The 72,089-nt window shown below is 35.2% G+C and overlaps 1 protein-coding gene across 6 annotated transcripts; it reads left to right on the forward strand.

Moving 5' to 3' along the window:
- Window positions 1–18,237: 18,237 nt before the first annotated feature.
- LOC149545084 (putative UDP-arabinose 4-epimerase 3) lies at window positions 18,238–56,195 on the forward strand. 6 transcript variants are annotated; one of them, XM_089795579.1, is made up of 11 exons: window positions 18,315–18,502; window positions 18,583–18,678; window positions 19,657–19,787; window positions 28,111–28,224; window positions 30,837–30,944; window positions 31,060–31,151; window positions 31,409–31,550; window positions 31,824–31,918; window positions 51,277–51,406; window positions 51,890–52,034; window positions 55,530–56,195. In XM_089795579.1, exons 2-11 carry the CDS (start codon window positions 18,624–18,626, stop codon window positions 55,754–55,756), a joined length of 1,239 nt encoding a protein of 412 aa, XP_089651705.1. In that variant the 5' UTR covers window positions 18,315–18,502; window positions 18,583–18,623; the 3' UTR covers window positions 55,757–56,195. The 6 variants fall into 6 exon arrangements, with proteins under 6 accessions (XP_089651710.1, XP_089651705.1, XP_089651707.1 ...); XM_089795581.1 differs by adding an exon at window positions 18,872–18,937 and having other exon boundaries at window positions 18,317–18,678; XM_089795584.1 differs by lacking the exon at window positions 18,583–18,678 and having other exon boundaries at window positions 18,238–18,502.
- Window positions 56,196–72,089: the final 15,894 nt, after the last annotated feature.

A 72,089-nucleotide genomic window follows, 5' to 3' on the forward strand; every position in this document is an offset into this window, starting at 1 on the left:
TTTTCAAGATCAGAAAGTGGTGTATGACTTACCACTTTAAATTGGCTTGTATCTTCTAATTCAGTTCTCTCTTCATCTGAGTCAGGTTGAGCAATTGTTTCTTTTGATTTTGGCCTCCTTGTTTTGTCTGCTTGGTTTTCTTCTTGGCCTTTTGTGTGGTGGCTAATGCGCTGGCTCTAGTGGTAGGTTTTGTTGGCTTTGTTGGACTTGGCCTAGCAACTTTCTTTGCTTTAGCCACAAGCTATGTCTTGGGCTTTCTCCTCTTTGATCCGGCATGTGTTGGTGCTTCCTTGACTTCTTCTTCCTCAACACCCTCTATTTCCTCTTCTTCTTTGTCCTCACCCATGCCTTGGGTCAATGAAAGAGGTTCTTTGGTTTGTTCTTTTTCTTCCTCTTCAACACCTTCACCAAATTTTTCCTTAAGTTTCTTCACTAGCTTGTCCTTCTTTTTCAGTGTTGGGGTTGTCTTCAATTCCATTTCTACTTTTGATTTCATTACATCATAATTTCCAAAGATCTGTGTTTTTTTATCAACTTTCTCAGCTAGAAGTGAAGTGATGGTTGCTGAGGCTTCATCAACATTGATCTCAAACCTAAGGGTCTTAGCCATCTTACCCTAGGTGTAGCAGCCTGTATATATGTGTAGTCAATATCTACAAGAAAACATATATCATTGTAGTATTGGTCAACTAAAGAAATAGATATCCTCATCCTTTGCTTCATAGACTTCTTAAAGTCTTGAAAATAACTTATCATGATAGTTTCAAAGTTTTCTCCCATTTTCTCAATGTACTCATTTATTAGAGTAGCATCTGTCATGTTTGTCTTCCATCCTATTTTTTCAAAAGATGGGAATTTATTATGTACATAGAAAAATATGCAAATTAGAATTGATTCAAATTTGCACTGTGCACTCTTAGTCTTCCTTACTACTCTAAGGTTTTCCAATATTTGTTGCAATTGAAGCTCAACTAGATCATAGGTATGATCTTTCTTCACAATTTTGTATCCAATGTCCACTGCAATATGCAATACACTATTTAATCTATTGGATTGATAAAACTTATGAGAAATAACCCTTACTACATAGTCTATCAGTGGATCTGTGATAATGTCAATTGTCATTCCTTGTTTGTTCCACTTTGCTCTTGTATTTTTCTCTATTACCTCTTTGGAATCACTCTGTAGAGTCTTTGGTCAATCTAGGGTTGGGAAACTAGTCACCTTGTGGATTATTCTCTTTGAAATCTTTATTGATCCTCCTTCCAGCCATAGGGATCCATCATGAATTTGGCTCAACACTATTCTTATCCATTCAATTTTGAATATGCTGGGAAATTCTAGGGCACGCGTCAAACCCTTCCTTTCAACAATTTTAAATTCTTCTTTAAAGACATCATTTTCACATAATCTGTCATAGGCTTCTCTTATCTCCATGTCACCTATTCCTCCTATCTTACAGTTATAACATTTTCTGACATCTTTGACCATAATGACTTTTGAGGGAATCATGAACAACACGCCTAAGGAATGTTGTTTATAAGCAACATTTGGAATTCCTTTGAAATTTGGTTATTTTACCTCATTATTGACTAACTGGACATTCAAAACCTCTTTCCCTTCTACATTTCTTGAGCTTGACCCCATTGTGACAAACTAGGGTTTTTATAAATGCAAATTGCGTAGCTTGGCTTGTGAATAAATACCTTTAAAATCTTGTAGAACTAGTGTGAAATTGTCCCTGAGATTTTTGTGAATGCCTTGAACAAATTTTTGAGTCACCTCCTGCTCTTTTAGCTCTTGCTCAAATTCAAAATGATGATAAATGAGTGAAAAATGACCATATACCCTTCAAAAACCCTTGCAATTGATGCTTAGAGCCTGTACAACTGTAAACTTGACATCAACACAATTTTAGAATCATTCAACATCCATTGATATTACCATCACTAGATAGTTTCTATAGGGTCAACATCAATTAGCTAATCTAGTAGCTCGACACTAACTAGTATTCCACTCGGCATTCACTGAAAATTTTTCAAGCTCGGCAACAACATGAAAACTTAAAAATTTAGTCTTGAATTTTCAACAATATCTTACATCTTCATTCATGCTAATGTATTCCATTTAGTACTAACTTCTTTTGTAACTAATGTATGATATAATACTTTGAATATCAGTCCCATATGCCTCTTGTTTGCTTAGTTTGATGAGGTGTGATCACTTGACCCATTTGGTGAAGTGATCCCTTCTCCATTTGATGTACTGCAACCATCTTTCTTCTTCCATGTCTTATTCATCTCACTCTTGATGTGTTCAACATCTACCTTGCCTTTGCCTTTATCAAATTCACAACTTGGTGCTTTTAACCTAGTTGGACAATGCTTGCTAATATGACCGATCTTCAAATAGCTAAAGCATGTGGTTTGACTCAACCACCTTTTGTAGTTACCATTGAAGTGAGTCCTAATAAAATTCTCAGGAATATGTCCATTTTCCTTATAATAGTGGTAGCTATATCTTGTATTGTAATCCCAATCATAAGAGTTTCCATAGCTTCTTACCTTTGTTGGCTTGTTTGATGACCACATGGACTTGGATTTGCATTCAAAGGCTCTATGCCCATACTTCTGACAATTATAACAATATCCTTCAAATTTTGGTGCATGCATGGTTCTGGTTCTACATTCATGTGCCTTATGACCTTGTTTATTGCACTCATGACAGTGGACCATGTTCTTAGGCTTGACATTTTGATTTGTATTGTTGCTCCTACACACATTAGTAGTTTGTCCTTTCTTTCCACAATTATGACAAGTAGGTTTGGAATTCTTAACTTTGATATTCCTTTCTTCAACAACTTTGGATGATTCTCCTTCTTCAGTACTTGTGTAGCCCAATCCTGATGTGTCTCTATTGGATCTAGGAGATCTCAATAATTGCTCAAAGTATTTGATGGCTTTATTTGGCTTGTTGAAACTTTTAGCAAATTCCTTTTCTCTTTTTAGGTCATTCTGTAGTTGTTCATTTTGCAACTTCAATGTAGTTATCTCAATGTCCTTGAAATTCAACTCATGATGAGCATTCACCATTTGGCTCAAGGTATCCAATTGCATGTTTGAGATCCTGGATAGCTTTATTGACTTCTCTTTCAGTCTGTTTGCCAAAATTCTTTTATCTTCTTGAATCATGGCTTTGTCTTCCATCGCTTTCTTCTTTTGTTTAGTCACCTCACATAGCAGTATAGCTTGTGATTCTTGGTCCAACTTGAGATTTCTGATTTCTTCAACTTGGATTCTATTCTTCTCCATTAGATCTACAACTGTTGCATCAAATTCACTAGAGTTACCATCTACAAATAGCTTTGTGGTGTTGATCTCTTTATATTATGTGTCATTCTCTGCAATAGTAATTTCTTTCCTTCTCTTCAAGGAACTCTTCAAAGCATCTTTGGCTTTATTCAGTTGATGTAGTATAAGATGTATCTCAATCTCTTGGTTCTCAATAGTCTTTCCCAATTTGTAGACTTCCATTTCAATATCTTTCCTCTAAGCTGCAAACCTTCTCCTTCTGAGAACTTGGCTCTAATACCAATTGTTGGAATTACAAGTGGGAAAGGTAAACTTATGGGGGGGGGGGGGGGGGGGGGGGAATCAAGAGTTTAAACTTCAACCCATAAAACTTTCACCTTTCATACATCACATGCATTAACATACTAAAATAACATGTAAAGTAAATGCATCTAAAACATGTGAGTAATCAAACACACACACTTGACACCAGATATGATTACCTAGAAACCCTCCAAAGAGAAGGTAAAATTGGGGTGGGGATGACACCTGTAAATCTTCACTACTGCAGCAATAAAGTGTAGCCAATTAAGGTTACAATGATTTGACCATGAAACATGATCTGCCCTATGAAAGGCTTGCCCTGTTAAAGGCTTACAAAGACTATTAAGTCCCACCTTGTTAGAAGATCAACACATTGTTAGAAGTGTGCTTGGTTAAAGGTCTCTAGATTATTCACTTGGAATGCCACCCTACTAAAGGATTTGGTAAAGCCTGTTAGTACTACTCTGCTTAGGAGATTTAACTAAAATCACCTGTCAAAATGTCTCGACATATATCTTGTGGTTATCACTTGCTTGCCTGATAATAGACCACCTCTATCCAATCTCTAATTAATCCTTCATGATCTGATGTAACAATGTTGTATCCTTTATCCTCTGTTCTTCACTTAAATGATTCTGCAATTCAATTTTATTGCTAAGTCACCTTGAATACTTTGCAAATTGTCTTGTTTGCTCCTTCAATTCGATCATTCACCCCTTCACAATGTCCTCTTCTCTCTCTAAAAGTTTAGGGCTTCATCCTCCTTAAGAAGGCTAAGGTGGCTTAGAGTTAGGTATGAATCTACAGTTGAGATTCATCCATTTTGTTGCTTAATCCTTCCCATTTTCTGATTGGCTGCATGTAATTGCATAGGGAATATGCATGTAGATTGTCCTTATCTCTAAAGAATTAAAATCTATCCTTATGTCGGCTAAAAAATAGTTTACATAGTTGTTTGTGCAATATCAAACAAATATGTCCAATCTATGTTACTCGACATATGTAGTTACTAATGCTCGACATACACTATTTTGACTCGATAATTGAACTGTTCAGCATCTATTGTTCACTTGGCACTTGAACTACTTGGCATGGTCTATTTGCTCAACACTTGACTGACTCAGCACATGAGTGACTCAACAGTCATTGCAACTCGACATGGTCTTGTATTTACATATTATACTCGGCATGCATTACTAGTTCAAAATGAACTAAGTAAATGTCTTAAGTGTGTTGACACTCAATTGTTAAAACCAATCTAAGATCAACAGATACAACAAAATATCTGGTAATCCTTGCAATGCACATATCACTCCACTGATCTAACGAACCAAGCAAGCAACAAGCAAACCAATACAAGATAGATATGTCTTAAGCAAACCTTAGGGTTAGATCTAAAAATATTATTGTTGGTAGTAATAATAACTAAAAAATAACCTAAATGAAAACTCACATCATGCATTGAACCATGTTAAAATTAAATGCAAGTTAACCATTAAATGCCCTTTTTTTAATTTTATTTTTTTGACCTAGTCAACAAGATTGGACCTATATGACATGAATTCATATCCAAAACCCTAAGTATAGAAAAGGGACTCCTATTAAAAAAGAAAAACCTTTCCAAAAATGTTTGAATTTGAGAAAAATATTTTCATTTGTGCCATATGGACCTAGTTTGTCAAAATAGACCAGTTTTTTTTTTTTTTTTTTTTAATTATTTTTTTAATTGAGTGTTTGAGCCCTCATATGATCTCTAAACTCAAAACGTAAAGAAAAAACTCTATTTATAATTCAGAGACCTTTCCAAAAATGTAGATTTTTTTGAAAATTTGCTAATTTGTGCCTAAACACGATTTTCTACAAAAAAAAAAGAAAAAATTATAAAAAATATGAATTACCTCAGAGAAATCTAAATTTTTTATTAAAGCATTTTTGATATGCTGCCAACCTGCAAGAAAAATTTCAGATCAAAACACTAAGTTGTTTTGGAGATATGATCAAATCTTTAAGATCTAGGGTTTTCATGTCCAAACAAATCCACACAAGGCGGTTAGCTCCAAAAATAGCCAAAACTAGCATGTAAAGGTGTGTTGCCCCACGGTGGGTGCCAAAAATATGTGCTAAAATGTTGACACACTTCTATGAATCATTATATCCAAGATTGCTCAAGAATAAGGTCTCAACTAGTGATTCATAACTCTCTATTCATGGAGTGCAAGGGTTTATTATGGAGGCCCTCAATTTAGACCCAGTTTGTGCCCATGCAAGTACACCATAAAATAAGAGATTTAAAGAGGAAAAGAAAGAGTGCTAGTCTCCGTGATCATCACATATGCATGCAAATGAAGATTCCACACACTTCTTCCATTAAGGTGAAAAGCAAATGGCATATCATATTCCCTTGTCTAAGTCCTCTTCTTACTCCAAAAAAGACTTTGGGTGATTCATTTACCAGTATAATTGATAAATTAAGGGAGAATATGCATTTAAATATCACATTCACACATTGTTTTGCGAACCCAAAGGCTTAGAGACATTTCCTAAAAAATCCCCAATCCTCTCTATCATATACCTTTTAATATCAAGATTAATCAACACGCTAGAATCTTTATTATTTTGAATGGTATGCATGGCCTCTTGGGCAATAATTACTCCATCAAGGATAGATATCTCTTGTACAAACCCTGTCTGTTCCTTGCTAATCACGTGTATAAGAAGTTTTTGAATTCTCATTGCCATAGAAGTAGTAAATAATTTATAGAGTATTTCAAAGAGCTATGTAACAATAATCATTAAAGGTCTCTAATTTCTCCTTTTTTGGGATAAGGGCGATAAAAGTATTATTTACGTCCACAAGGAGTTTTTTTTGAATTTCATACTCTTTCTAAAGCCTCAATTACCTCCATCCCTATGAAGTCCCAATATTTATAAAAGAATATTGTCAAAAAATCATTCAACCCTAGATATTTATCTGGATTCATTTGCTTGAGGGTAATACTTACTTCCTCAAAGGTAAATTTTCTCAATAGTGTTATATTTTGTTCTTTGCATATAATTTTTGGGATGTTCTTAATGATGCTTTCTTGTGCTCCTAGGTTCTTGTTACCATTATTATTGAAGATTTCTTCAAAGTATTTTATTTCTTCTTTTGCAATATCATGTGGGTTCTCCAATTTTTCCCCATCCTTATTTTGAATGGAAGTGATTCTATTATTTATTCTACATTGTTTTGCACTATTGTGAAAGAATTTTGTGTTGCTATCCCATGCATCTATCCATGTTTCTCTTGATTGTTTTCTCTCCAAAACAATTCCTCTCTGGTTAATATGTCTTCATAATCCTTCATTAGACACTTATCTCTTTTACATAAGGTTAAATCCATCCCCTTCATTATAACCTCCTTGTTTAGATTCTCCAATTCTTCTTTTCTTTCAAAGATATTCCCAAATTCTTCAGAATTCCATACCTTAAGTCTTTGCTTAATAATATTTAGTTTGTTAGCTACTTGGTAAAGTTTAGACCCAGATAACACAATTTGTTCCACCATTTTTCTATCATCTTTAGAAAGCTCTCATCCTTAAACCACATTTGTTCAAATTTATAAGGACAATTGTCTTGCTTTTTATCCTCTATGATGCGTAGTTCAACTAAGTAGTGATCTGAACTTGAGATGGGTTTCACTTCTGATTCCAGTAAAGGATAGTTCTGCCATATCCCCATTCAAAAGAAACCTATCTAGTTTCTCCACAATAAAATGAAATCCTTTTCCCCAATTATTCTAACTATAGTTATATCTAGAAGTGATAATATCTACTAGTCCATTTCTATTAATCCATTCGTCAAAATCTACTGCTTTTTTAGGGAGTTTTTTAGTTCCACTCCATTTTTCTAATGTCTTGGTTATAACATTGAAATCTTGTCCTATGATTCCTTTATAAACAATTAATTTTTCTTCAACCTCTTTCCATACTTTGATTTTCTCCATATTTTAAATAGAGCCATACAAATGCATTATATTATTATTGATTTTTAATATATAATTTTAAACATATATAAAATAAAATTAAACAAATTTAAAATATTAAAAAATATACATTATAAATACATCTCTATAATGATAATAAAAATATATAAGATTAAAAATATTTTAAAGTTTATTCCCACTTGTGATCTAGCAGTGAACTAGGGTGACCTCTGTACATGAGGTCTTAAGTTCCACTCTTGCCTACTAATAGATGTGGTTTGGCCCACTTTCCTTAAAATACATTTTATTTATAAACAAATACTAATTTTTTTTTTAAAACACACAATCTCATCTAGAAGCAAAAATATTATATGTTGGAATTCAACTAAAGAAGAAGGAACTTTTTTGGATTGGGATGCATAAATGAGGAGTAATTGGAAATGATATATTCTAAATCAGACAAACAGGCGACAACGAACTGCAAACGAGACCCCCCACCAAGAGGTTGGGTGAAGTTGAACTTTGGCAGAGCATCAAGAGAAAACCCTTGGGATGGAGGAATAGGTTGTATCATTAATGTGATCGATGACACTTGGATACTTAAATGAGCCAAATCTATAGGGAGAGCATCAAATAACATTGCAGAGTTAGAAGCCCTAATAGAAGATTTAAATCTTAGTTTAGAGTTAGGTATTAGGTATTTAGTCATAGGAGATTCTCAAATCATTCTAAAAGCTTTAAGAAAGAGAAAGACTCCTAATTGGATCTTTAATTCAAAATTGGAATATGCTTTATTATTAATTGAAAATTTTAAAGAAATCAGGTTTGAACATATCTATCGAGAAGGGAAGTTAGGTGTTGATGGAGAACACTTTCTTATTAAAAATAACCAAGCAATTATAAATTAAGAAAGGGGGAAAGGACATATTTACTCCAAATTTAGCATTCATAAATGCCTAATCTCCTCCTTTAACAATTCTTTTGAGATAGGGAATTTAGTATTGCAACAGTCTATGTCATTTTACCTTCTAGTTAGTTATTAAATTCGCCATAAATAGGCATAACCTAGGAGTGGATACGATGTGACCTGATGCAATGTCAACACCCATCAAATTGAGGGGCTCTACAATCCAAATCACCTTTCATTGCCCCATTAATGGTCACATACTTCACAGTATAATGCTAGCCACCCATTTTGTAGTTATTAGAGCATTTCATAGGATTTTGGGGAATGAGTTTATAAACAATGGAGACAAATTTAGAGTAAATTCAAATATTCTAGCAATGTTCATAGCCTCAGCTCTCCAGGAGAATCCTGATAAAGTTGTCATCCAAATTCTCTGAAGAAGAGTTTTCAAAGCAACATATATTCAAGATTTGGAGCTAATAATCTCCAATATTTGGATAGACTTTACAATACCTAAACCAATATTTTACCAACAGTGGATGGTGGGAGACAATGTAGTTCCGTCATACCTTATTCTAGAAGTAGAGGATATAAATGGGTTTCTAGAATGGATTCCTACTTTGCGAAAGAGTTTAGATTTTTTATTTCACTTTTACATGTTTGTCCTCCTTAATCACCAAATTGGATCGATATCTTTATAATTGAGGATTGTATTGAAGCCTGTGAATGGGAATCAAACACAATTATAAATAACGAGCTCGAAAATATCTTTGATGATAGCATGTCAACATAGATGGAATCATTATGATTTAATCTAGAATGTAACAAAGAGTTTTACAAAGATTGAATGAGACTTAAATGGGTCACTTCTTATTAAACCATAATATCTTAATTTTCTTTCACAATTATGCAATAAATGGATAGGACTTTTATAGGCATGGTTTAATACTTATATTAGAAGCAAAATGTTTCTTAATTACAATAGAGGCTTGACAAATGAACATGGCTCATATAGACATGATCTAATTTTAATAATTTCAACACAAACCTTTGATTTTAGAGAATAGAAAATCCTTTCACACATGAAAAAATATTAGCATCTAAAAAGCTTCAACCTTAAAAATATGAATTGAGTAATAAACATGGCTATACTTCCCTATTATACGGATCCACGAAATGAAATTAGGCCACATTTAATAAGAATATGATCAAGGCAGTAAATGAAATAATTAGGAATGTTGGTAAACATGATTAGTCCTTCTTGTTAGGAATAAGGTGTCTCAACCTTGGATAATTCTTATTTTTATTAGTTGTTTTGTAAATGTATTTTTTTTCAAATAATGTAATTAAGTGTGAGTGTACATGTCTAGTTGGTGTAGTGCCTGCCCTCGTTCACATTTTTCTGGATACATTGTTGCTATTATTATTAGACTATGTTAGACTAGTTTTGTGTTGATGGATTAGTGGTATTGTTTTGAGACTATCAGACATTATGTTATGGATTCAGTTGATATATGATGAGATCATTTAGACCTTACATTTCATGTATGCATGATGATCATTACATTGTTTTCAGTTATTGATGATGATTAGTTAGATGGTTTATTATCTCATGTGTTTTATTATGGATACTTACCCCATACTTGCATGTGTATGGTGTGCGTGTTTGTTCTTATTGTATGGCGTTTCTGATGTGGTTAAGGAAGGGAGTCGTAGTCACCTGCTAGTCGGGATCTACATGATGCACCACTTCCTGCCATTACCTGTTTAGCTTAGCATTATTTATATTGTATGTACATGCATGGTTTTTATGCAGGTTGCAGGTACTGGGTATCGACTTCCTTGAATAACGAGGATGAGCGTACCCTATTACACTATCTCAATGATAAGAGAAGGGAGATAAATTCTCAAGTCCAAATCCCAAACCCTTAAACCATTGTCCGAGTGAGGTAGGACAAGTATCTGGATATTTTACCTTTCGAATGTGTTGGATGACATATTTCGTGATTTTTAACCCTTTAGATTGATTTTGTATGAATTGTTCTATGATGGGTTTTCATATTTTATCTTGGAGGTCTATGGTGAATTTTCTATTAATTAAGTCTTAATAAATAGATTTAATTAATAAATTAATTATTTGGAGAAAATTAATATAATATCATGATCTTTGATATTTTGACTATAATTAATTAAATGAGAATTAATTGAGAAAAAGAATTAAAAGAAAATTATAAATTAAAATCAATAATAATTATAAAATAATAATAAAGTAATAAATAATAATAATAATAATAATAGTTATAAAAATTAAAATAAAAGTTATAAGCTTGCCTAGGAGAAAACACACCTTTTTATTTCCCTTATGTCAACAACACGGGTGTTAGCGCACAAATTAAGCACATGGTGTCTACAACCTTATGACTCATCTAGAAGGTTGGAAAAAGCTCGTTCTTAGTTGTCTACACCTTCTAGTTGTTTCTAGAGACATTCTAGGTGCTTCCGGAGAGTCCTTTATATTCGGGCACTCCTAGAGGCTTAAAGAGAGTGTTTTGGAGCATTGGAAGACTTGGGAACTTTGGAGAAGGGAGGAGCTTGCTTTGCGGGTTTTCTGAGGAAAAGTGAATTAGCATCAGAATCCGGGTAGACTCTTGTGATTTTACTTATGCTATTTCTGCATCTTGCACTTCCTATTTTATTCATGTCTTCCATAGGTTTTCTGAGGGTTTCTCCTATTTTAGTTGTATGTATTCTTAAGACGGGTAGTAAAATCTATTTCGGAAAACCTTATATGCATAGATTTGAAGAGAACACGGGGCTAGGGTTTAAATTATAGCCAAATCCATTAGAAATTCATTGAGAAATTTGGAGAACAAATATTTTATGGATTTCTTAGAATTGAAAGCCCTTATAAATTGTGTTGATATGGACATGTTAATTCAGATCTGCACACACACACACACACACACACACACACACACACACACACACACACACATATGTATACACATATATGTATTTATGTATATACATAAATACATATATGTGTATACATATGTGTACACACACACACACATATGTATACACATATATGTATTTATGTATATACATAAATACATATATGTGTATACATATGTGTGTGTGTGTGTGTGTGTGTGTGTGTGTGTGTGTGTGTGTGTGTATCTTATTGAAATATCAAATGTCATATCGCTGTGCGATTTACATTTTTTGTAAAACGTTTATATAAAAAATTAATTAATTAAACCCCAATCGTATTAAAACCAAATTGTATATGATATAATTGGTTTGTTTTAAAAAAAGAGAAAATGCAAATTAAAGTGGGCGAGGAGGGACAAGTCCGTACCCCCACCCCGCTTTGTATACATGGCAGAGGCCGGCGGCACTACTGTCGCAGGCCCGCACGGTACTCCCCTTTTAACAGTGACGTTTTGTCATAAATATATATATATGTAATCGACTTCATTAACGTGGGTAAAAGTTATGAATCGATTTGTGATTCGATATATATATATATATATATATATATATATATATATATATATATATATATATATATATATATATATATATATATGTATATATATACATATATACATATATGTCTATATATATACATATATGTCTATATATATACATATATGTATATATATATACATATGTATATGTATATGTATATATATATATATACATATATGTACATATATACATATATATGTACATATATGTATATATATATATATGTACATATATGTATATTTATATATATATATATATATACATATATATACATATATATATATGTATATATACATATATATACATATATATATATGTATATATATATATATATATGTACATATATGTATATATATATGTACATATATGTATATACATATATGTATATATGTATATATATATATGTATATGTATATGTATGTATATAAGTATATATATATATGTATATGTATATGTATGTATATAAGTATATATATATATATATATATATATATATATATATATATATATATATATATATATATATATATATAAAATTAGTTATAAACAATTATAATATTTAAAAGATTGAATTAATGGGTCATTCTTTTAAAAGATAAATAATTTAAAATATTAATAATAGTTTGTCAATTATTATTTAAAATGGAAAGATATTAATAATTAACTTAATTAAACTTAGTTTAATTAAGGTTAATCATTAGAATGTGTTATAAATCGAAGTTTTGAATTATGTAATTATTGGGTTCATTAGAATTGTTAATTGATTATTGGAACTCGATAGGGGTCTTTTTTAAACAACATTTATATAAACAATAGAACAATTAGAAAATTGAGTCTAATGGTTTTGGGAGAGAAACTTTTGTCTATCAAACAAAAACATGGGTTGGGAAAATGTACAAAATGTTCCTCCATTCATTATCCAAAATTGGAAACGGAAACTAAAAACCTCCACATTTAATTCAAGAATGTAATTTTAGCAAAACCAAAACATGTGCTTGCATTGTGTATTCTTTATGTTTTTGCTTTGAGTGTTGGGTTGACTAGTGTTGACCAATTATAGGACGTCTACCAGAGGCTTGGGGGTTATGATTGTGATGTCGTGATGATGTCTTATTTCCGATCTTTATTAACCCAACCATGGTTATGTGATGGAATGCTCTATGTAATGTTTGTAAGTACTGATTGTTATAGCTGAGATTCATATGTATGAGACACTTGACTTAACCATTTTTGAGTCATCGATCAGTTATCCTTGGGATATTTTTCAGTCGCCATGATGGGACTGAAATGTTGATTTATGATGTCACGTTGTGACATGTTTTGACTCAACCATTTTGGAGTCTTCGATCAGTATGATTTGAGATATATTTTGGTAATTGAGAACCAATGGATACTTTTGATTATCACTGATTCTTCAGTTGCCAATAAAGAGCTGTTGTGGTCATGATTTTCTATGGATGCTTTTCAGTTGCTCATGGAGATTTGATGCTATTATTGTGGATATTTGATGTTCTTATTTTGGATTATCTTTTGATATTTCTTTCTAGTCACTTGTATAGGACTGGGGTGATTTATGATTCCATGAGCTTAGGGTAGGTTATCTGCTTGTAGTGTTGGGAAGTGGCTTGCAATGGGGGTCGGGGCCTTAAGAGGCTGCCAAGGTAACTCATTGTAAGTTGTTTTAATAAGTGAAAACATTCTCACCTAATATTGACTTAATGAACCTAAAAAGATAATTGTTTTGTTCTCGCCCATGCCTCGAGTGCTTGTACAGACTAGGATGGGAGTAAAGAGAATGCTTGGTTGCGACCTTGCATTCCATAGTATGCCTTGTCAGTATGAGAGGATACTAGTGGCCGCATGAGGATCAGTAGGGACCCATGGAGTATAGCTAACTACTAGGGTAACTTCTACATGATATATGCGATGACACTTTCCCGCTTGCATAGTAGGTTTCCTACATGTCTTTGTGTGCCTCTGGGAATTAGTTGTCGGTTTTGTGATTGGAACCTTGAGTTAGTATACTTTTAGGATTCCTGGACTTAGAGAGTATTTATGTTATGTGATTTTGATAACCTGTTTGGGACTTGAGATTATCTCCTCAACACGGTGGGAGTGGACCACTTAGGTACCACGCGGTCAGGATCCACTAAGACATCGTGGCTGATGCGTCCTTCATGATGGTGGATGCGTATCCTTTCATTGATGTTTAGCATATGTTAGATGATGTTATCTTATGCTTACATTTGCATGTTAGATTACTTTCTGCATATGATGTAGTATGTATAGGTATGACATTCCTACTATGTTAATATCGATGATCTCCTCGGTGATTTGGAATGTTACGCACAGAGGGATGGCTAGGACCCACGATGGTCTAATGATGCTATTTACGGTTGGGAGGAACTGTGCACTTAGTTTATTATGTGTGATCTTTATGATGGATGTATATATCTTCTATGATGATGTATCATGTGTATCATATGGTTATCTTTATTTGATGTATCATGGATTAGAATAGGATGATGTACCTTATTCCACATATGTATATTCTTTTAAGCTTTTCATACCCTGTGACATGTACAGTGGATGATTGAGCATTTAGAAATGTAATGTATAAACATTGGACTTATCATTATTATATCATGTGGTTGTTGTATTAGATGGATTCAATAATGTTAGTTGATTTAGATGTAATTCAACATTAAAGGATCTTTAAAGAATGTAACCTGTTATGTTATGTTATGTTATGTTTACTTTTAGATGGTTATTGCTATTGCTTTCGTTATTCTTGTATCAGTTGTGAATGATATTGCTTTCATGTTTAAAAAAAAAAAAAAAATGCTTCCAAACTTAGTGAAATTCTAGGTTAATTCTTTGGATCCCTTGGCGGGGCATTACAGTTGGCATGTTGATGTGTCACTCCACTTGTATGTGTCAGCATCTTGAATTGTGCATAAGGAGATCATGGCTAAAATGGTTATGACAGATTCCTACAACACGTAAAAGCTATCTCTGAAAGATTTGATGAGGGTGAAGTCGTGAAGACATGTGGCAATTGATCATTGAGTACTATATACTCAATTCTCCAACTCATGTGCGGGGTTCAGGGCATCGCCATGAATTTTTTTGGGTTCCTACTTTTCCAAAGAATGGTAAAACCCTAATATGGTTATTCTTTGGAAGTTGCCCTAAAAGGGAAAGCCGGTGATATAAGCATTTTTAGGGTTGCAGATAGTGGAGAGAGAAAAGGTATTGTTGGTATGGTATCTTGCTACTGAATTGGTCTTCTGTGTCCTAAAAGAACTTGCACTACAAGTGTGTTGCAACCTTTTGTGTGGAAGATAATACATTGTCCATGTTTTGGAGGGGTGGGGTTGTTTTACCAAAAGGTTTTTCCCCACGAGCATATCTTTATGTTTATGTGTTTTCTTTCTCTATCTGTTTTTTGTATTCATGGTTAACTGCAATATTATTGTTTACATAATATCGAATTTGAAATTGTAAGGATTTAATAGGAATTTGCACAATAATTTCCTTAAGGGATTAATGTAGGAAGTTGTTTCCACACCTAAGTTTCCTTACACTTCTCACGTCTTATCCAACACTCAAACATGATTATCAAACTTGTTGATATTGAAGCAGACCTACTTGATGCTAGTAACTCATTATTTTCTGGAGATATTTTTTAATAGGTTTTTTTTTCGCAGTTTTAGCCATGGATATGCCTATTCATATGAGGTCTGGGAAAAGGGAAATGTCTTTCTTGGGGGTTGTTAGTGAGCTTAGGATTAGCAAGACAATTGAGACTAAGAATGAACTTGTCATTAGGGCTATCAATTGAGTTGTAGGGGTAGAATTCTCTGAGCTTATGGATAGGCATAAGCATAACACTGACATTGTAGCCACCATTCTGCATGTCAACCAGGATAAGGCTGCCATTAGAGATTTTTGCAAAGCGATTTTAAAGAAATCCATTATTAAGGAGTTAGACACGGTCTTGGAGAACATTAATGATAATCTATGCATCCTAAACATAGTGAGTATGGTGTCCACAACTATCCTATTCAAGTCTGCCCAATTCTCGAGATAAAAAATCATAAGAATTTTTCAAAGAGAAGGGAGGAAATTATGCATAACTGGATGTTCTTTCTTGCGGCTACCCACACGTGCATTTGTGTCGATTGGAAAGAAATGGACCGGTATCTTCAGGGGGAAGGTTTGCAGTAGCTGGTTGCACCAAGGTTGAGGAAAATTTTGGTTTTTTTTTTTTGGGTATTTATGCTCTTTAGTCTTGTCTTTGTTTTTTTTTTTTTTTTGTGTCCTTTTAGTCTTGCTTTTATACTCCTAGTTAATCTTGACTCTTCCTTCTTCTCTTAGGTGTTTCTTATGGCTTGCTGGGCTCCCTTTTGCTTCATTTAGGCTCGCGTCTATCTGTTTGGTTTTCCTAGCTTGGTCTTTGTCCTCCTTCCGTGGTCGTTCTTTGTGACTCTATCTTGGTCCTTTTTGTATTAGATCTAGCCTTTTCTTAGCAACTAGAATCTTATATAGCATATATTAGATAGTCTTATGTTGAAGGTTGGATTAAATTGGGTCAATTCCTAATATTATAGTATCAAGAAACAAGCTTGTAAATAAACACGATATAATAGAAAAGGCAGTTTAAAGTACACTCATGACATGTTGGTTGAATCACATTTTCTCTTTGAAATCTTGTCACTTTCTTATACTCGACTGTTTCTTTTTCTTGAATTAGCCCTAAATCTAAATATAAAAATCGCTAGGGAGTAATTACAAGTAGCATACACATCTTCAATCTAAATAAGAGAAAATAAGCCTTCTTTACTTTTTGGTTTGGCTAAGATTTGTAAACTTCACCACAATCACAATAAGCATTAACAAAAGGTAGGAAAGCATTCATCAAAGTGCTGCTCATATGTAATGATTTTTTCTGTCTTAGATTATCCATAGTATTAGATTACAATCCTCTTCAAATTTATGGTTTATTGCTTGTTCCCTAGGGGAAAGTTTCAAACAAATTATCATTGGAAAAAGTAGGGATCAAAATTAAATAAGAAGAGCATCACTTGGCATATAAAACAATGTCGTTTCTTAATAAACCAGGACACAATACTTGAATTAGGGGTTTAAAGCCATATGGACATATATGTCAGTAAAATACACCATAATAAGTGAAACTATGTTTTAGGATGCAATAATCAAGATTCCCCATCTTAAATTTGATAATCAATAAAACTCAAATGATAGCTATAGGATATTAGGAAAATTCAAGTGCATTATTGAGATAACAAATTCTTTCAGAAAACATACATTTACAAATTAAAATTATGAAAATATTTAAAAACTTTAGTAAGTTGCTCAAAAGGCATTCCAAGGATTAGGACTAATTTTATGAATTCACTAAATAAAACAATAAAACTAACTTTAATGATGTGATTGAAAACTAAATCCAAATGCAAAATCTTAATAAAATTGGATACCAAAGCATAATATATGCCTTTACAAATCAACTTGCTATTAAAAATAATCACTTATTTAAATGATCACATGAAAAGGATCCTATGATACTAAGCTTCATAATCTTCTAACAATAGTTTAAATCAAGGAATCACCATTATTTTAAAGTAATATTGGAATAAAGTTGGTTCTATGTTCTCTCTGGTTATTTGAATAATATAAAGAATAGTCAATAGCATGATTTATATGATAACCTGACTAACATTGATCTTGGCCAAGAAAATGAATTGTGCAAAATAATTTCGAATCTACACATAATGAAAAGGTTGGATATAGATTGAAGACAATAATATATGAATTTTGTTAAATAATGAAGAAAAAACCTTCATTATTAAGTATTTATGTAAAAGATAAGTGCCCCTATATTTTTGAAATTTGTAATCATTTAAAAGGTCAAAAGTCCGAGGGCCTCGAGTGAACAAACAAAAAATGATGTAATATTAATTTTTAATAAATTATGAGACTTAGGCCTTTTACAGATTTCAAAAAAAATCATACAAACAAGTATTTTAAAATAGAGGAAACCAAATTGTACGACTTCCGTCTCGCCGGCGACATTCGATTTTTTTTTCATACGATCTACTGAAAAACACTTTTATAATGGTAAATACAATCTAAAATTGAAAAAACATTCGACAACCACGAGATTTAAGGCATGTGACAGAAGCACGTAACGCGGAATTGTTCAATTTGGTAAGTTGGGTTTGTAAAGAACATGTTCTCACAGTTAAAGATGAGACAAAGTATTTAACACAGTACAGGATTGTGTAATGACAGTCTACCCTGGCAGAATAACTTGGAACTTAGTAGAAAGTTAGTTGCACTGAAATTCCCGCTAATTTGGGAGGTGTTGAGATGCGACATAATTAACTTATTGCCGGTATTTAAGCGGCTATACCAGAAGAAACAGCAGCAGATCCACTGAGGGAAACTGAACTGGAACTGGTATTCATTGGGAATTTTAATTTTTTAGCCGGTGTTCTTTACGGTAATCTATTTATTTTGATTTTTCTTTTAATTAAAAGACAAATCTCCGCGCAACATTTGAGGAGGCGAAATCATTGAGATGCCTGGGCCCCCTGCAACTCGTCGCAGGAGTAATCGATTCTGGTCGCTAGCCGGTAATCTTCAGGCCCATAATTGTTTGCAAGTCAGTATATACGTGGGAGTTTAAATTTCAAATTCATTCTTGTAAGGCTTTGCAGATTCGTCAGGAGGGTCCATCTCAAAAAGGTTAAGCTGTCAATTTTTTACTTTATGTTTTCATGTAAAGCATATTACTGATTGTGTTTCTCCTTCTTTTGGGGATCTAAGGTAGTCTCTAAAACAGTTGGTCGCCAGTTAAGCAAACCCAAATCGATATTTTATTGCGTCATTTGGGTAGGTAGTTTTAAGATTCAAGATGCTATCTTGATAGGATTTGAACTTGTAGAAATTTTAGTCGTTGGCTCTTGTAGCTTAAACTGTGGTGGAATCTCTTTGTGTTACTGTCACTTATGTGAAGAGATCAGGCCTAATTATGGTAGGAAAAGGCCGAATAAAGAAAAGTGGGTCTGGTATAAGTCATCTCTTTTGATTACTCTCCAGCTTGGGATTTTAATTTGCTGTAGAAAGCTTCGTCGGATGTTCTTCATGTTTTTATTTTATCTGTGCATAGCAATCGAGGTTCCCTTTCATATTTTCACTCGAGGGGTTTGTGTTTAATCGATTGGATTTCAAGTTGTACTACTGCAGAGGCTCTGCGTACTTTGTTTAGTAGGGATTCTCTGATTTCACGATCACACGTCATTTTCAGAGTCAGTTGAGTCTGGTTTGCATTGGTTTCAGATGATTTTGCGGCATTGTGAACAGAACTTTTAGAGTTTTTAATATGATGATCAGATATTAATTTTAGAGTCAGTTGATTCGATTTGTTCCAGTGTTTTCAAGTGATTTTAGTGCACTGTGCATTTCTGTTAGAATCTTTTACGATTTAATGATCGTACATCAAGTTTGGTGCAGTTGATTCTGATTCAAATTCGGTTCAAGTGATTTAAAGGAATAAGTTATTTTTGTTTTTTGATTTGACTTTTGGAGTTATTCTGATTTGTTTGACTCAGGAATGGACTATGGTTTGTCAAAGCCGAAGACTAACACGACGATGAAAGTTGCTGCAGCAGTCTCTCTTACTGTGCTATGCATGATGATGCTACAACATTCCTCCCACACTGTTTCTAACACACATCATGAGGTATGATTTTCCTGCATTTTGTATTTTGTAGGTTTCACGCGGCCTTCATAAACCTTGAATTTTGTGTGCTGATGTCCTGAATCTAGGCGAGGCTTTATGAAATAAACACAGGTTCCAATATATGGTCATGCGTCTGCATTATCCAGGTGTTGAAATCCTCAGAACGATGGAGTTTTTTGCAAATGTGTACAAGCCTCTAAAATTTGGATCTTATCTATGTTTGATCTTTTATTCCTCTAATGATCTAGATCTCAGAAGACGTTTGAGGAGCAACACTCTAAATTTGTAGATCCTACATGCATTATATAAAAACCCAGGTAGTAGACAATAGATAGTGTGATATAGACAGGATATGAGAATTGGATGGGAAAAGTTTATTAATGTGAAGATTATGTACACCTTACGTTTCTGAAGAAGATGTATGACTATTAGCTTCTTCTATATTCATCTTGCTTATACTTTGCCTACCTAGTTACAAATGTGTGATGGTACACTGCTGCAGAAGGCAGATAACCATTATGGAGAACAAGATGAAACTGTTGCATTTATACAGTTCATTTTTCACCTTCTGTCTGTTGAGGCTGAGCTATGCCAAAATGTACCCCCCAAATGCAGTATCTGTCAGTGAGCATGAGAACGCTAGCACTATTAGTAGCTGACAGTACTATGCTTGTAGACTTGAGTTCTATGCTTTGCCCTGTAAATGACTGAGACCATGTCATGTCCAATGGTATAGGCTTATCATGTTTGATGTCTGCTCTAATGGCTTCACGCTCTGTTGCCCGGTTATAAAATTCTTTCCATTTTATAAGCCTTGGTTAATTTTTGAAAATTGCCCAATTTTAAGCTTTCAATTGGCCATTTTATCTTTGAATTTTCATGAATCTCTAAACTTCCATGTCTCCAGCTCGTTATCAGCTACGCACAGCACTTGGAATTTTTAAATTTCGACTTCTGAGCTTCAAGTTATTAGAGGTTAATGATAGCCATCAAAAATATGTTTTTCTTAAACTCCGGAAAGGTTAATGATAACGTTCAAAAACACGTTTTCATTAACCTCTATAAGGTAGTTATTAACCTATTAAGGTGACATATGCAACATTGGTTAATAAAGCAACAGCCGGATAGAAGATTGGAGTGCAAACAATTCTGACCTGTGCATATGCAGTTGTAGCAAATGCTGGTGTAGAGGGTGTCGTAATGATAGGGAAATTAAACTGGTTGAGCAGCGGCTATATAGAGACCAATCATGTGTCACCTGTCATCTTCACAAAGTGCAGGGTAAGAACGTTTTTAAAGGAGCAATAAAAGTGCAGTTTATCAAACAACTTCACACCACCTCATTCAATACATTGCCAACCCATGATTCTACTTTTATTGAGATCATTTTCAGCAGCGGCTTTCCTTCACAGTGGGAGATGCTTCAAAATTTCGTAAGCCATATGGGGCCACAACATGGCACAAGTTCAAATGCAGATTGGTTAATGTGATTAATTAAACAATCATGCTGCCAGCCAACCTCACGCCAGAGTGCTTGAGCGATACAGAGGAGTCTATACTTCTGTCCACGTGAGCCAGGGAAGGATGCGTTAAAGAATCAAATGCATTTTTTTTGGTTTATTTAACAGTGGGTATGATGAGTTCATGTTTGAGAATACGCAGGTATAGTACCAGCCGCATGCCCAAAGTATAAAATATTGACTCAGGCCCGTAATGCTTTCAAATTGCCTTAAGTCATTTAAAATATAAGTTGTGGACAGCGCCCATCTGCAAATATGAATGGAGAACTATCTAGCTCAGGTATTTGTGAAGACAGAATACAAATATAAACATGGGAAAAAGACTCTGATCATGCAAGACAATGACCACCTCAAATCAAAGAGAAATCTAAAGGTCCATTTTCAAATCCATGGACATGTAATGAGGAATGCAAGTATTGAGTGAGATTGCTCTTGACTTGTTTGACATAATGCCTGAATAACAAGGTGGTGAACGTGAACAAAACATATAGAGTGCTTGGAAAATGTTCGACAAAATGAAATATTCATTCTTGACTTGTAGCTCTGAAAGCTTCACTCCTTAATTCATTTCAAATTCAGATGCATCCTTACTTTCTTAGGCAATCAACAATCTGCAGATAAGCTGGAGCATCATTAATGTCGTGCAAATTTATGAGTGAATTATAGTTTGGGCAAGATCAAATTTGTGTGAATGTTTAATACAAAACATGGTGACCTTTAGTCAAGTGTAATGTTGGCAAATCTTTTCGATTGAATGGTTGGTTTGTTACTTTGAAGCTGGGAATAAAGAGTGCTGTACGGGGCTGAAGATATCCAGAAAATTGATAATCAATCATGAGGTACAAGTATCAATGGCCGGATTATGCTCCTGTTTTAAGAAGTACGCTTCCAGATATCGGTGATACCATTTTAGGAAGTGTCTGCCTTCAAGACTTCTGGTCATCTCTTGTGAATGAAGAAAAGACTCCACTAGCTGAAAAGATATTGGAAAGTGGCTTAGCTCAAGCAGGCAGACATCCTGTTTCAGTACAATGCCCAGATCTAGTATTGGAATGCGTGAAGGCTTACCATCCGAATACTAGAGAGGTTATTTCATCAAACATGAAAGTAATTGTTCGTCTAGACCCTGCCTCTATTGCTAATGTTTTCAAATTGCCTACCAGGATGCAATATGCTAGCATCAATCTGAGAACTGCCAAAGAGTATTTTACTGCAAATCAAACTCAATGTTTAAACACCATCGCCAGGTCATGGTTCTCGCAACCAAGAAAAGGGAAATCTCAATTAGGAAAATCCATCCATAGGTCGCTATTAAAAGAAGATGTGGCAAACATGGTGACCTTATTAAGCAGGATTGTTGGTCTTCGGGATTCACACGAGTTTGAAGGTTGGATGTTCTTGTTTATCAACATGATCTATGAAGGGAAACAACATATTGATTGGGCTGAAATTATCAGCAACTCACTACATAGACAGCTCATGGGACTTCTAGAAAACGACTACTTTTATATGACTTCATATCTTTTCTATGCTATCGCAAGTACCAAAAGTTGGTCAGGACTTAACCGGCAGGGTGTTTATGATGATACTACCACTATTTATAATCATCTTCCTCAAATTCAGTATGATAATAGCTTGCACCATTTTAGAAGAGTGAATGATGCATTCACCATGTTAATTGTAAGGGAAATTCAAGGGAACATTGGACTCAGGATTTCACCGGAAGCAGTGATGAAAGTACAAAAATATGGAAGTGTTTTCATACAGTTCTCGAAATTTACTTATATCAGGTTAGCTACCTATGATAGGTGTCCGCTGATGTTACCTAGATTTGTTGATGATAAACTGGTCTTAATTGAAATGTGCAGGCAAATTAGTCAAATCAATAAACTTTGCAGGAACAGGAGGATAGAAGAAATAGCTTTTCCTATCGGCATCGAATATTATAGTTGTGATACTGTGTTAGATGCCAAGAACATTGAAAGATCTATTGCCACAATAAATTTGCATCCATACACGATGCGTTTCCCTTATGACAGTAAGGGCTATGCAGTGAATGAGTTAAAGTTAAATCCCAGTCTTGGTCACTTTCCGGCTCTAGAAGACTTTTGGGAGGACTGTGAAAATGATTTTGAAGTTAGGAAGAGAGATTGGATGCGGCTTACAGTACGACAGGTGATAGACTTCAAGTTGGACATTGATGTGACAGGTGTAAATGACGATGAGGTTTCTTTGGTCGATCCTTACTATTATGAGAAAATTGAATTGCTAGAGCTCCCTCCTATTGATTGGTCAATTCCTGAATTAAAAAGCTTGAAGGAGAGGTCTTCCTATGTTCTTAAAAGAACAAGAGATTGGATTAGTAAAGTCAGATCTGAAAAAGCAACTAGTGAATTTCAAACTAAAGAGAGGAGAAATAATATAGGGGAATCATCTCGGATGGCAATAGAAGCAACTTCTAGTGAGAAGATACAACAACTAGATACAGGTGCTCTAGGACAGGATGAAGATCTGAATCAGCCAGATAAGTTTACAGTCAAAAGAAAAAGGACAAGAATGAAAGGTAGAATGAATCAAGAAGGGAATAAATCCAATGAAAAAGACCAAAGAACTCCTCAATTTGCTGAATCACATGTCCCTGTTACATCCGCTCATGATGTAGCGATTCCTCACTTGAGTCACCCTCCTCCTGATATGCCAATAATAGACATCACGCAGTTAGATAACCCGTTATCTAATTCAGAAGACTTAATGATGGTTGCTGAAAATATAACAAGCGATATACAAGCTTCAAAAATTACACATTTGTGGTTCCAGGATAGTCTTCAGAAGAGGAAAAAAGTTGTTCAAATGGTCCCACCTCCATTTGATGTGATCTCTAGTATTCTTCAGAAGCCTCCTAAGGTGAAAAAGACCAAGGTGATGTCCAGGTTAGCTATTGATGAAACTTCAGGCAACTTGTGTGTGGAATTAGTCAAACCTATAATTGAAAAGAATGTTGATGAAGCATCTGAATCAGATTTCATTCTAGAAAAGGTTGATCTTGGTCCTTCTAATACAGAAAGAGAGTTTCAGAATTTTGAAGTGATTGCTACTCAGATGTTGCAAAGCGCGAAGGAAGAGAAAACAGCCAAGGAGCAACTCAAGGAACAAGTTCAAATGATGGTAGCTTATATTAATTCAATCAGCAATCCTTCTAATGCCCAAGCCGTGGTCACTCCATCAGTTTTAGCAGGTCCTGATGGTATTTTAGATCATACTGTTGTTGAAAGAATCGACAAACACAAGTCGCATAGTATGATGATCGAAGCTTGGATAAACAAGATGATAGAGGATGCTTCAAAACTTATAACTGGCGTAAAAGAGATATATGGGAAAGCCATAGCATAGATATAGGAAATTTCTAAAGAGTTGGAAAGTAGCAAGGAACATAAATCCAACTGGCAAAAAGTAGCTGATGAATTAAAAGAAATGACCAAGTTAGATACGAGCACCCTATTTCTTGAGAAAATTATTGCTGATCCAAATGACAACCAAACACGTATCTGGAGTAAAAGTGTTGGTTGGAAGGTGATAAACATCAACAAAGGGATCATTGAGTTCGAAAAGCTAATAGCTTCTTTGGAGCAACTGAAAACAAAAGGTATAGATGAATTAATCTCTACTATTACAGGTGGGGTGCCAGTAAGTGGTCTTCAGCATGTTGATTGTCAATTTCTCATTGATTCCTTCAGTGTTCAGATTCATTCAGAAATAGAGAACCGTGTATCAGATGCTGAAACTATGATGAAGCTTAGCCTGGTTGCAGTCACTCTGGGAGATTGTAACATTTCAGCCTATCGACAAGAGTCAGAAGAAATTCAAGATAGATACTTCACAGCCAAACTCAGGATGGAAAATGTGTTCATTCCGAACTATGAATCAATGATGATCATCCTAGATGCTTACAGGGCTTTCTGGGATAGATCAATTGTGTCCGGGTAGATAGTTTTAGTAGCTAGAAGAATCAGTGATTGTATATGTAAATGTCCTTAGGAACTCTAGCTAAAGTTTTGTTTTTGCATGTTTCCTTGTATAGGTTAATTTTCTTGAGGTTAATTAACCTTCCAAAATTACGTATTTTGGAGGTGGTTATTAACCACGAAGAGGTAGTTATTAACCTCTATGTCTATATAAGGACATCTTTTAGCGTTGTAAAAAGGGACTTTTTGGTTGGAAAAATAAGGGAACACTATGCTGAAATTTTGATCTAGGGATAAATTTTGGAAAGTATGTACACTTTTTATCTCTGAATTGAAAAATCTCTATCGCTTTCTTGGTGCAAGAAAATAAAATGAGATATGCTTTGGGTTTCTTATTTTAAAATCCAAATTGTTATATGCAGTAGTAGACATTCTCATGATGTTATGCGAATGTTTATGAATGATAACGAATGTACTTGGTAATATTGGTTGCCTTCAAGTGTAGTTCTTGATCACCATTGTTATCAATCTTGTTCACCGAAGAAGGTTGTGAGGGCATGTGGTGTACTCGACCTGAACGATTTTCTCCTGATCTTTAAAGTTTTAGATTCTTTATTTGAAAATCCTTTTTCAAAATCCATATCATACGAGGGAGCTTCCCCTCTAAATGCAGAGGAAGGCCGCATACCAAGGGCCTATCCAACTGTTGTTAACAGTTTGCCACAGACTCCATTGGGCAAATTCTACTGTGACAAATCTATTTACCAACACGCTCATGTTTCCATACAATGTGCCATGCCATTGGAACTTTTGTGTGATATCTGGTGAAGGTGGAATGCTGACCTTGGAGGTACCTAAGGCTGTTGGAGCGGCTCTAGTATTTCTACAGACGAGTGAGGATGGTTTGGTGTTATTTCAGGCCATGAAACTTAGTTGTGCATTATTGTTAACTTCTAGATTGGTTCAGCATTATCGTGGGTGATATTTTTAAACCTCTTACATGGGTCATTCCCAAAATGCTCAAGAATGATTCACTACAACAATTCCATTAAATTCTTGATAAGGATGTGTCGGAAACAAGCTGCTGTTGCATGGCGCGTGTTAATTTTTCTTTGATGTTGTCAAAACTAATTTTAGTTCCTGGCAGCTCTGCTAACATTGTTAAATGGCAGTTGACGAGTGTAATACCGGAGAGGAATGGGTTTCCAATAGAGACAAGCCTAGGATTTCAGTGAGATATCAAAGTACTAAGGAGGGACACATTTTTTTCCGAAATATCTAATGATAAATCTCAGTTGCTATATACTGCTTCTGATCTTTCAGAATATTAATTGCAGCACAGACTGCACATTTTTCCTTCCCTCCACACAAGTGCATATATAGAAACTGTAAGATCTCTGCACATATATTCAGTGTGCAGTGTGATCTAGCCTGAGCACTAAAGGTAAAGTGTGAATTAATATTCATATTGAATCCTTATGGCAAGAGACAGAATATGGTCATCACCGGCCTACCCTGTTAATCCTTAATGGTTTCCATTCATGTTCATCGCTGTCATCCCACAAGGAATTGGACTTTGACCAAATCCTTATAATTTACAAAATCTCATGTAATGATTGGTTAGCTTATATTATATTATTGTACTATGCGGTATGTCATGTGATGCTTTCAAGGAAGGAAATCTGTAATGTATGACTTGCCCATTTCATTCCCCTAATGTCATTCTCGGAAAGAAATGATGACAGATATTATATGAATGCCTACAGACTACCAAAGTTGGTAAATGCGATTCAAAACTATAGCAAGGTGTAATAGTTAATCTGGAGTGCTAAAAGTAACTCCAACCACCAAGATCCAAAAACAAAATATCTAAAACTAAAGGCAGGAAGCAATAAAATGAAAAGAAGAAACTAGGTCAACCCCAGACCATTACACTCTAGAAAAGTCAATTTTTATGAACTCTGTCATGGTTATGTCAAGTGATTTAGGATAGTGTTATATTTTCTCCCCTTCTTTTTGTATAATCTCTACCTGCCCCCCAGCTTCTTTTGTTTCAAATTTTCCTAGGAGCTATTTTGCGCTTCTTGTGCTGTTTCTTCCTAACTTCATAGGTTTAGTTCTTTTGAGTTATTTTGATGATTCACGGATACCAACCTTATCTCATTCTTTTTAATTCTCAACCAAATACAAATGCATCAAATTTGTTCTCTGGAGATTAAGGCTTTTTATGCCTTGCAACAAGCTTGCGACTCCTGGACTAAACTATATATTATGCTTAGATGATTCTAAAAGCTATCACCATGATGAAACCTCATAGAAATTTACTATATTTGGGAATAATTGTGTAGGATGGGACTATATCCCCTCCAAGTAATAAATTAATTTTCTGTATATCTAATATTCTAAATCTTTTTGATACATAGCGTTGACATGCATCTTAAACTTATTTTAAAATATTGTAGATATATGATATTTGGTTTTTACTCTTTTAGGAGCATAATGGTTTTTGATAGATTTGGGTTCATGCAGTGCTTTTTCTAATGTGGAATTTGAAGTTGTCACCATCTCCATCTTTGTAGAAATTCAGAACATTAGTGTACTTTTAATATCAAGATATGAGAAAGTATTCAGGGTCATCAATATGATCTTAAAATTGGATTTGAATCTTAGTGATCCAAAATCTGTGAGCTAATGTATATCAAAATGCATCTTCATTCTTGAGACAAGTGCAATGTTAAATGTTCTGCATAAAGCATCCCATGATAATGGTTGAATACATTCTTGGTGCTTTTGTTTTTTTTTTGGAGTAAAAACTAGCTTAATACTATATTTCTCATGCAGTTACCTAAGCTTGAAGAAGGCGTTCAACACATTTTAGTCACCGGTGGGGCAGGCTATATTGGGTCACATGCTTCTCTACGATTGTTGGAAGACGGTTATATGGTCACGATAGTGGTTAGTTTTTTACTTCCCGGGCATGCCATTTTGTTTCCTGATAAGAGCAGAAGATTATAATATTAAAGGCTATGATGCGTTGAAAAATCTACACAGTGTTCTAATGCCAATACAAAAGATGTACCAAGTTTGGTGCAAGACTTTTAATAACTAGCTCTTTTATTTGAATTCATATTGTCCTCAATCTTGTAGCTTTTTCTTTCAAGGTTGAACTTTATAATGTTTTTTTTGCTGATTGTACCTATGGACATTATTGAGCCCTAGCTTGGTCATGGCACCTTTCTAGGAATGGGCGTTGGAACATTTCGATACACCCACAGATTTAACTCTATTAACATGGTACTCAAATAAATGAGAAGTCCATCAGATGGTAGGCCATCTTAACATTTAGTGAGATGTGAGCCTGCCACCCACTTTAAAAATGATCTCACTACAATTACACTGCAACCCAACTAACTGAAGTTAAACCATAGAATCTTTCTAATATTGGAGGTAATCATAAAGTTAAACCATAGGCTGCTTTGGCCTTGTGGACGTTATTAAAATCTTTCATTCAATCATTCATTGCAGTCTCAAGACTTGACAAATCAAATTAATATACTTTCTGTTCATTTTTAGGGAAATCCTTTATGATAGCTTAGTTGAAATGTCTATGATATGCAAAGCAAGGATCAAGCTTCCAAGATAATGGTTTGGTAGTTGGCTGGGTTCTTTTAGTTTTAAGACTTGACAAATTAAATAAATAAACTCACTGTTCATTTTTAAAGATTTTCTTTATGACAGCTTGCTGAAAATGTGTTTGATATACAAAACAAGGACCAGACTTCCATTATATCCCATTGTATTTAGAGTTGCTTAATTCCAAGTTCAATATCATTATCAGAGAATACCTCAGTATATTGTATAGAGTTTTGTGTGTGCTGCGGGTATTCAGGAAATATGTAGAGGTTATTAAGATAAGAGTAGATTGCTTGATAGAGATTCAGACCTAAACCCTCTCTAGACATGCTACAAAATGATTTTCTACAGGAATTGGAAGCTTAAACTTCCAAAAAGGTACATGAAAACGCCAGATACTTTGATAAAATAAGAAAACTCCTGGTCCGACAATCACCAGGATAGCAATGTTTAAGGAAGTACTTATTTTCTACACAGGCCTTTATCTCTCATCTGGATGCCCCAGTTATCAGGTATCTGATTTTAAACTTCTTTTTCTGTTTGATGATGGATATCTGTCCTTGTTGGAGTTCTTCAATTTTTTCTGCAACTGTTTATCTCCCATTTGTTATGCTTCATGCTGGAAGCATATGTTTTGAGCATTGCTCTTTTCAAATGCTACAACTTTTCAAGTATAAGTTGAATGTTAGGAGTTTATTTAATCTTGTTATCAGTTGATCTTCCAGTCTGTTACTGAATTTTGGGACGCCAATCTGCAGCTCTAACTTCTGGCTCCAGTTTTCCTTCCCAGACTAAATGATTTGCTTGCCTCTCATTTTCCTGACGTCTTTCATGCCCATATACACTTTTCCTTGCTTTTTTCATGTCTTTTCCTTCATGCGATTCCTCTGAACTTTAGCTTTAGTTTGATTATTCATATTACAAAAGTGACATACCTTTACTATTCAGATCATAAACTAAGAAAGTTGATAAGAGCTGTTCATGCTGCCTTTCAATTTTACTTTTGCAAATGCATTTCTTAGGGCCTCTAAATTGGCTAGTAATTCAGCTACATGATTACACATCAAATAATGCCGATTAAAAGATTACTTTAGTTTCTTGAATTATCTAATCCTTCAGCATTTTTTTTTATTAGCGCCGACACTATAGCATTCAAAACAACTCAATTAACTTGTTGATTTACCACAGGTCCACAAAGTTGTCATGATTGTCTACAAAGTTTTTCAGCTACCTTTGAATGTGGTAGGAGTATATATGTAAAAACTAGAAAGAATGATTTTGGGCTTTCCCAGCAGACCTCTAATTCATGTGGTGCATGAAAATAGGTCAAAATCTCTCATCTTGTTGGTTATTAAGGTCAGAATTCCTCCATTTGAACTGTTTTTTGACTAAAACTATAAGTGTAGTGCTAGGTTAGGTTTTGTAATCTCTGTCATCTTATTGGATCTGAATTTCAAATTTCAAATTTCTCTTGTAACAAGCTATTATGCCCTATTGTCTTCATGTAGGACTCATCCTCAAGCATTCTTTTTTCTGCAACATTGAAATTCACTGTAGATATTGCATGTGGGGATTGCTACTAGTAATAACCAAAATGCAGATGTATTTATTATTGTTCTGTTTACTGGGGATTTCTGGGCATGCATGCAGGTTGGCATTTTATTGTATTGGTTTCCTTTAGAGGTCTCTTATTTATCTGATCCCTTGACTGGGAATTCCTGGTCATGCATGTTGGCTGGCCTGTTATTGTATTAGCTTCTTAATATGCATCTTCTCGCTGTGATATGAAACATAGAAGAAGGAAAAAACAAGCAAAAACAAGCATACTTGCCAGAAACAGAAATTCTCCTCTTTCTGTATTATATGTTTAGACTTTCAGCCATTTGCAGGTAATCTAAGATGGAGGTATTAACGTAATATTTACTAAATTGCAGGACAATTTATCTCGAGGAAATATAGGAGCTATACGTGTGTTACAGCAATTATTTCCAAACTCTAACCAGTTGCGTTTCATAAATGCTGACTTGGGTGACAAAAGGGCTGTATCCAAATTTAGAAGTGATGTTTTCTTAGATTCATTTGAATTGAAGAGAGTACCGTTTATTGAACTCACCATTTGTTATAATTCAGCGTGACTGACCTTAACAAAAAAGTCAGGTTGATAAAATATTTAAAACCAATGCGTTTGATGCAGTCATGCATTTTGCTGCTGTTGCTTATGTTGGAGAGAGTACTCTTGATCCATTAAGGTATTTCTGATTATGTGAATTTTTATTCTATCCCTTTACAAGTTGTGGATTGGAATTATTTGCAAAACGATTATTTTTCAACTAGGAAGCCAAAACAATAATCTCCAATATTTGGTGTATTGAGCTTTTAGTGACACTACTGTTATTTTATTTATCTTATTTACCAGGTTGAATATGTGGAATCATATGAACTGCAGTTGTTTGTATTAATATGGTTCTGATTTAAATCTAAACTGATTGTCTGTTTGTCATTGCAGATATTATCATAATATTTCATCTAACACTTTGACTCTGTTAGAGGCAATGTTTGCCAATAATGTAAATAGGCTTATTTATTCCAGCACCTGTGCAACATATGGAGAGCCTAAGACGATGCCAATAACTGAGGATACCCCTCAAGTATGTTTCTGAGTTATTTACTTATTTTGCAATGTATGACTTTCTTTTCTACTCAAGATTTCACATGCTACTGGTTTTTGTTTGTATCAAGATTCAGTGCATATGTGCTGTTGTCTTGTATTGATTCAATTTTGAGGGGATTCGATTAATATGTTCTACTTCTATGATATTTATGCCGATAGCATCTTGCCAGATTGTAAACTTTTTTTTCCTAATTATAAAAAATTGATGTGAAGTTGGAATGTAATTAGGAGATTGTTCTGTCTTTGTTAGGTGCCCATTAATCCCTATGGAAAGGCAAAGAAAATGGCAGAGGTGATGATAAGAGACTATGCTAGAAGCTCAGATCTGGGAGTAACAATCTTGAGGTTAGTATTGTTTTCTGATTTCAGTGGACATACATTTACACTTGAATTATTCCCTGTGAACAACTGGCAGTATACTCAATTATACAATGCACATTTTTACTACAAATTATCACCGCAATTTTATTTTTCTCTGCTGTCATTTTAACTCTAGCTAAATTTGATAAAATGTTCATTTAATTATGTACTTCTCTGAATGACATTCTTCATTTGTGTATTGCCTTCTGTAATAGCGGGGGTCAATAACAATCATCATATTTTATTGGGAAAGCTTGCTTTTCTTGGGAATTAGATTTTTATTTCACTTTGATGGTATCGAACTTACCAAATTGAAATTAGGTATGAGTGAGTGTAGCTGTGTTACTGTCCTTTGCCAGTGGGACAAATTTGTCTTGGTAGGCTAAGTACATTTTGGGTATGCCTGTACAAAAAACATATAAAAATCATAACTACAAACATATTTGCAATCTAAAAACTATATAAATACCATATTAGTACTAAACTAGTTTTTATAAAACTCCATTAAAAATTTAGCAGAAACCGCACAATAATATTTTTGATTTTTTAAATTATATTGGAAAAAGTATTTTAGTAGTATACTATGCATATCATATTATATCAAAATTAATATTGATAGTATTTATATTTATTATACACATTATGAACCATGGTTCACAGACTAAGGCTTGGTATAAACTTTACAACTTGAAGTACCTAAATTTCATGCCACTTTTTTTTCCCAAAATACAGCTACAGAATGTATCAGATGATGTTGAAACACCATAGGAAGTGTTTTTTATTAGATTTGATTCTTCAATACAATTGAAGTGCAAAATTGCTTCATTGTGTGGAGGTGGATACAATAGCTAGTTGATATTCATTATGAATTGATGATGTCTGCCATTGAAAATCATCATCATAATTGCATATATAAGCATGTAAAAAACTTAAAATTATTACAATTCCTCTTCCCCATTCTAGTGAAAAGTTTCATGCTAGAGGGTTTGGTCCGCACTTTTAGCTGTGGCTTCTTGCTGATTTATATAATTTCTCTTATGACTCCACCTTGCTGCTAGATGACAAAGAATCCTTTGTAAGAACCCTTATGCTGCCCTGTTTTTTCAGTATTGGACGTTTGACATTTTGTCAACCATTTTGCATCCAAGGTCTGATTTCTGAGTTCTTGTTTTGTCTTTGATGTTTGATTTGAATGCCAAGTGATGGTAGAACATGTACAAATGAAGAGGAAGAAATGCATAAAACATAAACAACAAATTTCTCAATGAATGACCACTTTATTAGCTTCAAATCAGGTTTTATGTAATTCTGATAAAGTTACAACAGCAAACGAATTAGTTCAGATTTGAGCTTTGTTACAAATCACGATAGGTTCTCACAAACGAAGATTACAAATAACAATGAATCCTTACATACCTGGAAGCAAGGATCGAAGCACAATGACTTGTAGATGGTATGATTGTCTCGGAGGATGACCACAATTACTGTTAACAACAGCAAATATCTTCTGAAGTTTTGATGTAAGGCACTGTTCTTCAAATTCTAGTTGTACCTTGTTCAACCTTTCCAAAATATGCAAACGTTTGTGCCAAAATCTTATAAATTATTCCAGCTATGTTAAAATTATTATTCCAGCAATCTGATAATGAGTGCAAAGGTGAATTCTGGATGAATCCACACCAAAGATGGATTTGGTTTCCTATCCAAACCACCGAGAAACTTAAGAGTTTTTGTCCTTAGCCTTTGTGCATTAAAAGCAAAGCTCCCAAACTTTTTAGAGAGAAAAATGAAATAAACCAGTTATATCAAATGATTTTCTCAAATCCCGGTTTATAATCTTCTCACGAAGTTTCTGGAACCCCTATTTAAAATTCTCAATTTTAATAATTTAATATTTAACTTGCATATGGTGAAAATAAAGTGACCCCCTCATATAACTTCTTCATTAATACAGTCACTTTAATATCTTTGTACCTTCATATATTGGCACCCCATTTGACATAATCCTTAAGTAGTTGCTGATATTAATTCAGTAAATGCACACTTGGCCCCTTATATCCCCTTTGACCATAAAGATATTAAATTTAATTAATTAAATTAAATTCAATGCTAGACTAGGCTTTAACTAATTAAATTCAATCATTAAACTCCATTAAATATCAAATACGAAACCAACAACTGGTGGGCTCTTTGTGAGCCATTCAAATTCACCAGTAGACCAAGGGCCCATTGACCCTACCAACTTTTCAGATATAACTATAGTGTTCTTTGATCATTCAGATGACTTCCCATAAATAGCAGGGGCCCAAACATCTAAATGACTTACTAAAAATAGTGTGTATAAATGGATTGCGAAAGACCTCTTTCAGGCAAATGACAAATAAATTGATGCACTGAGATGGATAGTACTGGAATAGACTCAAAGAGTTAGCTGAAAAACCCTACCTTTTTAATCACCACTTTAGCCCAGTAAGGTACAAAAATGAGGACATTATACTTCACTCTTCCCAAAGATTGCCTCCTCTCAAGCAATCTGCATCTACATACCAAACCAAATGCTATCTACACCTGTATGCCAGTTGGAATGCCGGGATACCATACCAATCTTAGAGATATTGTTTTGCCAATCCACCGCATCACTCTGATATAACTGTCGTCAACCATGCTGTCATGCTGCAACATCCTAGGAAGGATTCCATTGATCATACGAATCCGAGAATCCCGAGACTAGGACTCAACATATATCCCAAGTGTGACCAGATAGTCGGCTCAGAATAAGTCAACTAAGGGAGTATCCTTATGTTGCTCAAATCTCCCTGTATCATAACCTTCCATGGTTGCACTCCACCTGGATCCCATAGACAAATTGGTCATCCACCTGCATCTATATCCAAAACTTGAAATGCCAAACTCCCACAATACAGCCTCCCTATTTTGTATCCCAAAACAGAGACCACCCCAAAGAATAAAACAAGAAGGCTTGTAGGATTTGGTTCCTTCCTCCGCAGAAAGAAGCATCTTATACTAGTTAGCCCCCCAGTCTTTTATGCCATTTGAAACATCGAGTCATTGATAGGTGGGCTGAATGAAAAAGATACCTCGCAGTGTAATCACAATGAAAGGTATTAATAGACTCCAACAAAAGTCTTAAATCAGTACTAGGATTCCAATCCTCATAGTGCAAGTTAGGAGTATCTCCATGTAGAGCATGGAGCAAAAACTTGCACTATTAGTTTTCCTACTCTACCCTTGTGTTATCATCATGTATACCTCTAGTGATAATGAAACTATTGGTGCCCTTATATATTTCATTACTCCTAGAATCATAAATGCCATCATTAACCTGCTCAATCTTTATATTGAAGTAACTTCTTGCGCCTCTTTCACTGGAAATGCTCTATCTAGCTGTTTTCCAAACATGATGGCACAATCTCTACCTGAAAGCAATTTCAAGTAATATGATTTTTTCACTCCAAGTGCTCGCATAAGTGTTTTCAATCTCAATGCTAAGACTCTATCCTTAGGCCCTTTTTGTCCCTCATCAAATTGAACAATTAAAATAAGATATTAAATGGATTTATCTAAGATATCAAAATGAGCCAAAGCTTGTGCAACTTCCTCAGTTGAGAACTCACCCTCAAGGGCTGCTCCAAGAAGTGTAACCTGCTGGAGATCAAATGTATTCCTTATCAAAGATTTTCTCCTATAGCTGCAAGTTGCACTTCTTTGTGAATATTTCTCCTCTTTGAAGAGTTCAAGCTCTTGATGTGCTTCTTCACTCCCTTGTCCCATCTTCACGTTCTCCTTATGAGTTTTCTATCGATCAAACCACCTTGGACTTTGCTGTTCTTTTGTTCCTGTTCAGTCTAGAGGACTAGCCGAAACTAAAGGGGAGTTCAACTTCTCCCTTGTTACTACCTTTGTAAACATATTTGCTGGATTGTCATCTGTATGTATCTTGCCTAGCTTTAATTGTCCGTCATCCAAAACTAACCGAATGAAATGGTACCGCAATTGAATGTGTTTTGTCTTTGAATACAGAGCTCAATTCTTGGCAAGATGAATGGCACTCTGACTATCTGTAAACAAATAATTATCCCTCTGAGGGTGTCCTTTACCTTTGTAGTGGATAAAGCGTTAACCTTTTGTAACCTAGAAACTTAGCTCATGGCTGCCCCACCAACAGTAAATACATAACCTGTAGTACTCAACTTGGTATCAATATCCCCTACCAAATCTGAGTCAACATATCTCTGTAAATCAGTAGTAGAGCCCCCCAAAGTGTAAACACTTATTGGATGTTCCTCTCAAATATCTGAGAATCCATTTGACTACATTCCAATGCTCAATTACAAGATGACTCGTATACCTACTAACGACTCCCATTGCATGTGCAATATCTGGCCTTGCAGATACCATAGCATACATCAAGCTTCCGATAGTTGAAGCATAGGGTACCTTGGACATCTTATCCTCTTCTTGTGTCTTGGGACACATCTCCCTAGTCAACTTCAAATGACCAGGTAAAGTTGTGCTGATAGCTTTAACATTCTCCATAGAGAAACTTTGCAACACCTTCTCAACATAATCACCCTAAGATAGCGTCAATTTCTTGTTCTTCCTATCTCTGCAAATCTTCATACCAAGAATTTGTTTTGCTGCCCCCAAATCCTTCATAGCAAAGGCATGTGCTAATTGGCGTTTTTGCCCCTTAATATGATCCATGTTAGACCTAGCTACAAGCATATCATCACCATATAAACATAAAATAATGTAGCTGTCATCCTCCAACCTCTTAAACTAAACACAGTGTTCTGAATGACATCGACTATATCCATGCTCATGCATAAAACTGTCAAATTTTAGATACCATTGCCGAGGTGCTTGCTTCAAGCCATATAAACTTTTCTTCAATCTGCACACTAGGTTCTCCTTACCATTGACCTCAAATCCTTGTGGCTGAGCCATATATATCTCTTCATCCAAATCACCATGAAAGAAGGCTGTTTTAACATCAAGCTACTCCAAATGCAAATCTTTAGTAGCCACAATACTTAGAACAGTACGGATAGAAGTCATTTTAATAATAGGAGAGAATATCTCATCAAAATCAATGCCTTTTTTCTGTGCAAATCCTTTTACAACTAACTTGGCTTCAAATCTTTTCTTACCTCCATCCTCTTCTTTTAACCTGTAAACCCACTTATTCTGTAAAGCCCTTTTACCTGCAGGTAATTTGCATAAATCCCAAGTCGTATTTTTCAGCAAAGAGTCCATTTCGTCTTTCATTGTACACTCCCACTGAATCTTAGTATCCACCTGCACAACTTCATCATAACATTCAGGTTCACCAACATCGGTTAGTAAAATAGAATACAAAGATGGAAAAAATCTTTCTGGAGATCTACTTAGACTTGTTGATGGTCTAACATTTACTAGTGTGTGTGGTATTTGTTGTTGCGGTTGTTGCACATCATGAGAAATTGCTGGAACATCATCTTTTGGAGTATCATCCAGCACGACATAATAATTTTTTTTCTTCTGATGTTGCTGCAATAGATCTTTGCACAACACTTTCTCATTGAATATGACATCCTTGCTTCTTACAATTTTACGATTTTCAAAATCCCAAAGCCTATAACCAAATTCATCAATGCCATATCTAACAAATTCACATTTCTTTGACTTAGCTTCCAGCTTGGTTCTATTTAAAGAATTTATATGAGCAAATGCTTCACAACCGAAGGTTTTGAGAAAAGAATAACTCACCTTCTTACCAGTCCATGCTTCCTCTGGAATACCACAACCCAAAGGAGTAGAGGGACCTCTATTAATCAAATATACAACAGTATTGACAACCTCCACCCAAATGTGTAAGGGCAACCCAACATATAACCTCATGCTCCTTGCACGCTCCATTGTAGTCCTGTTCATGCGTCTAGCCACTCAATTTTCCTATGGAGTCCTTGAAACAATTTTTTGTCTACGAATACCATTAGTGGAGTAATAATCTTCAAATTCATGACTGCAATACTCACCACCATTATTAGATCTGAGACATTTTAATTTCTTACCGGTTTCATTTTCAACCAAGTATTTCCATTTTTTAAAAGTTTGAAATACATTCGATTTTTGTTTAAGGAAATAAACTCATACTTTTCTAGTTGCATCATTAATAAATGTAACATAATAATGAGAGCCACCAAGGGAAGATTCTTGAGTTGGTCCCCATACATTTGTATGCGCAAGCTCTAATTTCTCCCTTTTATATAACTTCCCAGTCTTCACAAAACTCACTCTGTTTTGTTTTCCATACACACAACTTTCACAAAAATCCATATTAACACATTTCAGACCTGGTAAAACTTGCTTTGAATGAAGTACTTTCATACCTTTCTCACTCATGTGCCCAAGTCTGTTGTGCCACAACGCTGTATCGGTATCTACAACAGCTATTTGTTCTCCCTGTTTAATTGCAACAACTGTTCCTGAACATTTATTTTCTTTGAAACAATTAAAGTAGAAGGAATAATATGACTTATACAAAGAGATAAAGTGCCTACTTTCACACCTTTTGCTACTACAATGGAACCTTTTGAAACCTTCCAATTTTTATCATTAAAAGTAACTACACAACCCTCATCACTGAGTTGCCCTATTGAAATTAAATTCTTACTTAGCCTTGGAACATGTCTTACCTCATGTAGTAGCTAATGATTCCCATTTTGTAACTTAATCATAACTTTTCCTTTTCCAACAATCTGACAGGGTTCATTATCTCCCAAATAAACAAGCCCTAAATCCCCTTGGACATAATCAATGAAATAACCTCTATGAGGTCTAGCATGAAATGAAGTACCAGAATCTAAAGCCCATGAATCATCAACACTTTCTAAATACAATAGCAAAGCATCCTTTTCGGATTTGTTACTTACCATATTTGCCTCCTTGTCTCCCTCTGGCTTTTCTCCTTCATTTTTCTTTCGAGTCCAACAACCTTTCTTCTTATGCCCTGGATTTCCACAGTACTAGCAGTCGTTTGGCCCTCTTGATTGAGATCTCTTCCCTTTTGACTTTCTTCATGATTTCCCACGGTTTCCAGAATTACTTCCTCTCTCAGTTGTTTTGCCTCAACTTTGTGGGTTCAAAGCACTTCCAGATGTAGATCTGCCTGAGGTTTTCCTACGAGTTTCCTCACTCAAAATAACACCGATCACATCATCATATTTTAGAGTATTAGATCTAGAAATGGAATTACTCACAACCATTACCAAGCCATTCCAACTTTTAGGCAAAGCACACAAAATCAAGAGAGCCTTAATTTCTTCATCAAAATTAATACCCACAGAAGATAACTGACTAGTAACAGTATTAAACTCATTTAAATGATTTGCAACAGATCCACCTTCTGCCATTTTCATATTAGATAAACACTTCATGAGAAATACCTTATTTGAAGCGGAGGCCTTTTCATACAATTTCGCTAGGGTTTTCATCAACTCTTCTGTCGTCTTTGCTTTTGTAATATTAAATGCCACCGATGGTGCTAGGCATAATCAAATGCTTCCAAGTGCCTTTCTATCTAAAAGATCCTAGTCGTCATTTGACATAGATCCCTGATTCTTGGTTTTTCCTTCCAACGGCTTCCATAAATCCTTTGGATAAAGATAGTCCTCTATTTGCATCTTCAATAACTGAAAGTTCTGCCCATTAAACTTGTCAACCCTCATTTACTCTCATCTGCCATCACTCCCACTCAATCGTGAGACTTTCCTATAGAGGATAACTGAAAAACAACCTCGCTCTGATACCACTTGTTAGGATTTAACCACAAACCGAAATAAAAATTACATGCAAATATAAACAATATCAAAAAATAATAGATCACACAGAAAAGAACACAAGACACCAAGATTTAACGTGGTTCACCCAATCCTTGGGCTACGTCTACCAAACAAGAAGTTCAATATTATTACAATCTCGTGATTACAACCTGATTACAATCCGTAATCCCTTACAACTCAATACTACCACAAGAACCAATTTTCACATCACCCACAATAAAAAAATCCCTAACCCTAAGCCCTTTTATACAAGTATTTTTACCACTTTAGGGTTATAATTAATAATTACATGTTGGCCCAAAATCTTGATAAAATATGGAGTATGTACAATACTTCCCTGATTAGTCACCACAATCTAACAGTTGTAACTTGGGAGTCCCCACGGGGCCGAAGGGGAACAAGGGGATAGATTCTTGGGCACCTTATGGTGAATGATCTTCACACCCCTACCATGGTAAAGGTGTTCAATCATTTAGAGCCAAGTTAGGAATGGTGATATGAAGGATAATGATGATAGGACCCCACACTAGATACACTACCTCATATGTATGACAAGGGCCACATGAGGCCAAGGGTGATGATATATCTGCACTTGAGCCTAGGGTAGGAGGTTTCTTGTGGAACCTCATCAAGTCACCTATCCTTATCACTTCTATGATTAGGTCACCTTAAAAAATAATTATTGCAATCTACTGATTTGATCTATATGGTATCTTTAATTAAAGGAATCTATTTATGAACTATGATTATAAATAAACCCTAATTGTGTTGTAGAGCTAAAATTGAGTTGAAAGATATCTCTAAACCCTACTTGCCTTAGATTAGAGATTGTAACTTAGGAAAAATTTGCATACTATTAATTTGGGGATACTACGTTAATGATCTCCCAGTCAAGGGAAAATCTACTTACATCTCTTTGTAATAGTTTTGGATGGCCTAATATATGAATCCCATTGGATTTTGTTTCCCATCCACTAAGTGCAAACCTCCACTATTGACTTTGATATCTATAAAATACAAACAAATTTAATTTGTATTGAAACTAAATACGTTTTAAGTTTAAAAATAAAAGATTCAATTGCAAATTTGAATTGCAGTTTGAAGTCACCTTAGCAATATCTAAAGCTTTGTTTGCAAAGGCACTATCAAAAATTGTTTTTACGGTTCTCTTTCATTGACCTTCTTTTAATATGTCAAATTTATACATGCTTGACTCAAAAACATTTGCTTCAAAGGATTCAATAAGATAGAATAGTTTGCAACATAAAAAATTAGTTGCATATGTTGTGGCAACCAATTGCACAAGCTCTTTCCTGATGGTATAATCACCCATAAAGTTAAAAATCTGTGGTGTGTTATAAATGTATTTTGTTATATTTCTTGCATCTTCTACATTTGGTCTCACTTAATCAATGCTACCGATATCCTCCAAAAGAAGGTCAAGGCAATGGGCTACAAAAAGGGTCCAAAAGAGTGTTGGGTGCCTCCTTTGAAGCAATATTGTAGTTGTCATCATGTGGCCTTGTTAGTAACAACTTGTTCAATATTTTGTATGTTCACCTCTAGAATAACCTTCTCCGTCAAGCTCAAGTTTTTGCGTTCTTTATTTTGTTGGAGGCATCAATCAACTTAAAAGAACAGACTCATAGTTTGAAGCCATTGAGGTATTGATGAATTTGTGTTTCAATCCATTAGTGTACCCATCCAAAAGAATTCTGTAACCAATCTTTTTCCACTACTTTTTTACAATTAGTTTTGCATCCACAATAGCATCATGGAGCAACTTGCCACTCAACTCTTCTAGAGAGGTTGATTGTTAATGCTATCACCATGTACTCCCAATATGTAGGGGCTTGCCCCCATTGTAGGGAATGTTGTTGTAATTAGAATTTTTTTTGCATGCCTTATCTAATGCTTTGTGTACGTTCCACCTTGTAGATTCCAATGAAGATTGTGCTCTGTGAATGTATGTAGCCACAAAAAACCCTTGTGATTGAGCTCTACACGTTGATTGAGGTGGAAGTCTCATGTATGTGGGGATCACAAGTAAAGTTCACAATGCCTTTTGTATTGACATTGGAATTTGTTGCCAAATCAGGATAATGGCTACTTGTGCCCTTTGTTAATTTCTTAAATTCAGTATCTAGGTAAATAGATCAGATCTAGATTTACACAACTAGATTTATTTAACGAAATGAAGCAATGAAAAACTTAGAAAAGCAAAACACAGTTCATATGCTCTAAAATCAATTCATCATTCAAAATAACTTCAGAACTTACAAGAGCTCCTAGTACATGGGAAAATGGCTCTGAAACAAGTTAGAAACAAAACACCAAACCTGGAATATACTTGGTATTGCTACCTTCTCCTTTGCTGTTAACTGTTGTAAACTTTATTCTTTCTGCCCTGCTGAAAATCAGAAATGTCTTCTCTGATTTTCTCCCTCTCTGGCTCTGAAACAAGTTACAAACAAAACACCAAACCTGGAATATACTTGGTATTGCTACCTTCTCCTTTGCTGTTAACTGTTGTAAACTTTATTCTTTCTGCCCTGCTGAAAATCAGAAATGTCTTCTCTCTCTCTCTCTCTCAATGTCCTTGAAAAAGATTATTTTCTATTTAAGCCTTAGCTTCCTTTTATATAGCAGTTGGGAAAAGTAGAGTTCTACTTAAGTCTACTTCCGTAAAGTAGAGTCTTACCTGAAGTCTTACTTGAAGTATACTTTTATAAAGTAGAGTCCTACTTGAACTTTTCTTCTTAGGTGACTACTTTAATTAGTTAGGTGGATAAAGTAGAGTTCTACTTGAACTCTACTTCGTCAAAGTAGAGTGCTACTTGAACTCTACTTGTAACTTACCTTTATGAGCTACAGTTATCAACACTCCCTCTTAGTGAGGAAGGTATTCACCACCACTCCAAGCTTGTTTCGAAAGAAAGGAAACTTTCCTTTTACCAAAAGAGTTTGGAGTATGTCTGTAACTTGTTCATTCGTCGAAATGTACTGAAGCTTAATTTCTCCCTCAAGATCTTGTCTTTGATGAAATTATATTTGATCTCAAAGTGTTTTGACTTATCATGAAACACTGGATTCTCTAAGAGTTTTATGCAACTTTGATAGTCACAATTAATCTCAATAGGCTCCAAATTCTGATCAAATATACTTGTAAGCAACTTATGAAGCCAAATTGCATCACAACTTGCCAAACTGGCTGCCTCGTTGTTAGCTTCAACTGAATTGAGTGCTACTGAGGTTTGCTTCCTATTGAATCAAGAAATCATGGCTGACCCTAAATTTAAACAACACCCTGAAGTGCTCTTCCAATCTATATCACTCCCTACCTAATCTGAATCAGAATACCCTTTCAACTTTACCCCATCTCCACAGAGGTATTGCAAACCATACCCCACTGTGCCCTGCAAATATCTGAGTACATGCTTTGCTGTGATCCAATGAACCTGCCTTGGCTCTACCATATATTGACTCAAGGTGTTTACAGCAAAACAAATGTCTAGTCAAGTGTTGATTGGATACATCAATGAGCCAATTAATTGCCTATATTGTCTAGAATCTACCAATTTTGACTCTGAAGAATCAACCTTCTTCAAGTTGGCTACCATTGGAGTAGCCATTGGTCTATTGTTCTCCATCTTGAATCTCTTAAGGATCTACAACGTATACTTCCCTTGTCCAAGGAAAATCTCTCTCAATCTTTGCCAAACCTCAAGTCCTAGAAAGTAATGCACCAACCCAATGTCCATCTCAAACTCTATTAGCAAATCTGACTTGCTCTCAATGATCAACTTCTCTGCCCTTGTAAGAATTAAGTCATCCACAATAGAGCACCAAGATGAGGATCTCAGATCCAGCAAGTATGAAGTATAGGTTGGAATCTGCCTCACTCTTGGTAAAACCCATGCTTTGCAAATAGCTATCGACCCTGGAGTACTATGCCTTCAGAGCTTGTTTGAGTCCATACAAGGCTTTCTTAAGCCTGCATACATGCGACTCTTTGTCATGTACCTCAAACCCTTGTGGCTGCTCCATATATGCTTCTTCCTAAATGATTCCATTGAGGAATGTTGTCTTTACATCCATTTGGTGAATCCTCCACCCTAGCTCTAGAGCAATGGATATAACAACTCTAATAGAAGAATCTCTAGCAATAGGAGCAAAGGTCTCCTTGTAGTCTACTCCCTCATATCTACCAATTTTGGGATTAAAAAAATCAAACAAGGCACTTTTGTTCTCTCTAGTCTCCTTGACATCCTGCAAGCTTTTGTTCATCACTTTGAAAACATGTTTGCTTTGCAGGGAAAGTCGGTTGCTCGGGAGGGAGCCCTTAGAAAGTGTATTTCTATTACTCCAAACTGCCTAGCAGTTGAGCAATGTACTTTCTGAGCAACTTCTTACCCTTCGAGACCTTAAAGAGGCAATTTTCTCCATGGCTAATGACAAGTCCCCCGGGTGTGATGGGTTTCCTTGTGAATTTTACAAACACCTCTGGGAATATTGGTCCCGATCTGCACAAAGTTTATCTTGAAGCCTATCATTCTGAAAGCCTAGGAGCTATTATCAACAAAGGAAACATCAAATCCATACCTAAAGCTGGAGATCTTGAGGATATTTGTAATTGGCGGCCCATTACCCTTCTTAATGTGTCCTATAAGATTATTACTAAGGCAATTTCTCTTACAATTCGCCATCTCCTTCCTTTAATTGTGTAGCTTGAGCAAACTGGCTTTATCAAATCCAGATATATTCTTGACAACATCATTGTTGTCTGGGAAGTTATGGAGTGGGCTCACAAGTCCAATCAGCCATCTGTTCTTTTGAAATTTTTTTTTGCTAAAGCCTATTTTTGGATTGAATGGCCTTTCATTTTGGCTGTGCTCCAAGCTCTTGGTTTTGGTCCCAATTTTCTGCAGTCTGTGGAGATGCTAATGCTTGCATTACTATCAATAACTCCCAATTTGATGCCTTTGGGCTTTTTTGTTCTATCAGGTAGGGTTGCCCTCTAGCTCCAACGTTATATGTTCTTGTTGCTGAAGGGTTTGGCTACTTGCTAGCCCACTTCGTGTCTTCAGGTTTGGTTCGTGGCATTTCTTTACTAGAATCCTTTTCCTAGTTGGTCAATGGTCATTTTGCTAATGATTCTTTTCTCACTCTTTTGGAGGATGAAGAAAACATCAATAATGCCTTGAATTCAAAAAGCCTCTGGCTCTACCATTCAATGGCATAAAACGCTCTGTTATCGCCAGTCTTTTTTGCCAGCTCCACCTTAGCTTAACCAGTTTGAATGGAAATGGGTCACACACGGGGAGATTTTCCGCTTTTTAGGCATTCCTTTTGTCGTTCAAGCGTCGCCAATGGATCTGTGGAACACTGTGCTTGCCAAGATTACAAAGAAGCTGGACTATTGGCTTACGAAATTGCTTTCTTTTGCAGGCAAATTTCATATTTGTTCTGAAGTTCTTGTAGCTACATGTCTATTATTCTTCTTGTTGGGCTCCTTCAAAAGGCTCCTATCAAAAATTAGAGCGATTGCTCCGTGATTTTCTTTGCGCTTCTGGTTCCGACCATCATGGCTTTCATAGAGTTGCTTGGGATTTTTGTTGTCTCCCCAAAGAGTCTGGAGGCCTTGGCCTCCTCTCCACACAGAAGCAAGGCCTTGCTCTTTGTGCCAAATGGATTATTCATGCCATCATTGGAGATGAAGCTTGGAAGATTCTGGTTCGGCATTGCATTTCCTCTGGTTTCCTGTTAACAGACCTGCATGGAAGGGGATTGGCTTTCAAACCCTTCTCATCATGTGAGAACCCATGCACATATAGGGCCCTTTTGTTGTCAAGAGCATATGGAAAGCCTGGGAAGTTGTTAAGCCTTGGCTTCGCTGGTTTGGTGATGAGTTTCGTGATGGGCTCTCTTTGAACCAATAGAACATTTGGTGGTCTCCTTTGTTTGCCATTCAGGGTATTCCCCTAGCCAAGACTCAAGGTGCTAGTGCTCTACGTTTTTTCAAACGAGGCATCAAGACTCCTAAAGATCTTTTGTCTAGGGTCTCTATGAGTCTCAGATCTTGGGAAGATATGCAAGTCCAGTATCGTCTTGCTCGTTTAGATCAGCAAACTTCTGACTTGTTGCTTTCTGCAATTCTAGGCCACTTTATTCATAAAGTGGGTATCCAGTCTGTTCAACCTTGGTGGATTGAGTGGAAGTGGTATCCTGCCACTCCTTTCACCAGCTACAAGCCAAGTTTGGTATATAGATGGTTTTCTCCCCATCTGCCAATGGTGGATACGCTCAATCAGAGATGGCATTTGCAATCTTCCCTTTCTCAATGGAGAAAGCGCTTTGACACTATTTGGAGTGCCATTACAGAACCCAAGATTGCTCATTTTGCTTGGTGTCTGGCTTTTCAAGGTCTTCCTCTTGGGCCTCGGCTTAAGCATAGTGGGGTTCCGGATCCTAGGTGTTCATTTTGTGGCCAACTAGAGTCTTTCCCGCATATTTTCTGGTTTTGTAGATTTGCTCAAAATTATTGGCATTGGATTCACATTTTTTAAAGTTGTTTTGCCTGAACCCTTTTCATGGCATATGGCTATTTTGGGTGATTCCCCCATAATCCTTAGAAAATTTATCCAGATCTGGCATACCTTTAGGATGGAGATTTTGTTCACTGTGGAAAGATAGAAATGTTGTTCTTTTCACTTAGTTTTCTTGATATAAATATTGCCATGTACACTAAAGCGTGCATTTGTAATAATGTAATGATACAGATTCAAGTGCAAGCAAACAAGGTGGCCCACCTTCAAGAACTTCTCAATCACTGGGGCAATGCGACTTGTACTGTTGCTAGAGTACCTCCAAATGCCTCGACTAATACCGCGCTGCCTAAATGTTGTTGCCGAGGGCACAGTTCTTCGGGATGCCGCTCGCACACGCTGCATTTGTAGGCTTCCTGCCACCGCTCTCTAGTGTTGGTGATGGTGGTTGGTGGCACCGCTCGGTTTTCTTGCCTTGTGGTGGCACAAGCTAGTCCCTAGCTTCTCCTCTTGGTCTTCGGCATGTGGTTTTTGGAAAGTGGCCCTTTCGCTTAGATTTGGCCATCTCACCTCCGCGGCCTGATACAATGGATGCTGACCAAGCCCCTAATGATGCTACTGACGATTGGACTAATCCCAACTTGCCTGCCAATCCCAAGGATGATTGGGGATTTCACGATCGAGTTGAACCACCCCCCTTAGCTGGCATTGCTTTAGCTGCCCGAGGGTTGCTTCTTATGTTTTTTTTTGATGAATATTTGTTGATTTTGGCTTCGTCTGTGTGAACTCTTGCGGGGTGATCATGTATCCCCTGGCCTTTTTTTGTGAGTTGTAATCTTAGTATATTATTTATTAATAGAAAAGGACTATTCATCAAAAAAAAAAAAAGAAATGAACCAATTTGATGTAAATGCAGAATATCTAAAAAATATTCTTTAAATTCTGTATAAAATTGTTCTTTAGAATATAGGGGTTTTCAAGGCAAAAGAGTTACATTTTTTTATGTGTATGCTCTGTGTTTTAGTGCAGCAAGTTAACTGGTTGGAGTCTTCAAAGTTCTTGGGGAGTTTTTTTTGTGAGACTTGGCCCAAAGTTGGCATTGAGACCTTGATGAACAAATTTTGCGAATATTCATTGTTTGGAAGAACTCACAAATTCTCGACAAGTTTGCAAACTATGATATGAGCTGTACTACTGTAACTAATATATAAAATATAGGAAATAAATATGGTGAAATTAATGAATTCCAACAGATAGCTTTGCTAAATCAAAACTTGTCGATAGATAGTATAATAAAGAACCGACATTTGTTAATTTCATAGAGAGATTTTTACAGGCTTGTTGATTATGCGTTACTGTCTTGAATTAGTAGAACTAATTCCAACATTAATTCACCTTCGAGTGTTTTGGTCTTGCTTATCATCAGTTGATTCTGTACAATAAGGTTAAGACATTCAATGATTGGGAATCTATTTAATTTTTTGAGCAAAAAAATTCTATGTTTGCTACATCTCCTATGTAGGTTGAGATGAAAAAATAATGCCCTGAAAACTTGCCAAACCTTGGAATTGTGTTGGAATTGTTACTATAAAATCAGCGACCTGTGTTTTGCATTGTTTCTACATGATTTTGCTTGAGAAAACTTGAACCTCTGCTCAATTTCACATGTGATTTGGCTTTGTACTTGATATGGGTTTAACTCATGCCCAAAAATACTTTTGTTTTCCAGCCAATTCAGTCCCATATGCATGGCCATTTTGAGGTTCGTTTATCAAGATATGTGATAGTTTGAAATGGCATTTACATCTTTTCCAAGAGTTGTCTATAGCTGTTCTTTCTTTTGCTTTCTATTTAGGGTCAATAACCCTGTTGAGGGTTATTATTGGAGACAATTGCCTCAACATTTCAATTGTTGTATTGTTTATAATATCAAATTATTGATTTTTGAGTATTACATTGCAACAGCTTATAATCATAAGCAGGCAACTAGTACATCATGAGATCCATGTAATATCATGGTTTAAAACCAACTCCAAGAATAAATTAGTTGTTAGAAGTCATTGAAAGTAAATCTTTCATGGGAATAACTCAACAAACCAATATATATTGGTTTGTTGAGTTATTCCCATGAAAGATTTACTTTCAATGACTTCTAACAACAAAATGTATGAAAAATGGCATCAGAGTTTGAGAAACCTAGAAACCCTATTTTCTTGGACCAAAAAGTTTTAAAAACTGATGGGAGATAGTGATTTGATAATGGGTTGTGATTGTATCAGTCAAAATCTTGATTGACCATGAAATTGCAAAATCATGATAAATTTAAGGGAAAAAACTAAAAGTGGCAATGGCGGCAACAAAAGGATTATTGTCAAGGTTGCATGGGTATGCATACCCATGTACCCAAGTACTGGGTACTCAGTGTGGAATTATAGCTAAGCATTTTGATTAAATTTTTTGAAATTGTTTTGGTTTTTTGTTTGTGTATCAGCTTGTTTATTAAGCTTAATTCAATATGTAATCAGCTTGAAACATTGCTATAATACAGATTAACAGTAAACTTTATCACTGTTCAAGTCAACAGTTTATCATTTGCAATATGTCATTGTTAAATGATTTATGATCTTCTTGTTCATGTTTAAACTCTGTCTTCTCTGTTACGCATCTAAACATTTAGCATATATTATTATTACAAGTGTATTGCAAATCTGAAACTGAAAACCAATGATTTTTTTTAAAATCTTGGAAGGTTCAGCAACACATATTGATTCATCTACAGTTTTGATTTGAAGTCACTTGGACTCAACTTGAGTGAGTTATTGCAATTTTATATTTTTCATTAAGTTGTTCTATAGGCTGTACTAACTTTTACGGTTCTGATAATTACTTCTCTACCTTGTAATATTTCTTTGGAAAGTACACTACAACCAGAGGGTGCAGCTATGGTTGCCTTCTACTGTCTTTTTCTGTAGTGTCAATGAAGAGCTGAATTTCCTTATTGCTCACATACAATACTGTTTTCAGTCCTCCAGTTACCTCAAACACATGCTTTGCACCTCTTTTTATAAAATTGTTGATGCAGGAACATTCTCCAGAGCCCTCAAAGAATTTACAGACATGCTGCAGGTTGGAATGACGTTTGTTACTTTAAAATTCTGGGTTACAAACTTACACAGTTGGGGGTGCTATGGCAGTTCTAACTTCATCTTGGATACTACATCAGTTGTGTTACTGACAGACAATGTATGAGTTGTGTTATCCATGAACACTGCATAGTCACAGACCAGTCCTTTATGCACTGTTTTCTGACCAATCTGTTTGTGGTTTCTTTAGATTCTCAAATTGTTTTATTGTTCATCGAATGTTCACTTGAACTTTATGAGTCAGAGGCCATGGTGGGTAGTACACTTTTTTAAAATCCAAGTGTTTTTTGTTTATGCTGTGAAAACAGGAAGATACTGTATGAGGTCTGCTGACATCATTGGGATGGTTGATAGACCCTTAGGATGCCCGGGTGTCTCTGTAGTGCTCTTAAATATGGGAAGATCCCTCTAGAAATCCTTGATACACACACAGACACAGACACACATATATATATTTGTAAGATGAAGCAGGGATATTTAGTTCCTGTTCTGCATCAGTGAAATGTCTCATTCAGAAGCAGGAAATAATCACCATGGATGCTTCCCTGTGGTGCCTAGAGAGAAACTTGAAAAGAAGTAATGATTTGATGATAATGTACTAGTCAATCTGCAAGACCATGGATATTGTTCATAATAAAGATCATCATTAATTTTCCATTGCTCATGCAAATGATGAAAAGAAAATATGTAATTGCCCATGGATGACCAAAACAGGCCAGTGGGGCTCCAAGCTACAGGTCATGATGACTGCTAAAGAGAATTTCAAGAGCTGAAATAGAGAGTAAACATACGTAGCAAATAGACCTTAAACAAGTTGGAAAATATCAACCCAGCTAGTAACTGTGCATTGGATGTCCCCTCAATGAAACTGTAAAAAGAACCAATGCACACTAAAGTTGCAATAGGAACTTGTGCAAAGTTGCGTACTATTTTATGAATCTGTTATAATAATAGTTTTGTTCAATCTGTGTTTCCATTTTGTTTGCATTGCAATATTCCAGTCATCCACATGATTTTACCAGGATCATTAATCCTGTAGTCAATCAAACTGATCTTGATACGGGCCACCTGCCCTTGTTGGTATGGGATTCCTCAAGGCTTTTCCTTAATATTCAATTCAGACCAATTCAAAGGAGGGAGGTCGAATCTGACTTGAACACCTGCATCTTATGTTTCCCATCACTGGGGAAAGTAGGCAGAGTTTTAGGATCATTCATAAGTATTCTGTGGCATAATTCTCAGCAGTTTCGAATATGCGCTTCTCTGTGTTTTATTTGTTGCAATATAGAGCCTAATCAGACTTGGAGGTTAAATTTTCCCCACTATATTTGGTGCGGTTCCCTCCCAGATTTTACTATGGGGGTTTGGGGGTACCGCCCCTTGCGGGGAGTATAAAAAGTTTGTATAAAATGGCTTAGGGTTAGGGGTTTTATAATATATGATGAGATTGTAGCTTTTGTAAGGAATTGCGGATTGTAATCACTGGATAATAATAATATTGGACTTGATGTTGGTGGACGTAGCCTAGGGATTGGGTGAACCACGTTAAATCTCTGTGTCTTGTGTTCTCTTCTGTGCGATTTTATTATTTTCTGATATTGGTTATATTTGCATATAATCGTTATTTCTGTCCATGGTTAATCCTAACATTATTTTTATATGTTTTGCAGAGATACTTTTTTCCACGTACCATTGTAGATATTCATTTTAGGAGTTATAATTCTTGATAAGAATTCAAACCTCACATAGCTCTAATATGTTTTTGATAACTCACATTTCTAGTAACATTAGTATTGTTGCTACTGAATCAGGTATTTCAATGTTATTGGCTCTGATCCTGAAGGAAGGCTTGGCGAAGCACCAAGACCTGAGTTGCGAAATCATGGTCGAATTTCTGGTGCATGCTTTGATGCAGCTATGGGCATCATCCCTGGTTTACAGGTACAAGAACCATCCTTCTGAATAATACAAAAGGAAGCTGAAAATTGCCATACAATTTGCTCGCAATCGATATAATGCCTATAATCATATTTGGTTTAAAATATATTGTTAAATGAGACGAGGGAATTGTAAAAACAGTTAAAAGGGGTTTAATGATCTGTATAATCTTTGATTTTGTTGAAGTGCAATTTTAAATTTTGTGCATTTCCTGATCGTGTCTTTGAAATTAAATATTTTTATTTTGAAGTTTTAAGCTGAATAGAAAAATCATAATGGAGGTAAGCTTTCTTCTAGAGTAATCAAATCTAGTCACCATTGAACTTTACTAGTACAAGGCACACTTTATCATCGCAGGGACCAAAACAACTTTCCGAAATATGTTGGTGTTAAGGATTTTACTTTTTTTCTACATTTTGTAATATATTATTTGCCTTTGTTGACTATGTTTACGAAATTGAATGGGTGCTTTATTTGTCTGTGCAGATCAAAGGTACAGATTATGAAACAAGGGATGGAACATGCATCAGAGATTATATTCATGTAACTGATTTAGTTGATGCCCATGTCAAGGCACTGAACAACACTCGGTTAGGGCAAGTCAGTGTTTATAATGTGGGCACAGGAAAAGGTATGAAAGTTAACCTTTGTACACGTATTATACATGCATGTAATACTTACATGGGTTCCTAAATGCTGTAAATAAAGAAACTTAACTTTAAATACCCTATGGTTTAGGGCATCTAATCCTCTAGTTTTCTTTATCCATTGCATGACAACATATAACACCTTTATGCCACTTTTTTTCAGGTTGTGTTTGAAAAATAAATCAGATCAGAGTGCAAATTTTTGTTGTGTTGGAAATGAAGAAGCTAAGCTATCACATAAACCAAATCACCAATAATTACCAAAAAATGAATACACGTAAAGATTAATATTCACATTCTTCCCCTTAATTTGAAGTGGCTACAATTAAACTAAGCATGCCTTCGAACTTCTCAAACTGTTATCTTCCGAATATCTGACGGGTGCTCTGTAGTTGGAGAATACTTCAGTATGTTTCTCTATTTAACATGATCTCAATTCCTCAGTTTTTAGTTTCCTCAATTTATTTGGGGAGGATAAGATAAGGTAGACATGATCTCAATTCCTCAGTTTCCTCAATTTATTTGCAGAGGATAAGATAAGGTAGATCACTACTTTGATGGTCAAGATTCATGGTAGGAGATTAGATTTATAAAGGAATATGGAGTTTGTATAAGGCTGTCATTCGTGGTCCCTTAGACTGATGGTCTTGTGGACATTATTAAAAAATCTTCATTCATTCATTCAAATGAAACATTGTGTGTATATTGTTTTATATCAGATAAGCAGGGAGTGCCCTGATCCCTTACATGAGATAGAACAGCTTAAAGCACAGAATCAGAAGCAGCAAAATAGTGAAGCGGTTCCCAACACTGCAACCCAACAAAAACTAGCAACAGCATCCCAAAAAACTTAACTGATATCCACTACTATAAAACATAATAACCTTAATATTAACCATCACAGTTTCAAAAGTACCTATAGAAAGAGTAGTCATCATGAAAATACCCTAAACCAGATCTAAACTAACCAGCACAATAAAATTGTTATTAATGTTTAAAAGCTCCATCCTAGAGCACAGAACAAGACCCAAAATGACAAAAAGCATTGATTACAACTAAACAAAGCCTCTATGAGGCTCCAGCTCTTGTAGCACCATCAACCATGTGTCCAATCTGCCTTTCTGGGAGTTCTTTTCGTTCATTTCCTTCCCGCTACCTGTCCTCTTTAAGTGCTTTTTGCTTTTTGATTTCCCAGTGGTAATACTAGTGCAGGAGCACCTTAGTCATTTTGGTGTGATATGGTGAGGTGGGAGTGTTTTGAATGTAATAAGACTCAATGGCAACAAATCTAGTAAGATTGAGCCTATTGAAGTCCAATTTTGGCTTGCAAGCTCTAAAGTTGCTGATGAGCAATTTTTGGGTCTAGAGCCAAGAGTGGTCAAAGTTGGAAAGTGTTGTAAATAGGATTGATTAAGGTTGTTTAGGGATTTGGGATGCTTCCTAGGTGATTTGGACCATCTTGGATAAGTCTGGAGTGATATAGTTAGAAAATTGCAAGAATGCAACAAGAGATCTGACAAACAGTTAGGAATGGTCCTAACTGATCCAAGAGCACATATAAGCCTTGGAAAACTGAATTTGAAGTTAGTTGAATCAAGAGAGACAAGTTTTGATCAGTTTTTTCTCTGCTTTCAGTAGATTTCCGTACTGCTTCTGTACATCATTATGACATTTTGTTAAGTTAGTGTTGGTAGTTTGTAGAGTTCTGTTTTATCTTTCTTTTGCAGCACGTTTCGAGTTCTCTGGTTTAAGAGAGCTGTGATTTGGAAGTTGATCCACTTGTAAACCCTCAGAAACCAGGGTTTTGAAGCAAAAATGGCTCTAGCCTGACATTCCAAGGTTCAAATTCCAAATGGCTTGGTGGAATGTTAGGTTAGCCTATACAGTTTGCATTTCATTTAGTTTTGGACTTGTCTTTATGGATTTGCTGATTTTGCAGTGATGTCCTAGGCTGATCACTGGGAAGTGTTGAGCCAGGGAAAGATAGAAAAACAAGAGCGATCTTGTGAAAAGATTGAATGAAAGAGTTTGTGTTAGCATGAATGCTGATGATACTACATTAGGGCAGTATCCTAAGCATTGGGGAGTATTGACATGTTGCATTCATGATTGTGTTTGTCATTGATGTCAACATAGCAGTATGTGAAGACTGACAGAGTAACAGAGAGAGATCATAGTTGTACGGACAAGGTTTTGCTTGTCTGGTGATGCACAGCCATGGGCATGTTTAGTATAGTGTCCTGATGACGTGGTTCAATGCACAGTACGTAAGTCAAAGATTTAGAGAAGTTGTACCTGATTTACAAAGAGCAGTTCAGAGACATAGTACTTGGAAAGCAATTTCTGATGTTTGTATTAAATCTTTCATTTGAGATGTAATAAAGAGATGTGCGGTCAAACATTGATAGAGGACAGTCGAATGATGACGTCAACAGATGCACAAGCCCTAGTATCGCACGTGTGAAGTTTTGTATAGACTGTGAGCCAACAGTGGTATTGTAATTGTAATTAATTAATTATCTTATTATAATTAATTAGGAAAGCCTCAAGGTCGACTCAAGGAATTATTTTGAAGATATGGTATAAAGGAAAGATGTTTTCCTTGTTTGTAAAATGTATCCAGTATTGTATGAAGTGCGAAGTGAAAAAAGGAGTAGAGTATTTACTGAATGCGAGTAAGCGATCCAAGGGATTATTGGATGCAAGTTTTGTGATCTGGTTACAAGATCAGAAGGAGTAGAGGTCTGGTTGACAGGACAGAGGAAGGAAGTACTATTCACCTCTATTATTCTGCAAGGAATAATACAAAGATCATTTGGACAGTGGGTTCATTGATCTTAACCTTGAAGCTGTTTGGGCAGTGGGTCCAGCTGTCTTCCACAACTCCTAATAGGGTTGGCATGAATATTGAGTCCTTGAGTGCATTCGAATATTCATTCAGTTTTCGTTCAAAACAATGCATGGTGGTACACTGAGGTGGCAGTGGGGGTCAAACAAATTATGACTGGTAATAATGATACGTTTTGTCTTGACACTTTGACATATATGTAGGAATGCGCTATTGGTAGGCTCCTAAATGGCTGTATGGTTCATGCATATTGAGGTCTCCTGACAATGTACAGTTTGTCTTTGACACAGCTCTAGGATTTTTGCTGCATTGTTAAGTGACCATTGCAACTGACAGATTATTTTCTCAAGAAGTCTATTTCCTTTAATGGCAGCAGTAGAATTGTGTGTCAAAAGAATAGCATTACTGCAGAATCTCTTGTAAGATTAGTACCATGTTTACTAAAGAATAACCCTCTTGAACTTTTTAGCACTTTATCATACATTTTAGTAAAATGTTGACTGTTTCTTTAATGCATTTTAATCATGGTCAGAATTTATAGTATATGCCAGACAATGCATCCTAGAAAAGATTATTTGAAAATCATGATTAAAGCATGATGCTTAAGCTGTTGGTTTTTATTTCACTGCAGGTAGTTCTGTTAAGGAGTTTGTTGAGGCTTGCAAAAAAGCAACTGGTGTCAATATAACCGTAGTCTCTTTGGAGAGAAGACCAGGTGACTATGCTGAAGTGTATAGCGATCCTTCAAAAATACAGAGTGAACTTAATTGGTCTGCTCAGTATACAGATCTCAAAGAAGCTTTGACCGTTGCTTGGAGGTGGCGGAAATCCCATCCTAATGGCTATGCAAACCAATGATATTTTTATTGTCACTCAACCAAAGCACAGTTGCTGACATTTGGAATCCATCAATGGCTATCTCAAGCAATGAGTTCCTTGTGTACTATTTGGATATAGCATGTCGAAATGCTAGCTGTAAGGAAATAGAGGTATATTTATTATTGTATTTAGCAGGCTATGTCATTGTATTTATCAATTATTGTCTGCCTTCCTGTTAGAGATTGGAAGCTATTGGTTATATTTCTATTGTAAGAGGAACACATAGGCTAACTTAAAAAGATAGATATTGATTCTCCAATCTGAGATGTGGGTTACAAGCTTGGCTCAAAATATATACTTTCTACAACTGGAAGAGATTTTTTTTTGTAATTGCTAGATAGCATGAAGCTTAACTGTGGTGTAAAATGCTTTCTAAGTTATTTCATTTTAGCAGCATTTAAATGTATTTTTTATGGAATACAGTGAGTTAAAAAGCAATGGTGTCATTTTGTTTTATGAGATACTCTCATTTTGCATTGACTAAGCAACTCTCATTTTGTATTGGCTGAGCAAAGTAATAAAATACAAAAAATTAGCCATTTACTTTGCAGCCATATGTCAATCTCTATTCTCCAGTTTTCAAGCATATTCTCATTCCTAGACAGTTTGAAAATAGACAGCTATGATGTCATTCATTATTACCTGAGTCTTCGTGTAGCATTCTTGCATATTTGAATTCAATCTAGATAAGGTCAATTGGAAGGATGTAATTTTTCTTTCTTTTCTTTGGATTTATAAATTTAATAAAGAACGTAACATTTTTGAAAGGAAGTCAAAGTGCAGAATAATGCTTCTAAATGCTAAATCTAACAAGAGAGATGATGCTGAAAATTTTCTACAAACCCTTAAGCAATTGCAAACTAGATAAACACATATGAAATTAGATTTAAGCAAATTAACTCATAACACTAGATATACATAGGAAAATCCTTTCGGAAGAAAAACCACCACTCCATAGCTAAACTCAATTGTATTGCCAAACAATATTTAATAGTTACAATATAATTTCCAAAGCCAAAACTTTCCAAGAGTAATTAGTTGTTGTAACTAAATCTAGAATAATATCGGTAGCATAACAAGTTCTTCAATCCTCTCTCTCTCTCTCTCTCACACACACACACACACACACACACACACAATTCTCTCCTGCAACACATTGTATATATATAATTTTAGTGTAAAAGGAAACATTGTCTAAAGCGTCCACATTCAATGTATTTACAACTTATTTTAAAAAACTTCCTTTGTGCTCAACTTTTGCATGAAAAACAAATCCAAGAGAAAATGCCAAAAAGGAAGGCTTTCTATTTTTTAATTTTAATTCTATCCCCGTGGAAGATTTGGCCTCATTTAGCATCTTTCCAAAAATGGATAAATAAAAAATCAATAAAACATTCTAAGGTTGAGTCACCTTATCCTAGTAATGACGAAGACTTTATAGGAGTCATTGTATCACAACTTAGGCATGAAGGCCCATAGAACCAATACACTATCTGAACTTCTTAGTGCTCATTGTTTTTGTCATTGCATCTGCAACACTCTCCAAAGTAACAACCTTATTCAATTTGACTTTTATATTTTCTACCATATGATGAACAAAATGGTATTGTACATCAATATGCTTTGTTGCGGTGCGAAAAGTAGCATTTCTTTGCATAGCACTTTGTTGTCACAATAGATACTAATAGTGTCAAAACCAATATCAGAACACAATCTCTTAAGCCAAATGGTCTCTTTAGAAGCATGAGTACCTGCTATGTACTCTGGTTTATTAGAGGAGAAAAACAACTACAACTCTTGCCGCTTACACATATGACTAATTGCACCACCAAATATCATGAAAATATTTGTACTGGTGGATCTTCTTCTGCCAATGTCACCAGTCCAATTTGAATCCACATATCCACAAATGCAAACAAAGCATTGAGATCTAGTAGGCTTACCATGAAAACATAAGCAATACTCAGACGTGCCCCTTAGATACCTGAACACTTTCTTAATTGCATGCCAATGTACTCTTCCAAGATTAGACATATACTGACTAAGGACTCCCATTGCTTGGACAATGTCTAGTCTCGTATATAACATAGCATACATCAAGCTGCCAACAACACTCCCATAAGGTACTTTAGACATGTCCTCTATCTGAGTAGGAGATTTTGAAAAATCCTCCTCAGAAAGCTTCGTTCCTTGTAACATTAGAATAATTAACTACGTGCAAGTTGTCATACTAAATTTCTCCAACACATAGTTAACATGATCTCAATCCCAAGAATATATCTAGTTGCACATGGTTCTTTCATTTCAAACTATGCTGCTAAGACTTCAAATTTGAACTTATTCTTTTATCAATCCCAATAAGCAACAATCATCCACATACAAGATTGATAAGAATGTGACCATTTTTAGATTTATAATATATAGGATGGTCAAATTTTGATCTTAGAATTCCCGAGGACAACACCTAGGCGTGAAACTTTTAATACCACATTCTAGGAGATTGCTTCAAACCATATAGAGATTTCTTTAACTTACAAGATTTTCTTTACCTTTCTCAATGAAATGCTTTGGGTGCAACATAAGTTTCCTCCTTCAAATCACCATGAAGGAACTGTTACTCCTAGATTCATTAAAGTGTTGTCATTAGTGCAACACTATGTTGAAGAGTAAGGTTGGTGAATACAAGCCAGATAGGTCGGTGAACCTTGTCATCGAACAAAACACAAAAGGTATAGAACAAAGAGGCATATATTGAGTGAAGTATAGTTACCGGGTAGTGTATGGATATCGAGCATAGTTATCACCAAGCAAACGGTTATGACCAAGCATGTATATTACTCGAGAGACAACACACTACTGAGCATATCATTTAGTGTTTATCGAGCAACACAAGATGCATATCGGAGTTTGTAAATGCACAAAATTCTATGTAGTTGAATCCTACCGAACTAGGAAATGGTTGATGAAGATCGAGAAGGAATCCAAATGATTGCACAAGTGGATGCTAACGTTCAAAGGTTGACACAAAATTACTATGATATGGTAAATCAACTGCTCAGTGTGAATCATGATATCTGTAGAAAGATGGAAGAGATTACTAAATTGAGATCATTAAATGAAGAATTGAAGAATGATTTGAGAATTGAGAAAGACAACAATGAAATGTTGAAGAGATCAGAGGAAAGTATAAGAAAATTGGATGAATAGTTTAGAAGTTAGAGAAGACCAAGAGATACCACTGGATTAGGCTACACTGACCACTCTACAACCGAGTAAAGGGAGACATCAAAGAAAGCTTAACATATGAATGTTTACACCAATCCAAAACCTAAGAAGCCAACATGCTATCATTGTGGAAAATCGAGTCACACAACTAATACAATTGTCACTCCTAAATTTGATGGTTACTGTTATAATTGCAACAAGTATGGTCATCAAGAATTTGAGTGTAGATCAAAGTTTAATAGAATTTCCAAGCAGTATAAGTTTGAAGGTTATTGTTACACATGCACTAAGTATGGAGATAAGGCACGAGATTACGGATCACAGAAAAAGAAAAACTAGAAACCCAAAAAACAAGGTAACACTATCAATTGGGATTACAATATAAGGATTAAATGTACATCATGCGGAAGATATGGTCACATTGTAGCGAATTACATAAGGATGCACACGAGAGGAACATCTTGTACTTGGATGAACTTAGGCATGGCGTATTTTCATTATCATCAGGGTGGTCACATAAGCAAGAATTGTAGGTAATGAGCATCAACACTTAATGATGAAGACACTAAAGGAAAGATCCAAGGTTGATACTGATCACATAAGGAATCAAATGAATAAGACATAGAGAAAGAAGAGTGAAGACAATGGAACTACAACTGGATTAGTCTGTGACACCTCATCCATCAGATTAGGTGAATCCACAACTTCAAATTAATCCATATAGGTTTGGGAATTGAATTTGAATTGTTATATCTTACATTAGTTCATTATAATCATGGAATGATATCCAAACCAGCATATTGCAAAATGCATTAAGATGACTCATGTAATGGTGAAGGTTAGTAAGGTTGGTAGGTACAACTGAGTAAGTCAACCAATCGGTGGTTATGAATAGTGAACCGAGCAAGGCTTTGAGGTCAGTGAGAAGGTTGGTTGGTATGCAACTGAGTTGGGAAATGTAATATTTATTGTACCCTACCTAACCCACAAATGCACTTTACCTATAAATAGGGTTTCATATGGTTCATTATTTACCTTGCATAGTAGAGCTATTTTGAGCAAATTTGAGCGATTTGTGAGCACATTACGAATTTGAGCTAAAACTAGTGAGATTATTGGTAGCTCCAGTTGTTTGAGTGATTTGGAGAAGGATTTGAGTATACCTAAGATGCACAATTAATATTTGCTAAAATCCTAGTTCTACTAGTTGAAGAAATGGCATCCGATTCAACACAAGTAAAGACACAAAAGGTTGCAAAGGAGGAACCAAATTATAAATTACATCTCTGCTAAAACTGATGAGACTAGAGCGTTATCATCATTACCCCTAGGGTTTTGCTAGTTCGAGACATTCGATTATATTCATTGCAAGCTTGGAGAGGTTGGCGATTTTGAGCTTCAATAAGCATATGCAAAATTATGTGATAATGAGAAGTTGAAAGAAGAACATAAGCACTTAGAGAGTAAGGGTTTGACACATGTATTATATTGTTGACAATTTGGCTAAGTTAGATAGTTTGATGTTGTCATTTATGGTAACATATATTCAACATAAAGTGAGAAGATGCGAGGATACAATTTTGGGAGATAAACTTAGAAAACTGTCTCAGTGTTACTTAGTTTTCCTGTCAACAGAGGTGCATATTTGATTGGTGAGCTTCACTGAGAGAAGATCAACACATGCACACTTACATGGAGGTAGTACAATATGTTAGGATGATGTATGCATAAGCACAAGATTGTACAATATGTATAGACAAAGATATTTTGGTTTTATAGTGACAATGTTGAGCTGACAGAATAGGGTAAAAGATATGAAATCAAATATTTTGTATTAATGAATTATTTTGTTTATTAAAAAAATTGGGGACAACATCCTAGATTTTAACCCTAAGTGAGCAAGAGTTAATTTTTTTATTTTGGTAAATGTTCAAAGGTATGAGTGCTGACAGATTAAAGAAATATGGTATAAAAGGAAAAGTTGTGAATGCAAAGTTATGTGCGACTTTTGTGATAAGTATGCTATATGTTTGAGATGCGAATTCTAATGTAAAATCAGAGCAGTGCAAATTTGTGATCAAATATTATGAAGACATTGAAAGGAAAAATCAGATATTGAAGAACTTCATTGTATATTACATGTTTGGGTAGTGAGCTCATCTTGCATGTTTTGTATATTGTAATAACAAATTCTAACAAGGTTGGGGCTTCTAACAAGGCCTAGTCCTCTAACAAGGACCGAGACACTATATGGATGTAATAGTCTCCTAATAGGGTCGATATCTTTCACAAGATACTTTTGATTAGTAGATCATTTTGTGGGTCCCATCCCCATCGAGGTTTTCCCTTGGACAAGATTTTCCTAGTTAACAAAATATGGTGTTTGGTGCTGCTTCACTTTATGGTTGTGTTTATAGTTCAACATAATCAGTTTACTTTCATATGCAAGTGATAAGTTTGATAATGATATCCATAATTGGTAAAAGTTTGTGAAATACAAATTCACCCCAGGACGATGGCTTAAACACCACACAATAAAGCTTCATTCCTAGGCTAAAATTGTTAAATAGTCAAAGTTGACTTATTTTTCCAAGTTTAATTTCTTCCTTAGTATTTCTTATTTATAACGATTGGTGTCAGAGCTTAGTTACTCAAAGAAGGCCTAACAACTTGAGTAAGATCTTTATGGCTATGGATCAGTTGCAGAAGAATCTTGAAGAAGCTCTTGAACAGATTGATATTCTTACTGAAGAAATGATACTCTGAAAGACAAGTATGAAGAGGTGAAAGACTACATTGAGAAGTTAAAAGATAAGATAGATTATCTTAAGTCCAAGAAAGAGTCTAAAGATCATATCAATGATAACGATGAAGTTTCAAGACTAAAGAAAGAGAATGAGATCCTAAAGCATGAATTGAAGATTACAAATCTAAAGTCGAGCATGAAAGATGATGATAGTAAGATTGAGTTAGATTTGAAATATGAGAATGCAAATTTGAGATCCAACCTTACCAAAGTGACATATGATCTTAAGACTACAAAGTTGCAATATGCAAAACTTGAGAAGTACAATACAATTGTGAAAGGAGAATTAACTTAATTTAAACTACATCTTGAGAAGTTGTATTCCAGTAGTGAAAATCTTGATGAGTATGTCTTTATATAAAGTGTTAACATGAATGCTGATGGTATTCCTTTGGGAGAGTGTCCTAAGCATTGGAGATAATGTGGTAGTGTTGACATGTTGCATTCACGACTATGTTTGTCATTGATGTCAACATGATAGTAATTATATGAAGGCCAAAATAGTAACATGCATAGATCAAGGTCATACAGACAGAGTCTTGATTGTCAAATGATGCACGGTTAAAGACATATTCCTCACTGTGTCCTAATGATAAGGTTAAATGCACATAAAGTAAGTCTAAGACGTATAAAAGTTATGTTTGATTTACAAAGAGTAGTACAAAGACATAGTACTTGAGAAACATTTTTTGATGATTGCATTATATCTTCTAACAAAGATATAAACTAGAGATGCACAGTTAGATAGTGACAGGAAAATCTGATGATGATGTTAGCGAATGCGCAAGTCTTGAAGTCCCATGTGTGAAGAGTTGTATAGTCTATGAGCCGACTGTGCTATTGTAATTATGAATGAATGAATTATATTATTATAATTAATTGGGAAAGCCATAAGACTAACTCGAGGGATTATTTTTGAAGATATGGTATAAAGGAAAAATGTTTTCCTTGTTTGTCATGTATGAGTTTGCAAATTGATCAAGGAAGTGCGAACAAGAGTAGAATATTTGGTAAATGCGAGTAAGCGATCCAAGGGATTATTGGATGCGAAGTTTGTGATCTAGCATTGAGATCAGAATGAGCAAAATTTTGGTTGATAGGACAGAAAAAGAGAAAGAAGCAGTATAGTACAATTCTATTATTCTACAAAGAATAATACATAGATCATTTGGACAGTGGGTTCACTGGTCTTGCCCTTGGAGTTGTTTGGATAGTGGGTCCATCTGCCTTCTACAACCCCTAACAAGGTTGGAATCTCCTAACAAGGATTCAAAGTCTCCTAATAGGGACTGATATGTACTAAATGTATTTCATAGACTCCTAACAACGTCCATCCTCTAACAAGGAATATTTATATTAGTACATCATCTTATGGGTACCATCTCCACCGGGATTTTCCCTCTGATCAAGGGTTTTCCTAGTTAACATATATGGTGTTATTGTACATGAGTATCTTGTTATGGTTCTTGATTATATTGCTCATATGGTTAAGAATTAATAAGGTTGATAATTGTGATAATCGTTGGATAATTGATTCACCCTCCCCATTCTCAGTTATATTGGTGGACTATATATTCTAACAATTGGTATCAGAGCATTAGGTTCTTGAAGGGAAAGCTTAACAACTTTGGGAGATCATGGCGAGTCATTTCAGAAAGGATAGTCCTAAGTCAGAGAGAGGAAATTTTGACACCTAAAAGATAGAGCTTCTTGGTGAGTTATCAGATTTTTGTAAAGAACAGAGCATTGAGTTTCTAGATCTAGAATCCTTTTGTTGCATACAAAAGAATAAAGGTACAAGTAGAAATAGATCCAAATTTGAAGAAGACAAGAAGATCAAAGAAGGTATTGATCTACTTATGAGAAGAGAGCCAGAAGGTATAAACTTTTTGTTTTTTGGACATGTAAATAGTTTGGTAATTTCTCATCTAGATATCCTAAGAGAGTAAGAAAAAATAGAAAGAATTCATTGTCTAATGAAGATGAAGAATTTAAATCAAGTATGGAGAGATTCTTAAATGATAATGACAATGAGCTTGAATTGGTTAAAGAGGAAATAATTGAAGAGATAACTTTAGTAACTATTGTTGATGAGGAAGAAGATAATACTAGAATTGTTAGACAGAATGTAGAAGTTTTATTTGAGACTAACAATAATTTGTAGAATGATGTGCAAATTGTTGAGCAAAGAGGAGAACAAATATTTGAAGCAAGAGAAGAGATAAGAGTTGAGATAGAAACTCCTACCTCTAACATGGACATGACAAAGAACCACCCACCAAAGTAGATAATTGGAAGCAAAGACAAAGGAGTAATGACAAGAAACATAGTCAATGTGGAATTATGTCTGATTTCCCAAGTTGAACCTAAGAATACAGATGAAGCATGTAAAGATGGTCATTGGATTCAAGCAATGAAGGAAGAATTAGATTAGATTGTGAAAAATTATACATGAGAATTAGTTCCTAGGCCTAGTGAAAAGAATGTTATTGGAACCAAATGGGTATTCAAAAACAAGATAAATGAACAAGGCAAAATTGTAAGAAATAAGGCTAGACTTGTATGCAAAGGATATTCACAGCAAGAAGGAATAGATTATGAGGAGACATATGCCCCTATAGCCAGATTGGAAGTAGTAAGAATGTTCTTGGCTTAAGCAATGAATAAGAAGTTCAAAGTATATCAGATGGATGTCAAATCAACCTTTCTAAATGGAGAACTTGAAGAAGAGGTTTACATTGAGTAGCTTGAAGGATTTCCTCTGACAAAAGAAAAAGATATGATATGTAGATTGAAGAAAGCTCTATATGGTTTGGAGCAAGCACCTAGAACCTGGTATGCAAGGTTGGACAAGTATTTGGAAAAACTTGGATTCGCTAAAGGTATAACAGATAGTAACTTATATTTGAAAGAAATTTAGAATGGTTTGCTGATAATAGAAATATTTGTTGATGACATAATATTTGGAGGCAATGATGAAGCAAGTGATAATTTTTCTGAAGAAATGAAGAATGAGTTTGAAATGTGTATGATAGGAGAAATGAAGTTCTTCCTAGGTTTGTAGATTGTGTAGAATTGTGATAGCATTTTCATCTCACAAGCTGAGTATTTGAAGGATTTGGCTTGGAAATCTGTAAGCCTTTTGGTACACCAATGATAGTTGGTCACAAGTTATCTAGCAAAGATGAGACACCTACATTTGAGTAGAAGAAGTATAGATCCATGATTAGTGGTTTGCAATATCTGACTCCCACTAGACCTAATATAGAAAATGTGGTTGGGATTGTAGCTAGATTTCAAGATGACCCCAAGGAGTATCATTATGCAATAGTAAAGAGGATATGAGATATTTAAAGGGAACTTCTAATTATGAGATATGGTATGATAAATCAAGTGATTTCACTCTATGTGCTTACATTGATGTGGATTGGGTAGGCAATATGGATGACAGAAAGAGCACCAGTGGTGGAACATTCTTTCTTGGAGGAAGATTGGTTTCTTGGCTAAGAAAGAAATAAGATTGTATTTCTCAAAGTACAACTGAGGTAGAGTATGTAGCAACAACAAATAATTTCAATCAAGTTATGTAGATGAAGCAGATGCTGAAGGATATTGGGATAGAATTTTTAGAACCTATTATCATATGCTGTGATAACAAAGTACAATAAGTATGTCTAAGAATCATGTATTGCATTCTAAGACTAAGCACACATCTATTAAGTATCATGTTTTGAGAGAGAAGGTAGCAGAAAAAAAGATCAGATTGGAGTATGTTAGTACTAAAGACCATATTGCAGATATCTTTACTAAGCCTTTTCCTAAAGATACGTTTGAGTACTTGAGAGGTATGCTTGGGGTTATGCCCCTACCTAATTTTGAGTAAATGATGTAGAGACTACATCAGTCTAGTGGTACAAAGCACTATTGTTTGACTGGACTAAATATTGATGCTTCATGTATAGAGAAGTATCTATGATGAGTAAAGTCATTGAGGACTCTTGGTAATTGGTCTTGAATAGTGTCTTTGGACACTTGAGCTAGTTGGAGACTTGGAGCAATAAATTGACATAATGAGGCCTTTGTCATTGATGTCAAAAGGGGAGATATGTTCATGAAAAAACATCCTCTAGGTGGATGGGGAGAAAATATCTACTTTATTAGGATTAGGAATATTTAGAAAGATTCATGTAAGAAATGCGAATGAATATCTTTATGGGGGAGATATGCAACATGAATTTTGATGTATGGGGGAGAAGCTGAGAGTTTTTTAGTATGTGAATGATTGATGCCAATCCTTAAGAAGATGTAGAACAAAGCAGTGTTCCAGAGGATTTCAAATTTGATTGATGAAGAGGATTTGAAAAGATGAGAATAACAACAACATCAATGTATTGTTTGGTATTCTTGGAACCTAGATGTTCTTCACCTATGTTGCCATCAATGCCAAAGGGGAGATTGTTGGCATGAATATTGATGGTATTCCTTTGGGGGAGTATCCTAAGCATTGGAGATCATGTGGCAGTGCTGACATGTTGCATTCATGACTGTATTTGTCATTAATATCAACATAGTAGTAATTTTGTGAAGACTAGTAGAGTAGCAGACATAGATTGAGGTCATATGGACAGAGTCTTGATTGTTAGGTGATGCACGGTTAAGGACGTGTTCCTCACTGTGCCTTGATGATAAGGTTAAATGCACCTAAAGTAAGTCTTAAGACATATAGAAGTTATGCCTAATTTACAGAGTGGTATAGAGACAGAGTACCTGAGAAGTAGTTTCTGATGATTGCATTATGTCTTCTAACAGAGATATAAAATGGAGATGCATAGTTAGATAGTGACATAGGACAATCTAATTATGACATCAACGAGTGCGCCAGCCATAAAGTCGCACGTGTGAAGAATTGTAAAGTCTGTGAGCTGAGAGTGCCATTGTAATTATGAATTAATTAATTGTCTTATTATAATTAATTGGAAAAGCCTCAAGGCCAACTCAAGGAATTATTTTGAAGATATGGTATAAATGAATTTTTTTTCCCTTGTTTGTAATTTATGAGTTTTTGAATTGATCAAGGAAGTGCGAATAAGAGTAGCATATTTGGTAAATGTGAGTAAGCAATCCAAAGGATTATTCGATGCGAAGTTTGTGATCTGGTATTGAGATTAGAAGGAGCAGAAGTCCAATTGATAGGATAGAGAAAGAGGAAGAAGCAATATAGTACAATACTATTATTCTACAAGGAATAATACAAAGATCATTTGGACAGTGGGTTCATTGGTCTTGCCCCTAAAGCTATTTTGGTAGTGGGTCCATCTACCTTCTACAACTCCTAACAGAGTTGGCACCACTCCTAACAGGGTTGGAATCTCTTAACAGGGATTCAAAGTCTCCTAACAAGGACTGATATGTATTGAATGTATTTCATAGACTCCTAACAGTGTCCATCCTCTAACAAGGAATATTTATATTAGTACATCACCTTGTGGGTACCATCCCCACCAAGGTTTTCCCTCCGATCAAGGGTTTCCCTAGTTAACATATCTAGTGTTATTGTGCACGAGTATCTTGTTATGGTTCCCGATTATATTGCTTATGGTTAAGAATTAATAAGGTGGATAATTGTGATAATAGTTGGATAACTAATTCACCCTCCCCCCCACCTCTCAATTATATTGGTGGACTATATATTCTAACACAGAGACCCTCTTATGATAAGACAAGTCTTGGATATCTTGGAGAAAAGTCAGCTAAGAAGTCTGAAGCTAGAAAAGAACCAGATCATGTGATTAAAATTAGAGCAAGGTGAGTCTAATCAATCTGGAGATATACCAAAGTAGCCTAAGCAAGCTACAACACCTAAAGAATTAAGGAACAAATTCAAAGGTAGATGTTATGCATGCAATGAATTTGGTCATATGAAAAGGGACTATACAGGTACACCTTTTAAACCGCTTTCTAGTTATTGTTATAATTGTCATGGTTTTGGTCACAGATCTATTTAATGTAAGTGTTGGTGTAATTAAATATTCATTAATTAAACTTACTTAAGCTTACTTAGGATAATGCATTGCATAGTAGTTTGTAATTGAGACACTTGGGAGTTTGTACCTTAATTAAACACATGGTGTAGGAGAATTCCACTCTAGGTGGTCATAATTGTTATCTCATTCCACCTTTAGTACACATATCACATTATCATCCTCATCATTGCACATACTTCATTGCATAATGGAGGATGATCCACCTTTGGTGGACATGTGATTACACCTAGTGTGGGTGATAGCTTATCTTCTCCTTATCATTGTCTCTTATCGCCTCTCCTATATAAGGAGGCTCATTAAGTACATTTTAAATCAATCAATTGGATGTCAATAAAGTCCATTATCAATAATAGCATTCTTGCATCTTCATGCAATTGTCTTGCCAATCTCTTGCGGAAGCTATCTTGGTCTTTCATTTGATTTTGGGGGTGTTGTAGGGTCACCTAAAACTCTAACATGGTATCAGAGCTCTTGTGGTGTGAAGAAATCTTCTCAAGAAGTTCAATCTTGCCTTGAATTATTGTTGATGCAGCATTGGCAATTTGGAAATCAAAATTTGGATGGGATTTTGGGAGTTGTATTTTGTGACCTTCTATTACAAGCACAAATTGGAGCTTGCTGGTGCAAATTAGAGGTTGGCATCATATAGAGGAGGTCCAAAAACCCCTAAATTGAATTTGTTTCATCCAAATCAAACATTTGAGACCAAATCCATAGCCATTTGATTTTTGAAGGTGCGGCAGTGGCGATTTAGAAAAAAATAATTTTAGAGGTGATTTTTTAAACAACGATATCTCCCTTATACGGACTCCTTTTTCCAAGAATTTTTTTCCGTTTTGGGGTAGAATTTCACAATCTACACAGTGGTGCAGGTGATTTTGGATCTTAGTCTCTGATTTTTTCTAAAAATCACAAATCCCTTTTTTTGCAACTTTGAAGGCTATGTTTGGTCACATCTGGTTGCATTTTCATGTGCAATTTTTTTTGAAAGTTCATGATTTTTCCTCTACTTTCTAGATCTGTAATCAGATTTTAGTGATTTGGAGTGGACATATCACTTTCAGAAATAAGTCTTTTTTGGCTATATTTGCACTTAGTGAATACTTAGATTTCAATTTTCTTAATTAAATTAGTAATTTGAAGGAGTTATCAGCGTATTTTAGTCATCATTTGATTTCATTATGGATTTTTCAAAAGTTTCATTACTCACTCCATATAGTTATCATTAACAGAAACAAGCAATTTCTAATCAGTTGATGAGTATTAGATTGCTTAGAATGATTCGTGGATAGGATCTAGAACTAGCAACAGGTGTTGCAAAAAGAAGGAAATGGTTTGATTTGAAGGGATAAAGCACTTGTCTCTCTTAGATCTACCATCTCCAATGATTTTCTATATCATATTGCATGCTGTGTTCATCCTCATGATGCCTGAACTACATTGGATGGAATCTTTGTTAAACCTGATAGAATAAAAAAATTCAAATTGGAGAATGAGCTTATAGGTCTAAGTCTGTGTGATTTTGACAATATTCAAGACTTTTTGTCTAATTTAAATTCCATTAGATTAGAGCTTTCTAATTGTGGCATTACTAAAGATGATGAGCAATTGATATTATCTCTTATTTCCAAGCTAGGTCTTGAATATTCAATCTTTTTTTCCACATTCTATGCTACTATGGATACTCTTGGTAGTGCATACAAAATGCTTTCTCTTGATGAATTTGCAGCTCAACTCACAAGGGAACAAGCAAAGATAGCACACATGGGTCAATTGAAGCCTTCCAAGTATCAAGTTTTGGTTGCAAATGATTCCTTTCCAAAGGCTCTCAAAGGAAAGGGAAACAAACAAATCAAGGATCCTAAGCAACATGACAAAGGTGATGACTCTCTTTCACAACATAATATTGAATCTAGAAGAAAGAGAGATAAATATGCTTATTGAAAAAAGATAGGACATGATGAGCATACATGTTTCCAAAAGAAGATTGATAAGCTCACTCACATTCTTCAAAAGAACAATATCCAGTTGTCCTCATTAGTTTCTTCTCCTTCTTCTCAATATCAGGTAGCTGCTACATCTACATCATCATCCAAAGGCAAAGGACCAACACTCATTGCTTACACACATCCTGAGCAAGGTAAATGGCTTCTTAATTCAGGTGCATCACATCATACAACATCTTCTATGGATATGTTTTCTTCTATCGAGCCTTGTACTTCTCCACCTGTATTGATGGGTAATAATACATACATGAAGATTTGTGGGAAAGGTTTTATTCCTTTGGGAGAGGGTACATTTAATGATGTTCTTTGTGTACCATGCTTGAACACTAATCTCCTTTCCATTTACCAAATTACTCATGTGGCACAAGGTCAAATTGTTGAGTTCACTCTTGATTATGTCTATATTAGGGATATGGAGACTAGAGATGTCATAGCTATGGGAGTTGCTGATCATACATCACACTTGTATTCTTTTTCACATTTTGTTGATAATGATGATGATATTCATGATGTACATAACCCTTTATCAAGGGTGAATAATTCATGTGAGGAGAACATTAAACACTTGAATCATTTTTTTCTTGAGACAAGTGTTGAACTTCCTACTCCTCTACCTCCTGCTTCTTCAGACATGAGCTCTTCTGTTTAGCAGGATGATCTTTGTGCTTCAGATCTTGCAGTGTGGGATGAAATCTTGGATGCTCTTTCTAATGAGTCTCACAATGCAAATTTGGTTAATCCATCTGAGGAGGTTTCTCTTCGAGATACTTCTTCACCTTCTTTGGAGATTGGATTTTCCAAATCTTGATGTTCTCTTGGTTTTTCACATCTCATAGGTCAACTTGATGGTGTGACAAAATCTTTGAGCTAGAGACACCTATCCAATCTTCAAAGATGCATACATGGAGACCTTCTTCTTCCTTCCTCACTTTTAACATGGAGGGGCTTCTTCATCATTTTATGTATTTATCTCTTCCTAAGGGGAGACATGTTTCTTGTAGGCATTGGATTATATTTTGATTGTAGGTACTCTTCATCTATATTGGAACTTCTTCATTATGTGGGGGATATCATGTCTCCTTATTTCCTTCGTATAAGGCGGTCATTCTTTGTATATACATGATGTATGCAATTTTTTGGGGGTCTTGAGTACTCCATCCATCCATGCATCTTGTTTTTATATCTCTTTTTGGGGGAGGGTTTTTCCCATGAGGTTTTCTCTCTTTCTCCACTTTATGTGAGATTACATTTCATGTATTGCATTGCATATTGTACATGGGTACCTAAAATGGCCTAATAGCCAGGACCCATCTTGCATTGTGAGTTTAAGTGGATTCCCCTAAGTTTCACTTAAGGGAGGGTGTTGGTGTAATTAAATATTCAATAATCACACTTACTTAAGCTTACTTAGGATAATGCATTGTATAGTAGTTTGTAATTGAGACACTTAGGATTTTGCACCTTAATTAAACACACGGTGTAGGAGAATTCCACTCTTGGTGGTCATAATTTTTATCTCATTCCACCTTTAGTGCACATATCACATTATCATCCTCATCATTGCACATACTTCATTACATAATGGAGGATGATCCACCTTTGGTGGACATGTGATTCCACCTTGTGTGGGTGATAGCTTATCTTCTTCTTATCATTGTCTCTTATCGCCTCTCCTATATAAGGATGCCCATTATTTACATTTTAAATCAATCAATTGGATGTCAATCAAGTCCATTATCAATAATAGCATTCTTGCATCTTCATGCAATTATCTTGCCAATCTCTTGTTGAAGTTATCTTGGCCTTTCATTTGATCCTGGGGGTGTTGTAGAGTCACCTAAAACTCTAACAATAAGAAACTTAGATTTAATAATGATAATAGTAGAATATTTAGAGGTACTAAGCTTACAAGAAATAGATCTATTGGAGGAACCAATGTTATAAGGAATGAGATTACGTGATATAAGTGCAACAACTTTGGACATATAGCTAGAGATTGCAGAGCACAAATTGGTTAGTTAGGACCTAGATATAGAAACAATGTTATGATTTGTTAGATTTGTGACAACATGGGACACACAACAAGATATTGTTGGATGAACAATATGAGGATAACATGTGGAATAACATGAGAAACCCAAATCCTATAAGGAATATGAACAACAACAAAAGGAATGAGAATAACAATAATAGTCAAAGAGAGAACATGGAAGATCTTGTTGGAAACCTTG

This window comes from Cupressus sempervirens, chromosome 8 (assembly GCF_028749045.1).
Source record: "Cupressus sempervirens isolate cs-2001-9-10 chromosome 8, ASM2874904v1, whole genome shotgun sequence".
In the NCBI taxonomy this organism is placed as follows: domain Eukaryota; kingdom Viridiplantae; phylum Streptophyta; class Pinopsida; order Cupressales; family Cupressaceae; genus Cupressus; species Cupressus sempervirens.

What these genes read in the sequence shown, in the direction of transcription:
- LOC149545084 (XM_089795579.1), top strand. Translation starts at nt 18,624, where the DNA reads ATGCCTGGGCCCCCTGCAACTCGTCGCAGGAGTAATCGATTCTGGTCG. An exon ending in ACTTGGGTGACAAAAGGGCT is followed by an intron (nt 30,945 to 31,059) that starts GTATCCAAATTT and finishes CAAAAAAGTCAG; the next exon opens with GTTGATAAAATATTTAAAAC. An exon ending in GCATCATCCCTGGTTTACAG is followed by an intron (nt 51,407 to 51,889) that starts GTACAAGAACCA and finishes TTGTCTGTGCAG; the next exon opens with ATCAAAGGTACAGATTATGA.